Raw genomic sequence first — 71,291 nt, forward strand, 5'->3', positions numbered from 1 at the left:
TCGCCTAAGGAAAACTTTGATTCCTTCTAATTCTGCCTTCTTCTTGCGGCTCTTGTGCCCGTCCGTCATGCAGATTTATAGCATCGAAATCTGAAGGAATCCTCTGGGATCGTTTTTTTGCCGAACAGAGCACGTCCGCCTTCTTGCCTATTCACGACAAATCCTCTGTGTCGCGTCGCGGGATGACCCATAAGAGTTCTCGATCTCCTCTATGAAACTGCCGCAAGCAGCCTCCCCTACTCTCGAGCTTCCCTGAACCACTTTGTCGAATTCCCTACCGAGAATTTGCCTTCGTCTACCTTCGAAATCGCGGAATCGGACGCTTAGCCGACAAACTCCTCAGCCAAAATCATATTTGTTCTCGCACCGCCAAAATTTTTCTTCTCTGCCCTAGAACCTCGCTTTGATACCACTTGTTGAGAAACTAGGGCAAAGAAAAATAAGAATTGACTCAAATCCAGAAGAACACACATATTTAACGAGGTTCGACAAAGATGCCTATGTTCTCTGGAGCAGAGCGACAGCTTTTCCACTAATCTAGAAGAAGAGTACAAAATATAGAATTAGCATAATACCTAAGGTTACATACAAGCCTATTTATAAGCCTAGAAAGAACGGTAAAGGAAACCCCACCCCCCCCAACCCACATAAGGAAACTCCCCTGATTTGGATAGAATCTTCCGCTCTGCTCCGCCCCGCTCCAGAATCTGTCCCTTTATGGTATATGAGTCATATCTAACAGTTACAAAGTGTCTTGAATTACAACATCGACGTGCAGATGAATTTGTTACAAGAAGCGGACGATGACTGATAGCGATCGAAGACGTCCAATAGGTGGCAGTCGACGGTGGTCAGTGGTAGTCGATCGATAGCGATCGATGACGACGATTAGATGGTGGTTGACTGCGGTTGGAGGTGGTCTTCGACAATCGGCGGCAGTCCACGATGGTCGATGGCGGTCAGTGGAGGTTGACGGTTATAGGAGTGATGTTGTGCTTCAACTCTTTCTCAAAGTTTCAAGTCCTTGTCAAGTGTCAAGCTCTCTCTCCTTTTCATGAAAGGTGCTGGGTTTTGTTTATAAAGTTACAAGTGTAATTAATGCAGGAATATGAACCACTTTAATCGAACGGCTCAGATGACTTCTCTTAATCAGAAAGCCTTTGATGGACATTTAAGTGTCATAATAATATCAGAACTGAGTGATCTTAAGTTCGTTGATGACGTTCACTCAATTCAACTATGAACGTACCAGATTCAACATATGTTTGACCTTTCAAATGTGTTTGGAAGACTTTCAAACATGATTTAATGGTTTGAGGACTTGATTTGGTTCAAATTAGATCAATGTTGGTATCATTGGGTCTGTCTCGTTGAGCTGATCAGTTTGACTACATGTTAGCTTAAATCGGAGCTCTGAATGACTCGTAATTGAAGTTTGAATGTTTTTGCTCAAAAAGTTGCCTTGGGATCCGTGTCATGCAACGCGTCGAATGATGAAAATTTGTTGATATATATATATATTATATATATATATATATATATTATGTTACTTGCTAATACAAGGCTATAACATATAATCGTATTACAAATATATCGTACGTACATCACAAGTTTGCGGATATTGTCATGTTGGATTCACATAGCAATTAAATAGGGAAGTTTGTATATCTAAAACCATGCCTGCTCAATTGGGAACTAGGAGGAGGGAAGGCGTAACAAATAACTGGAAAGATTTTTTTTTTTTTTAAGCTGCCGTGTATGTTTTTTAATATACATTTTGAATGAGAATGGCTGAAGACTATACGTCGGGAGCTGAAAGGTTTAAGGCATGGAGCTGAAAGGAACAAAAAGATTTATTTTAAATTTCAATTTTTTAATTTAATGGTTGAAATTCATTTTTGTAATAAATTTGATTATTTCATTTGAGCCTTTAAATAACCATGAAAAATATGGTGGAGATGGAGTCCCTGACTCTGCCTAATAGGTGATTCGGGATTTTCTAGAAGAAAAAAATCATCCCCGACCTGCGTAGCAGGTGACCAACATGATCTTTTTTTGTATTGTTGTGAAGGAGAAACTCGTCCCCGTCGAACGTAGCAGGCGACCAATAGAATCTTTTCACATTGCAGTGTAGGAAAAAGTTGTCCCCATCTTGTGTAGCAAACAATCAACATATTCTTCTTTCACGTTGTGGTGCAGGAGAAAGTTGTCCTCGTCTTGTCTGGCAACAAGATCTTCTTTTGTGTTATGGTGCTGGAGATAGTCGTCCCCATCCTGCATGACATACGAGCAACGAGATCGTCTTTCATATTACACTGCAAAAGAAAGTAGACCCGTCTCGAGTACCATGCGATCAACTGGATTTTCTTCCACATTGTGGTGCAAGAAAAAGTCATTCACATCTTGCGAAGCAAGTGCACAACAGGATTTTTTTTACGTTGAGCTACAAAAGAAAGTCGTCTTTTTCATGCATAGTAGACAATCAATGGTATCGTCTTTTACGTTGCTTTCACACATTCTAGGGGAGATTCCTATGTTGCTCTTGCACATTTCAGATGTGATGAAGAAATGTCATATTTTTACCCTCGCGCTTTGAGGAGAAGATTTTCATGTTTATGTGGTGAAGATATCTGGAAACCCTATGAAATTCCGCAGAAGTATTGAAATTTTAGGGAGGCGATGCCAACTCCACTCGAAGGTGAGCTGATTTGTTGTAGCTTTTGTACAAGTTTATATTGTCTTTGTAGCCTTTCAATTTCTTGATGCGACATTTTGTTCATGGTGATGATGTGTATATCCGTACGTTCTTCTTGAAGTAATAAAAATTTTGATGTTGCTTCTGAGCTGTGATTTTGCCTTTCCTTCTAGGATGCTTTTGTCTCACTTCTAGGGGGTTTTTACTCAACTACTGTCCTGCATATTGGTGTCGACCTCTTCTGAGGTTTATGGCTTTTGAGGTTCTTTGGCTTCTCAAACATATGTAAGTCTGCAAGTGTATTTATATACAAAAGAAACACATAAGGCTCGTGCTTTATGACGTTTTTCCTTCTTAGGCTTGTATCTTTTAAGGTTTGTGTATTCTTAGGTTTATGTCTTATAAGAGCTTGAAAAGAACTGATATATTCTGAGGCTCGTAGCCTCATGACATTTTTGATATATTTTTCTCTTCCAATTTATGTAGTATTCTGAGGTATTTGATGTATCTGTGTCTTTTGAGGTCTGTAGCCTTCTGAGGTCTTTGTGTATCTATATCTTCTAAGGTTTGTAGCCTTCTAAGGTATTTGATGTATCTGTGTCTTTTGAGGCTTATAACCTTCTGAGATCTTTGAGTGGAGACTCTGTCAACCTCTTGCTTTCTTGTAGTCTTTCGAATGAGGACCATGTTCACTACTAGCTTGTCATCGAGACTTGCCTATTGGGTTCGTCTTCAAAGGTGATGATTACTACCACCAAGTCTTATCTCTTGGGCTTGACTTCCAGGAGCATCGTAGATTCCCATCGAGCCTTGATGAGATCAGCTTCTTATATGGTTGAAGAGAACTCCACTACGATGAGGTGGCACTTAGGAAGCGTTATTTGCGATGAAGATTACCACAAGTCTAGAAGTGATTTTTAAGGACTTGTTGTCTGAACTAAATGTAAGATGATTACCACACCACATTTCTGCCCAGAACGTTAACATGAACGACCTTTGAAGACTACAATGAAGGTTGCCTCCCATCCTGGAAGAAGTTGTGAAAGACTTTGTATTTGAATATGATGTGAGAAGAAAATCCCACTACTATTGTGCTCAGGACGTTAACGTTGACTATCTTTCGAGACTGTAGCAAAGCTTTCCTCACACATCAAAGAATGCTCCAGAGATGATCTTTAAGCTGCAAATGAGGTTTTTTCACCAGTTGGATGATGTACATCATTAGGAAATGAAGTTGTTTGACACCACAGAGTTGAAGGCATTATCGAACGCTGCTTCGACTCCCACAGACAAAACCAAACTGATGCGTGCTAAAAAAATTTTGGTAGTAGAGTAATACATTATCATCTTAGCATTGCCCGAAGATTAAGCATACACTCAAATAAAGAAAACAACCATTATAAATACCAAAAGTTTTTATCTGGAAAACCCGAAAATGGAAAAAACCACAGAACCTGACCCAATTGAAAAGATCCATTATAAACTAGAGATTAGAAGTACAAACTTTTACCCCACAGGTAGGAAAGGTACAAAGTCTTCTGAATCACAATGTTAATATGCAGATGAACTTATTGTACGGAGCGGGGGAGGGGGGGCGACCGAAAGTGATCGACAACGATTGACAACGATCAATAGGTGGTAGTCGACGGTTGTCGGCGGTAGTCGATTGATAGTGATCGTTGGCGATAAATAAGTGACAGTCAACTGCGGTCAGACTTGGTCGACGACGGTTGACAGTGGTCGATGGCAGTTGTCTGCGATTAACGGCGGTCAACGGTGGTCGACAACTGCAAGGGTAATACTAGACTTCAACTCCTTCAAAGTTTAAAGCTCTTTCTCATGTCTCAAGCTCTCCTCAATTATCAAGGTCTCTCTCCTTTTCATGAGATAGGTAAGACTCTATTTATAGAGTTCCAAGTGCAAGTAATGTTTGGTTATGAACCACTTTAATCGGATTGCTCAGAGAGCTTTTCTTGATCAGACGACATTTGATGGACATTTAAGTGCCTTCATGATGTCAGAATTGAGTGATCTTAAGCTCGTTGGATTCATCTTGCTGACACGCTCAATTTAACTATAAACTCATCAGATTCAACATTCATTTGATCTTTCAAATATATATGAATTACTTCTAAACATGGTTTAATGGGCTCGATTTGGTTCAGATTGGTTTAATTTTCGTATCAGTGGGTCCGTCTCGTCGAGCCAGTCGATTTGACTATAAGTTTGCTGAAATCCGAGCTCCAGATAACTCTTCATTAAAGTTTGAATTTTTTATTTAAAAAATTATCATGATATTCGTATCATGCATCGAGATACATGTCAGACGCTAAAATATTATTGATAGGGTAATAAGGAACATTTTCAAATTCATTTATTAAAATTTAGTTTGAGCTCTACTCAAATTTTGTTTTGGCTGATTTAATTTTAAAATTATTGATATTATTAACAGAAAGTTTGTTTAACAAATTAAACGAGCATTACATTAGTTGAGTTTTATATGAACCGTTTGTTTAAAAGAACGAATGATTTGTACCAAACAAAACTTATTGAACATAAAATGAATTTTTAAATGACACCATTCATAAATGAGCGTTAGTTGAGCTTTTAATGAACATGTCTGCCAGATTTTTAAAGGATATTATTTATGATATAAATATATAAAATATAATTAGTGAAAACACATGTAGCAATCAAGTATTTATAATTGTTCAAATTCATTTGACTAGCTAATCAAAAAATTACGAATGATACGTGCTAGAAAATTCACGGCGATAGAGTAACAGACTATCGTCTCAGCGTTATACGAAAGTTCAACTCACACACAGAGATGAAAGAAAAATAAACGGTGATGACTCCATAAATTTTTACGTGAAAAACCGGTAAGGAAAAACCACGGAGTTTGACCCAGTTGCAGAAATCCGCTATTAATTGATGATTACAAAAATCTCTTGTCCCATAGACGGGAAATGATAACTATAGTTTTTAGATTACAACGTCGATTGATGGCATCTGATTGATGGTGATCAATGGTGGTTAGTAGTGGTCGGTGACGGTTGGTAGAGGTCGACGACCGTCGGCGATGTCGGAGGTCGGCGGTGGTCGATAGTGGTCAACGGTGGTCGACGCAATCGGGGTGATGCTGAGCTGCAGCTTTTCCTCAAGGCCTCAGACTCTTTCTGGACTTCCTCCTCCTCCCATGAGAGAGATTGAGCTCTATTTATAGTGTTCTGGGTGCAATCAATGAAGGAATATGAATTATTTTGACGGACGATCCGGAGAGCTTCCCTCAATCATACGACGTTTAATGGACATTGGAGTGCCTTAATGATGTCAGAATGAGTGACCTTGGGCTCGTTGGATTCGTCTTGTCGAGCCACTCGATTTGAGTATAAACTTACCATATTCGACAGTCGTTTAACCTTCCAAATGTGTCTGGAAATTATCTAAGTATGGTTCAATGACTTGAACTAGGCTTAATTTGACTCGGATTGGGCTAGTTTTCATATTATTAGGTTCGTCTCATCAAGCCGGTCAGTTTGACTATATGTTTGCTAAAATCGGAGCTCTGGATGACTTTTTATCAAGATTTGAATGTTTATTGTTTAAAATATCGTCTTGAGATTCACGCCGGATGGTGAAAATTTGTTGGCGGTTTATCAACCCTAATAGCATATTGAAAGCTTGATTCATTTGTAGCACTGCGTAATTTTTTATATTTGTTTATATAACACCTAAATATTCAATAGCACAATGAATATAATACTAATGATAATTTTCTTTAGTGAACTTTATTTATGAACATTTAAGGTTTAAAGTGCCCTTTTAGATTTCATGGTTGCATGAATAAATTCAGAGAATTTGACATTGAGTGAATAATATATATTTGATTGGTCATCCATTAAAATATCGGTTGAGATTTTAGACATGTATGGAGAAGATTCTTTCCAATGAGACTATACTGCTTTGATTGAAGGTGAAAGAATTTGGGTTACTGCATCACAATTATCCTACTATTGATAAAACAAATGAGAAATATTGTTAGATAGGATTTCAAGCATCATTACAAATATCCAGAAATTTTTCGTCTAGCATTAATAACAACAAATGACTTGTGCATGACTTTAATACAAGTTCAATAATTAAAAAAAATTATATTTCTGAATTGAGATTCGGAATGTTGATATTCAATAGCTTTGATCTGGTGTGCAGTCAGTGCCCATTCGTTAGAATTAATTTTTCTATGACTTATGACTTTACTATAAGTCATTGATTGTTTTCTTAATTATAAATATGTTGGATTTCAACACATTTGAGGGAGATATGAATAGCTTCGTACATATTTCGATCATAAAAATATTTTCTTGGAAAAGGATTGGTAGCAAGATAATGTTTAAGGATTGCCCATGGTGATGTGAGATGATAATCATCACCTTTGCTTTCTAAAATATGAGAGACAACAGCTTTAGCGTAATTAAATTTATGATTCAGTTTCAAATTGAGTTATGAAGTTATCCTTATCTCCATCAGAAGTGTTGAATTCCAACACAACTATAATGAAGAAAACAAATCAATTGCTTATAGTAAGGCCATAATTTATAGAATAATTAATTTTAAAAATGGAGACTTACTCAACACCAGATCAAAATTATTGAATATAAACATCTCATATTTCAATACATAAAAACCAATTTTTTTAAATATTGGACTTATATCGAAGCCATGCAAAAGACATTTCTTTTTATCAATCCAAAACAAAAACACTCCTGGATGTTTGATGCTTGAAATCTTATCTAACGATATTCTCCATTGGTTTTAAGATTGATTGGATAATTGTCGTGTAGTAACCCAAATTCTACCACCTCCAATCAAAGCTATCTACTCTCATTAGGTAGAATCTTTTCCATAAATATCTAAAATCAGTCGATACTTTAATAGACAGTCAATCAGATTTATATTTTTTCACTAAACGTCACGTTCCATGGATTTAGGCGTGGAACCTTGAAATCCAAAATTATGTGTTAAACCGTAAATGCTTATACATTAATTATTCAATAAAGTGGTGGACAACCATCCAAATAGAAGAAAAAGTTATTTCCATTAATAAAGTCATTCAAACTAATAAAACAAGTTTGCTTAAAAATCAAGAGAAAGAAATCCCTCGTTTAAAACTCTTTATCAGCAATTAAGGAGAAAATTTTTGAATGAATCCACTAAGAAAATCAAAGAAATACTACAACAACAACTTGTTAAATTATTTAAAGAAAAAAAAAAGAAAATTGTATACAGGAAGATGACAAGACATCTATGATTAGTGATGAGGTAACTTAAAATTGAAAAAAAAAAATATTGATTTAATTCATCCAAAAGATCTCATTCCGACAGACAAAATTTTACGATGGAGCCTGCCATGTCCAAAAGCTACCAAAAGTAAATTTTGCAAATCGAAAACAAATATAAAGGATATGACCAGCGCATAAGTGCTCCTCATTATCTCATCTTTCCAACACCAATAACTTTGGGCTTTTGTAACTTTATCTATCAGTACATTGTGCTTCAGAACATTGATGTTTGTTGGTTTGATTAAGTCTATATATAGTAGTATTATTCTATTTTCAAAGAAGAGAGTCGAGTTTGATATTGTAATAAATATTAATGTCCAGTGAAACTTTTCTCTGCTACAGTTTGTAAGTTAATTTCTTTATTTATAAAATTGTGTTTTAATAATTGCAGTATTATTTTGTTTTAATTTTTGCAACTTTAACCCTAAAGCATATTGGTGTGTGTGTGTATATATATATATATAGATAGATACACACACACATTAGTATGTTTTAATGTGATATTAACTCAAATGTATCATATAAAAATATTAAAATTAAAATATTAGATATGTAAATTACGTTCATCCTAAAAAATTTTGATATCTGTAACAAAATTAAATAACTAAAAAAATATAATTATAACAAGATGAAGCGGTGGGGGGGGGGGGGGGGAAGGGGGGGGGAAAAAGAGAAAAGTGTGAAAACAAGGCAAGGATCATTGACACCTTGTTTCAGCAACTTGGGCTTGCATCATGTTATATACTGCTTAGAAGACCTTAGGCCCATATCCTTTTGAGATCCCGCGTAATCTCTCATTTATTTTTTTTTCAAAATATTACAAAAGTAAGGCTGTCCAAAAAGCTCGTTGTTCACTAATAGTTCATGCTTGACTCGTTAAGTTGCTCATGTTCGGCTCGTTGGTTAAGTAAACGAGCCGAACACAGACAAGTTTTTTAAAGCTCGAATTATAAACGAGCTGAACACGAACAACTATTTGTTCACTCATATTTGGCTCTTTTTAGCTCGAAATAAAAAAAAAAATTATATAATTATTTATGTAATAATATATTGCATATATTATGTATATAATAATATATTATATATATTTATGTAAACGTAATTGCTGGTGTGGTAATGCGGTTATGCACATTATTTTGCATACATTTTGTCCAGGTTCAAATTCAGCACTCTACATCTATTTTTCAGTTTAATTTTAACGAGTCAATTTCGAGCCGAACACAAGCCGAACACGAACACGAATATTTAAATTGAGTCGAACACGAACATTTAGTGGTTCACGAGCCGGTTTCGAACACGAGCCGATTTTGAATACGAACAATTTCGAACGAGCCGAACACGAGCAAAGCCTGAGCTCGCTCAAGCTCGGCTCGTTTACAGCCCTACTAGAAAGTAATAGTGAAAAGAAAAAAAAAGGAGATTTTTCAAAATAAACTCCGTCACATTCTCATTAATTAAATTTAAGAAGTACATCACGGTAGGGCTGTCAAAACGGCTCGTTGTTCGCAAGCAGCTCGTGTTTGGCTCGTTAAGAGGCTTGTATTCAGCTCGTTTACTAAGTTAATGAGCCGAACATGAACTAATATTTGTCGCTCGATGTATAAACAAGCCGAACACGAACAAAGATTTGTTCGTTCATGTTCAGCTTATTTTGGCTTGAAATACAACTTATCAATTATATATATATATATATATATACATATCAACAAAGCTACAAAGAAGAAAATAGAAAAAAAATTATTAAATTAGATTCAAATGATGTTTTAAACCTTACCCTAATTTTTTAACATTGTGGTTAGGGTTGTAAAAACGACTCTTTGTTTGTGTTCGGCTCGTTAAACAAACGAGCCGAACACGAACACATTTTTTGAGCTCGAAATATAAAAGAGTCGAACACGAGCTGAGCTTGAGCTCGCTCACCTCTACAGAGTAAGAGGCATAAGAAAAAAATTAAGAAAAAGATTGTTTTTTTTTTAAAAATCAAACTATATGTAAAAGAGTAACCAATGAAAAGATGAAGTGACTTTCACTATTATCACATGATAGAGAGAAGCACTAAAGAATAGTTTGTCCTAAGCCAACCTTAAACTATACATATAATACTTAAGAGCATTATTTGTTATGCTATACCAACTTAGCCCAAATAACATCTTATAGCCAAATAAAGAAAATTGACTTCCTTGCTTTTAGGATTCTAGATGACGTTAGAGTTGAAGGAAAATTTAGGGGTAGAATTTATGACTTTCAAATAATTCAAAAACAATTTTATCATAGACCGAAGGGTCAAAGTAGTGAGATAAAATATTTTTTTTATGTAAGCCTACTTATGAATCAGGGTATAATTTTATGGGTAATGCAATGAGTCTTCTTTAATCAATCAGAAGATGTTTTATAAGAGTATTTGAATAAAAAAGATTGGTACCGAAGGCTCATAATTATGCCTGATCGAAAAAGAATGTTTTACTTTCTTTACTAGAAATTGATACCAAAATTGTTTGAATAAAACTCAATCTCAATTAAAAATTGATTAATGCTTGTTTAATTTGTTAAATGAGTTTGTTTGTTAATGAGCTTAATAGTCTCAATTTGAAATTGGTTTATATCAAGCTTAGCCAAGCTCGAATTGGATTTTGATAAACAAACTTGGACTTGAACACATCCCTAAAAGCTTGAATCGAGCTCAAGCTGAACTTGAACAAAATTTTCATAAATGTGTTGGTGCTTGAACAAGAAACTATTTGGCTTGATTTGATTCTTTGGTATTCTTATATGCAGAGGTGTAATCGAATTGAGTCGAGCTTAAGCCACTTTCAACTTAAGCTTGAGCTTGAGCTTGATTAATTAATCGAATTCAAGCTCAAATCTGAGCTTAATTCTACGAGTTCAAGCCGGTGTGTTTTTCATAAAAGAAAAATCAATAATATTAATTAAAACTCATGTTAAAATAAAATAACAAATAAACAAGTAATTAGAAGATAAATAATAAGAAATTAGTTGATATAAAATGTTAAAAGAATCATTTTATTATTAAATTAATGATAAATATATAAAATTTAATATATTTTACGCATATTTTGTAATAATATATATATTTTTTAAAATGAGCTGACCGGAGAGTTAACAAGTGAAATCTGGGCTCTTTATTAGTTTATGCAATTATGCTCACGTTAAATCTATTATTTAAAAGAAAATATTTTATAAGTTCATGCATCTCATAATATTTTATTTTAAGGATTAATTATTTGTGCATAGCTTAGCCTGCAGCACCTTGAAGCTCATTAACTACTAGTGATCGCACACCGCTGTTCACTGTTAGGAATCTAACACAAATAAAATCGATTTTTGTAAGAGGGGCCGCGTCCCAAGTTTGTTTTTTTTTTTCTCGCGCTTTCCGCGGTGTTAATACCTCCTTTGCCCCGCCCCGCTCGAAAACTGCTCTAACCTCATTCTTGAAACCGTGGGGATCGACCCTGAAGCCCATACACCGCTGCTCCCTTGGTTGTCGCAAAGCTCCTTCCCCCGCTACGCCGCTGCTCATCTTCCACCGTCGCTCGCTAAGGTGTGGAGTCCTGATCGAAGCCGCTGCTCCTCTTAATTGGTATTTCTACTCCCAATTTTTTCTTCATATTTTGTTGTACTTCGTGGCATACGTATCCGGGGGAATTGTTCTTGTTATTTTTCGTTGTTCCCGTATCCATTGCCTCGCTCGAATCCTGTGTTCTCAGGTTCTTCCATCAGTGAAGAGCAGAGCAACATGGGTAGCCTCCATCTGCCTTCAGCATTGAGGTTTGGAAACGGGTTTTTGCAAGTGCAAGTGCAAATCACGAAGAGTTTTGTTTTCATTTGTACATATACCTGCAATCTCAATCGATTCTTCCAATGGCGCAAAGCTTAAAAAATTAACCCAAATTGAGTGGTTGCTTGTTCGAATTTCTATTCACATTTTTATGTTTCCTTGTGAACTCTTTCAATCATTGAAAACGAGAAAGCTAGGAAAGATTTGGGTGGTATAAACGGAAAAAGTAAAGTTAGTGTTAGATATGTAAATACTTAAGAAATGGGTTGTATGCATGCAAATCATCTTTTTTTTGGTGCATCATACTTGTTGTTTGGATAGATGAGTACTAAAATGCCCATTTCACAAAGCAATGCTATTTTCTCTTCAGTCGCAATCAGGAAATAATGAGCTCAAAGAATTCCGGGACATCCCGACAATTGCTTTGTCATTGTGGCCTCCAAACTTCCCTGCTGACGTCACGACGGCCGCACAACTACGAGAGACATTTCTATAGTTTCCTACAAGCATCACAACACAGTGTCACTTATTTCGTTGGGTAGACAGTTTTGTGGATTCCCCTGATTATGATGATCGGGAGTGGAGAACATCACTCGAGAAAAGTCTAGCATGGGAGCTACACTGTCAGAATATTAAAAATAATATAATCAGCTTATTAATTGTCATTGTAACTGTTTTAGACTAATTTTTTATTCTCTTGATTAGGGGTGTAAACGAACCGAACACGAACGAACAGAGCTTGTGTTCGTGTTCAATTCGTTTAAAATTTAGTTTGTTTGAAATAACCTTCTGTTTGAAATTGTTCGTGTTCGTTTCTTAACGAACGAGCCGAACACGAACCGAACACGAGTTGTTCGACAAACCAGTTTGACATCCCTAATATTAATATATATAAATAATATATTATTATATATTATAATTTATAAAATTTAATGTTTTAAAATATCATAATTTTTTTATATATAATTATTTAAAATTATTTTATATTTCGAACAATAACGATTTGAACACGAACGAACGCATCACTGTTCGTGTTTAGTTCGTTTAACTAACCGAATGAAAAAAAATTGTTCACGTTCTTCTCGTTTACTTATCGAACGAATCGAACACAAACTCCTTGACGAACCGAACACAAACTGTTCGCTAACAACGAGCTTTTTTGACAGCCCTACTCTTAATACTTACTGTGACGTGAGCTAAATGTCTGTAATTCTAGATTATTTTTATTTGAACTTTTTCCTTAAGAGTATCCAATATATGGCTTATGAGATTGGATAAAAATTGTAGAAGTCTATTTTTTTATATTTTTAGCTTGTAAATTGAATTTCTGCTTTTGTTGCATCATATATAAGACTGTTATTGTTCTATTCAAAACAGTTTAACTAAACAGTGGCAAAATTATCATTTTCCAGAAACACCTAACTCATAGTTGTTTTCACACAGCTGCAACAAATAACCAACTAGCTTCCCCGCAGTAGCTTCCTGGGGCAGCAGCTGCAGCTGCACCAAACAGAGCCTTAATTGAGCTGGCCTAAGGATATAACTCAAACGGTCATTAAGCTCCAAATAAGGAATAAATATTATGTATAGAGTTCAACAATTATGTCTGAACTCTAATTAAATTTTATCAAGTGGATCCAATTTAAAATAGATACTTGGACATTTTGGAAGAGAAATGACCATCTACTTAGTAGGTATTAAATTTTTTTGGCTTTCAATTAAGAGATATGTTCAAGAGCTAGTTACTCAATGTTTGACTTATAAACAAAGTCATTAAAAAAAAAATCTGGTCAATATGTTGCATTATCGGTATCCTATAGGCCTTAAAAAGATCTCTCTATAAAATTTATCTTAGGATTGTCTCGCACAGCTTAAGAAAATGATAGCAAATTTATCATATTTGATCGCTTCTCAAAGGTGGCCTGTTTCATGCTATGTTCTAAAATCAAGATGCTCCTCACTTTACTAAATTATTCTTTAAGAAAATTGTACATCTACATGGGCTACCTTCAACCATTGTGTTTGACTGTGATGTTCAATTTGCTTTATATTTTGGATGACTCTTTTGAAGTTATTAGGCACAAAATTAAAATTCTTCTTTGTCTTTCATCTTCAAAGAGATAGTCAAACTGAGGTAGTTATCAAACATTATGAAATCTCTTAAGATGGCTTACAAAAAAAGTTTAGGAAATTGGGACTTGCATCTATCAACTTTTGAATTTTCATATAATAGTACTATTTTTAGGACAATCATGAATTCATGTTTTGAAATTCTATATGAACAAAATCCCAAATGACCCATTAATATAGCCAACCTCCCACCTCATACATTCTCAGATTTCGTATCTTCTTGCTAAAGATTTTTCAATTAATGGGCACTACCATTCTCTTCAAAATTTCTTCCTTCATTTTATGAATTTTTATCATTCTAATCCCTATAAATACGGTTGATGTATAATGATTTAAATCAATTTTTGAATAAAATATTTGAGCGAGAAATTTTTTTTTTGTTGTTCGGTGCTTGGTGGCTTTAAGTGTTGAATTTTTTTTTGGTGAGATTAGGTATTTATCATTGCTTTTTCTTTTAAGTTATTCATTATTTGTCCATAACACTTAATCTAAAATCTTCACTACATCTCATCCATATCCTAAACGTCTCTTAATATCAATAACCTACAACAAAATCTTTATAACCATTCTAAACCCCTCCTCATAGGTCTCAACAAGGTTAGAGAATATTAAGGTCTAGTATTGTTCTCTAACCCTCAACACCATTATAAACCGATAAAAAACTACCCATCTACTCCAGATCATAGGTAGTCATCTTTAGCAAATCACCAAAAATTATTTCCAACCATTTATCCAATTTTAAACTACTTTTACAAAAGAGATATGTCATATCAGCCTAAACTAGCCTAATCTCGACTAGTTTTGGCATTTTAGCCACCATTCTTCCTATATCACCTAAACATTGACCAAAACTTTCACATCATATCTTTGGACCAAACACCAAACATACATAACAAATTTTAGTGCTTTATCTCATCAAAAGGCTACTCACCTTCATCTCCTAACCACAAACAAGAAAGCCAAATAATACGTCTTTGTGTATGTGAAAAGGTGTTTAGATAAATTAGTTACCCTAGTTGATAACCAACCCTACTTATTATGGTATTGTGTGGTATATTTTTATAGAACAAAATAATGATGATTAGATAGTTCAAAAATAAACATATCAATGTTATCAATTATTTAAATTTGAATCATTTATCTTTGAAGAATACATTTATAACATGTATATATAATTGTTGAATGCAAATTAAAGAGATATAGAGTTGATCCAAATAATCATAATAAATATCAGCATAAATAAAAAGGTGAAACATCTATTAGTTTATTAATAACATGAGTTTTTAAATAATTGAATATACTCATTTCAATTTTATTTTTTTTTTGCACAAATTCCTTATATAATCTTATAGGTGAATATGATGCTTCTTAAAGCTTAATGAATGATTTATTTGATTAATATTGTAAAGAGCCAATTTCTATGCACAATAAATTGAAGAGAAAAAGCCTCAGGTATCCTAAAGACACCCTACAATATGTTTTTAGAGAAAAAAAATGTTTCCTAAGTTTCCAAATAGTGTGAAACGCTTATATCTTACAATAAATTAAAATACAATATATTAGATGATATGCGAATTCTTACTCTCTAGAAAAATCATGATGATATAGGACTCTAATCATTTTTGCACTTCAGTTTGTAACTTGCAGACAACAACGAGTTTATTTCACAAGTAATTCATAGAAAGTTTGAGATGTCATTATTAATCAATAATATTCAAAACATTTTATTCGCTAACTCCTTAAAAGTAGAGAATAGCTAACATGGATGAGATTCTTAGATTTGTCTTACAACAAGCATTTAAAGTTTTAATAAAAATACAAATACACTAAATATTTTCACACAAACTTTGAAGAGTGCATTGTGTTTTCATTTTAATGGAGAATGGAATATACGTAATACATCATATATTTTATTTAACTATTAACAAATTCTTCTTGAACTTAAATATGATCTTATAAAATTCTATAAATGTGTAGATGTATTTCAAAATATTACTTTCAAAATATTACTCTTAACATACTTATATCCTCTCTACTCACCCCTCTAGCGTCGAGGTTTGGGAGTTGACTTATCTTCTTCAAAATTTTGGTAGTATGTTTCATCAAAAGATGATGGAGATTTGCCCAAAAGTTTCTCCCCCAAGTCATTGAAGAAAACTTGGTAATTGGGTTCCACACATATCAACTTATCAGTTATTGAAGCAAGCTCAATATCTACACTCAAAATACACTAAGGGTGAAAATTCTCTAGTTTGAACTTACCAAACCAAGATAATGTGAACTCGTCAAGCCTAGTTAAGGAAGAGCTCGCAGGTTGAGCCCATGATATACTTGTAGAAAGAGTCCTAAAAGAGCTTGCTAGCTGAGTTCGATGCAAATTAGCTTGCTGGCCAAGGTAGACTTAATGAAGTAAGCTTAAGACACACCTGTCAGTTTGGCCCAAAAGAAACTAACCATATGGCTTACATTTACATGACATGAACTAGGTGAATCTATCATCCTTACTTGTAAATATCATTCACCGAGCTCATGAAAAACTTACCTAAACCAAATAAAAGCTAGCAAGCTAAATCCATGAAATACTTGTTGAAAGAGTCCTAGAAGAGCTTGCTAGCCGAGTTCAAAGCACATTGGCTTGCTAGCCGAGTTCAAAGCAAATTGGCCTGCTAGCCAAGTTAGACTTAATGAAGTAAGCTTAAGACACACCTGCCAGTTGGGCCCAAAATAAACTAACCATATGGGTTATATTTATATGTCATGAACTGGGTGAATCTACCATCCTTACCTGTAAGTATCATTCACCAAGCTCATGAAGAACTCACCTAAACCAAATATCAAAATCAAATAGCTGACTCAACCTAACTAATTGTCTGAACCCATAAAGCTACTTGATGACTTTTACAAATGGAACTCTTAAATTTATTAGGTCAGACTGTTGATTATTATTCCAAGTTTGAGCTCTCACTTAGATTATACACTGCTTAAACTCCAAAGTTATGCATGATTGTATGATAGTGTGAATAAGATGGGTGATCTATTCGAACGTTACACCGGTGAGATAAAACGGTAAGACCATTAGTAAAAAAATGAATAATATCTTGATAGATGAGAGTGCAAGTTGTTTAAAACTATAGCTAAGCCACCTAAGAAATTTAAAAATTTGCAATTAGACTCACACAAAGGCCATACCAAGTGGGTCAACCACATTACGTATTTCAAATCTGCCATTTCATTAATTGTTGAATTGTTCTATGTGATGCTATAATTACTAGATTATACTTAGTTGTATTATAATTGTTAGATTATACTATAGTTTATCTTTTTATTGGTCCTTCTTGTACAAATTTTGAATTACACTATAATGTATTATGACTATTACATTACATTATGCTGTCTTTACTTTATAATCTAAGTGTATCAAAGCTACTATAATCACACTTCCTTATAAAAACTCTATAGTTTGTTAAGTTAAAGTTGTTTGATGGCACAAAGGTGCAAGAAAAAATTTGTTAGAATTTTCTTTGTTTCAGGCTCAAATCACAATTGAAGATTGTATGATAAAATTCAAAGATTATTCAAACCTTGTTTGAATATGATTCGAAAATTAATTAAAACTTGTTCAGATTAGTTTCATCATCAACAAATTTTAAATAAGTAATTACATTGGCAAAAATATTAAATGAGATTTATAGACATACCAGCAACTCTAATCATATTACATATTTGATATTTATTTGGATATATAATATATATAACAAACAACAATCACAATTCTCCAATTTCAAATATTATAAGACTCATGAAGCCCCTGTCAGCCAAATCCTAGTCTCAACCAGGAGAAATATTTGCGTACATAAGATGTACGCAGCGCTGCGTACATCAGAGGTTATTCTGGGGGTACAGGGGAGTTATATCCGGGTTATACCGGAGGTTACAAGGGGGTATAACCCAGATATAACCCCATTGTACCCCCTGAATAACCTCTGATGTATGCAGAGCTGTGTACATTTTATGTACGCAAATATTTTCCCTCAACCAGGCCCCACTTACATATAAACGGCCAAGAGCTAGCACGGTTGTCATTCAGAACGGTCGCTCGGCTGCCTCTCGAGTCCCATACAAATTTTGGCCACGTCCCGCGCAGAACAGTAAAACTGGCGGTAGCAGTTTCAAAACGTGGGTTCGTCCCATCATAATCTGCTTTGCTCTCTCACTCTCTCTATCTCGGAGGCTGGCAAATCTGCATTTGCGTGGCATTCGGTTGGCCTGAAGTATCGGCTTCTTCTTCCACCTCTTCCATCGGAATATCAAGGTTTGAACTATTGGCCCTCTTCTGATTCGTTTGCTGTAAAAAAAAATCAACTTCTCAAACTGGATGTTCGAAGAAAATCAAGATCTTGACCAGTGATTCTTTCTACCACAGATTTACAATCAGTTTCCTGTTATACGTCGATTTAGTTCTCCACGAGTTAGCGCTTGGGGTTTAAATCGAAGCCGATAGGGTTTTGTAACCGCTGAATGGATGTGTGCTGAAGCAAGAATGAGGGGAATTTTTTGCTTTTTGTCATGGTTTTTGATTATGTGGGGCGCGTGTTGGGGGAAATTTGTGGTGGAGAAAAATAGTTTGAAGGTGAGCTCGCCGGAGGCATTGAAAGGGGTATATGAGTGTGCTATTGGAAATTTCGGCATTCCTCAGTATGGTGGGACAATGGTGGGCTTTGTAGCTTATCGCAAAACTAACAGGAAAGCTTGCAAGAGCTTTCAGGAATTTGATGTCTCCTTCAAATCGAAGCCTGGAGGTTTTCCAACCTTTATTCTTGTTGACAGAGGAGGTGATTTTGACCATGCTGTTTTCTCTTTTCTTTTTTTACTGGCGTTTCTGCACTTTACTGGAAATGTTCTATTTTTAATTTGCTGTTGCTCTATTTATGCATAATCGAGCATTACGTTAAGATAGATTTTTTATTTGCTAGTTCTGTGCTGTACTGCTGTTGTGTGAAGCTTATTTTTTTTCTATCATGAACAGGTTTTCTAGCGTTTTCTTTTTTTGTGATGAACTGGTTAGATAAATTGTTCTTTAATGATTTAATTTATCACGGATTTTATCTGAAGAAACGCAACAAACTTCAATCAATAAGAAAATAAATAGCAGACTCTTTATAACAAACGACAAGCAAATTGGTTTAATTAATGAAAATGGAATCTTGGTTCACGACGTCTTCCCAACAATCAACTCAAACAACTATCCTTAACTTTTCTTCAATGCAAAGATTTTAGAACTATTGTCAATCATGAGTAATTACTATCTACAAGCATCCATTGTTGAACAGGAAATCCAATTCAAACAACTTATCCAAGATATGGCTATGTGGGTTAGAAGAGCATCATTAATGCTAACATCTCAAATAGATTGTAAATAAAACTCGAGTATATTTTTATCCCTTGTCGGCATCTATTATTCTAATGAAATCTTAAACATCAATATTACTTGTTAACATATGTCAGTCTATCTAATTAAATTGATTAGTAACCAAGTTATCAATCAACTTTAGGATATTATTGAACAAGCAATTGCAATAAAACCATATAAAACAGATGAAGAAGATAACATCATTCAGTGATCATTTTTGGAATTTTATCATAAACCCAGAGTAGAAAATCAGTTCATAACTAGATGAAAGACTAAATTCAAGGTTCTCTAGCTTAAGAACATGATAAGGACAAAGAAAAACCAAACCAAATTTGTTGCAATTTTCCTTCTCTAGACCAGCCTTAACCTTCGAGTTTTCTTCAGTTGGTTTACTTTATAATCTCGCCAAAACCCTCTCAAATACATACATTGTCCTTGAATTTCAGCACCACGGGATTTCAAACCATGTGATGGGGCGCCGAATGCTTAGTTGCTAGGTTAAGTTCTTGCCTGTACAAACTTTCAAGTTTTCCCTTGAAAAAATATGTTCCACTTCTTCATATTGAAGAAAATGGAGGAGAAATTTCTCTCTATAGTCTTATTCTCAATATTCAACTATAAGATTATATATATTGGGCAACTATTCTCTTCTACTTTACAAACTTACCAAATATTTCTACCCTAAACATTAAAAGGAAATAATTCTGAAATAAAGTGAAATAAGTATAGATTGGAAGAGAATAAAAATCATCAAGGAGGTTCTTGAATTGTCTCTAATCAGATCTTACTATTTTTTCTCAGAATTCCACACTCTTCCTCAAGTTGGGTCATTTAAGTTGTAAAAACCCAGCTTGATATTCACCTAAGTAAAATTGCCTGGAGATAGAGCATTGGTGAAGCTTGAAGATGGGTTTGAAATAGATCAAGTGATTAATGCCACCATTGACCTTTTTAGAGATAAAATGTCTACTAATCTCAATATGTTTGGTCATGTCATGATACATATGATTTTTTGCAATACTGATGGCGGTTTGGTTGTCATAGAACATCTTTATGGGATTGACTGTTGAATATCCCAACTCATTTAGTAATCTTTGAATCCACATTCCTTCACAAATTTCTAAAGTGCTATGTACTCATATTCTGGACACTTCTAGAGATCACTGCTTATTTCTTGCTTCTCTATGGGACAAGATTTTATCATACATAAGAACCATACCCAGATGTAGATTTTCTATCGGTGAGTTTTCCTGTCCAACTAGTATCTGTGTAAACCTTTACCTCCCTGTTGTTTGATTTCTTGGACAGTAACCCTCTATCATGGGTCTTCTTAAGAAATCTCAATATTTTGTAAGCCATCTTCTAATTTTTTAAATACTTCATGCTAAAGGGTACAAGTACTTTGGTTAAGGTGGTTTTGAAGTTCGAAAAAGTTGAATTATATGTTTTGCAAGGCTCTACTGTGGTAGGTGACGCAGCAGTCACTACTTCTTCCATGTCGGAAGATGAAGCAATCAGACTTTGGCATATGTGCCTTGGGCATATGAGTGAGAATGCGATGTCTGAACTGAGCAAGGCAACTTTTAAATAATCAGAATATTACTAAATTAAAGTTTTGTGATCACTCTGTGTTTGAGAAATAGAAGAGAGTTAATTTCAATATTGACATTCACAGTACCAAGGAAATGCCATACTACATATATTCTGATCTCTGGAATCATCTATAGTACCATCTGAAGGTAGTGCCAAATATATGTCAATGTTCATTGATGATTTCTCTAAAAAAGTTTTGGTGTTTTTATTGAAGTAGAAAAACAATGTTTTTATTATATTTAAGGAATGAATGTTCATGATTGAGAAGCAGGTCGGAAAACCTATCAAACATCTTCAGGGTTGTAGTTCTGTTCAGTACAATTTAATATTTTTTGCAAATAAAACCTTTACAGTTCGACACACACCTAAGCAAAATATTGTGGTAGAGTGAATAAATAAGACTATAACGGAGAAGTTTTGTTGCATACTCTCAAATACCAAGCTACCCGAGTCATTTTGGGCTAAAGATGCTTTTAAAGCTTGTTACAGGGTGAATTGCTCTCCTTTCATCGCTATTGGCAAGAAAACTCCATAGGAGATTGGGTTAGGTTAAACTGCAAATTACTCTAATTTAAGAATTTTTGTTGTCCTGCATATGCTGATATTAATAATGGTAAATTAGAATCTAAATCGAGAAAATGTGTATTTCTTGGTTATAAAAGAGGAGTTCAATGTTATAAGCTATGGTGCTGAGAAATAAAAGAAGTGATCATTAGTAGAGATGCTGTATTTGATGAGTTTACTATGTCACATACAACATCTAGTGCAGAATCTAAAGATGATTTTCATAAGAAAATGTTTATCAGACAAGTGAAGCTTCATATTGATACAGGTACATCCCCGAGCATAATTTTTTGAGTTAAATTTAGATAATCATGATAATATTGCTTTCTCACCATCATGATATCAAACATCGCATTATTCTATTGTCAAGAATAGAATGAGAAGAGAAATTAAGCCGTCTTAGAGATATGGCGAGACTGATTTGATTGCTTATGCTCTAAATGTAGCTGAATGTATTGAATAGGGTGAAGAAACTTTTAGCTATAAAGAAGTTGTGAATTTAGTTGACTCTAATAAGTTGATGATCACTATGTAAGAGGAAATTGAATCCCTATGTAAAATTAGAACTTCAAAATTTTATAAAATTACCTCAAGAAAAGAAATTTGTTCACTGTAAATTGGTGTTTAAGAAGAAGGAAGGTGCAACAATAGTTGAAGATGCCGGATATAAGGCTAGACTTGTTGCTAAATTTACAAATGTATTCTCTCCGGTAGTCAAACATAGCTCAATTCGAGCTTTACTTGGTATTGTGGCTAAGCATGATCTTAAGTTTAAACAGTTAGATGTAAAAACTGTATTTTTGCATGGAGAGCTTGAAGAAGACATCCACATATAGCAGCCCTAGGTCTTCATGGTTACAGAAAAAGAAGAACATGTTTGTCTGTTGACTCTTTACAAATTGAAAGAGTTTCCTAGGCAGTTGTATAAGAAATTTGACCCATTCATGATTGCTTATGATTTAAAGAGAAGTAAATATGATAGTTGTGTTTTCTTTAAAAAAAATAATAAATGATCATTTATCTATTTGCTCTTATATGCTATAATAGGTTGATATCTGTTAAGGATAAAGAAAATATCAAAATGTTAAAAGCTCAACTTTGCAGTGAGTTTAAGATGAAAGATTTGAGAGCTGCAAATAAAATATTCGACATAAGGATTCAAAGAGATAGAAATGAATGTAAATTATATTTAAGTCAGAAAGGGTATATTGAGAAAGTTTTGTATAGATTTAATTTGTAGAATGTCAAGCCTGTTAATACTCAATTAGCTGTGTATTTAGACTTTCATCAGCTTTGTGTTCATAATTTGATGTTGAGATTGAATGTATGGCTCGAGTTTCATCTTTCAGTGTTGTGGGATTTCTTTTGTATACTATGGTATGTTCTTGTCCAAATTTATTATATGTAGTAAGTACAGTTAGTGAATATATGAGTAATTCAGATAAAGAGCATTGGAAAACAGTATAGTGGATCATCATGTTTCTATGTTGAATAAAAGATGCTTGTTTGTAGTTTGGGAGGACTACTGATAGAGTCATTGGTCGTGTTGATTCAGATTTTGTTGGAGATCTTGATAGAAGGAGATCACTTACAGAATACATGTTTACTTTTAGTGGCTGTGCAATTAGCTGGAATGCTATTTTACAAATAACAGCGACATTGTCTACAACTGAAACTTGTAAAAAAAACACTTTGATTAAAATGTCTATTTGTTTAGTTGAGTGAAAATTTGAAGATCCCCACTTTATTGTGTGATAGCAGAGTGTTATTCATCTTAATAAAGATCAGCTGTTTCATGAGAGAACTAAGTACTTTAATGTTCATTACCAATTTGTTTGTGAAGTTATTGCTCATGTTGATGTGGTTGTGAGCAAAATCAATACCCATGATAACCCTGTGGATACAATGACTAAGACACTCCCAATAGCCAAGTTTGAGCATTGGTTGGACTTGACTAATATTCATTTCTGATCATTAGAGTTTGTAGAAGATGTGGAGAAGGTAATATTCTACATTCTTTGGAAATTAATGTCAATTTGGAGTTTGTTAAATGTGACCCAAATTTTGTGGCTATAGCTTATCATCTCATAAGGAATTATGACCATATGGATTAACATTTTAGAAGGAATTGTGAGCATGCAGATTGAGGCTTTAGAAGAAAATTGTGAGCACACGGATTAAAGGTTTCAACCATTAGATCAAGCTTATAATAGTCTTTAAATTGTAATTCATGTGTTATTGCTTTATTGGGTATCTTTTAATTATTTTCTTTAAAGGAGGATTACTAAAACTATACATAGTTCTCTTCTGTTTTGTGTAAAGGAAACTCTTCACTTGTAATCTATCATTTGATATAGTGATTTCTCCTCATCTGCCTGTTATATTTCCCATCTTGGGCTTTCCACATAAACTTGTGTTCTCTTTCTTTTGTTTATTTTATTAATTGTTGCATTGATTCAATATCAAGTTATAATAGTTTTGACATTCAGGTACCTGATATATATCTTATCGAAGGTCAATAGCTAGGACATTTCTTGTTATGTTTGTTTGGGAAGTATTTTCATTTATAAGTTAAGACAAGTTTACCTAGCCTCTCATATTTAGGGAAGGTGTCAATCTAACAAGTATTTGCATGTTTTAGTCATTTCATTTTGGCAAATGAGACCTTGTTATAGTAATTAAAATGATATCAATAAAAAAGGTTTTCATTCAAGATTGTTATTCCAATACTTTTTTTGGATAATGAAAGTCATCGAAGGTATGAGCATAAACTTTGACATTCTTAATTGCATTGTTAAAATCATCAGCTTGCTCATTTTGGCATTCACCTCTACCCAAATATCTTATAATGAGTATCTTATGAGGTACATAAGGGTTATCAATATGATCTAATTGTGCCTCATCATCTAAAATATGAGTGAGTGCCGGAGGTTGTGGAGCGGTAGGTGGCTTGTGCTTGTGCTATGAAAATAACTTCTAAGCCTTTTTTTGATTAATTGTGATACAATAGTAACTATATGCACCTCCAACTCTGTCATCCTAACTTTATTGCATGTAAGGTATTGTTTTTGTCATCTAATCCTTAGCATTACTTTTATGTTGATTTGGAGGAGCTACATGTTTTGGATACATGATGATGAAATATTGTATGTAATCTAGGCAAGTGAGCAATGCTACACTAAAGTTTTTTAAAAAAAATACATGCAATTTTTTGTAAGCAAGGCAATTTGGTGATGCAAGCAATCTTTATTGTCTGGGCTGGTTGGGTTCAGGTCTTTCAAGGGCTCATTGGCCTACTAATCTTGGGACTACTGTCTCTTTTTAAGAGTAAACCCACTCCTAATTATCTAGGAATATATATTTACATTATTTAGTGTTTAGGTTTTAGTTTTTATGTGATTTGCTTTGGCATAGCTGTTGGCGCTTCCTTTTCTCTTTCTAGGGTTGTATCCTAGGATTCTAATTGGTGCTCCGGCTATATCGTGGTCTCCAGTTGGTATTCCCTTTTACCCTTCTCCTATTATCACGACCAAGGCTATCCACAATCTTTGGGTGATATCTGGTGGTAAGAGCATATCTGGAAGTCTTCCTCGATGATTTATCAGGGCTACTACAGTGTGAGAGATTGACTTCACTATTGAGCTCTTGCTAGGTTCTGAGCCAGTATCCAAGACACTCTACAAAATGACAGTTAAGGAGTTGGATGAGTTAATTGCAGGAGTTAATAGGTAACAGGTTCATCAGACCTTGCAACTCATCTTGGGGAGCTCCAATATTATTTGTGAAAAAGGATGGGAGCTTCAAGATATGCATTGTCTATAGTGAGTTGCATAAGCTCACAGTTAAAAACAAAATATCCATTGCTCTAGATTGACAATTATTTGATCAGTTGGAAAGGGCATTTGTATTTTCAAAAATTAATCTAAAGGTCGGTTTATCGCTAGTTTAGGACTAAAGAAGAAGACATAGCGAAAACGGCTTTTAGGACTATATATGGGCACTATGAATTCGTGGTAATACCATTTGAACTGTGACTAATACTTCAGCAATTTTCATGAACCTAATGAACAAGGTCTTCAAACTGTTTTTAGATACTTTTGTGATCGTCTTTATAGATGATATTCTGGTATATTCAAGGGATGATGCCAGCCATACCGATCATTTGCATGCTGTGCAACAAGTTTGGAAGGAGAACACAATTTATGCCAAATTTTCTAAATGTGGATTTTAGCTTAAAAGTGTGATTTTTCTTGGCAAATTATCATTGCAGATGGCATATTTGTGGATTAGAATAAGATCCAGGTGATTATAGATTGGCCAAGATGTACGACTGTTACTGAGGCCAAGAGTTTTTTATATCTGAATGGTTATTATAGAAGATTTCTTAAGGAGTTCTCACAGATTGTTATGCCACTGTCAAGATTGACTTAGAAGGTAGTGAATTCTAGTGGTCAAATCGTTATGAGGAGGTTTTTTAAAAGTCTTGTTTAATGGCTGCTCCAGATCGTTTCTTCATATTCTGATGGGTTTAGATTTTCAGCGATGCATTTTTGAGGAGTTTGGGTTGTGTACTTATGCAACATCATAGAGTCATTGCATATGCATCATGAAAATTGAAAAATCATGAAAAAAAAACTATCCCACACATGACTTGGAGCTTGCATCAGTTGTGTTTGCACTCAAGATATGGAGGCATAATCCGTACAAAGTTAGATGCGAAGTTTTGACTGACCACAGAGTTTGAAGTATATTTTTATCAAAACAAATTAAACATGAGGCAGAAAAGATGGCTGAGTTTATTAAAGACTATGATTTGGATATTACCTACCATCCGGGGAAGACGAATGTGACTGCAGATGCGCTGAGCAGGAAAGCTTCAGTTGATTTGAAATATTTTTTTACTCAACAAGAGCAGTTACTTGAAGATTTGAAGAAGTTGAAGCAATCTATAGTTGTTTATGGTGATGATAGTAAGGTTCAACTATATAGGTTGACGGTGCAGTTAACTTTAAAAGGGAGAATTGAAAATTTTTTAGCCAGAGATAGCAGTGTTTAGGAAATCCTAAAACAGGTTAATATAGACAGTTTAGAGTGGTATGTGCTAGATTTGGGTGGTTTATTAAGGTGTAAAGATAGGGTTTATATTCCAAATTTTGATGATTTGAGACAACAAATTCTGGAGGAACACATTTACCCATAAAAGGTGTGCATTTTTCATTATTCAAAAATATAAATGAAAAACGGTTATGTGAGCTATTCACATCAAAAAGCAAAAAGCTATCATTCAAGGTTTTTTTAGCACAAAATTTGGCAGCCTTGTTACAAAAGCGGGGAACAAAATGGAAAATAACTCATCTAAAAGTTGATAAGAATACCAAATCCGGGCTATGTTGGTGTTGTTGACCCCAAGATTTGCTGTCCATAGTACTTTGGAGGAGACCAATGACATCACTATTATCACCTTAAATGATAATGCCATGGGCTTTTTGTTATTCTTTGCTGGCCAAGAATGATAAATAGTATTGCAGTAGATGCGATTAAGATTGAAGTCCTCTTCCTTAGCCAAAGAAAGTGACGAAACAATGCCTCCCCTTGGTGTTGAATCTGAACATTCCCATTTACGAAGGACGATCAAAACAACATTTGCCACTCAAAAATTGGAGCATATATGAGATCTATTCTCTGGTTCATTACAGCCCCCAGGGGTAGCGATACTCCTCTCCAATGCCCCTACTGGCCAACCAGAAAAGTTTTCACGGCGATGTAATTTTAGTTTCTGAAGCCATTTGGTGCGGTCATTGTCTTCGCCAAATTGGGCCAAGTACGACAAAGAGGTACTAGTTCTCCTAGCCTTCCATGATAGCAGCTCAATTTGATCAGCGCCGTCATTAATATTATATCGCATTTCATAGATTTTGCAACGCAGCTCAAAACCAAAGCATTGAAGGAGTAATGCTTCCTTCCATTGGCCTTCATTACAAAAGTCGGCAACCTTTTTGCCATCAAGCAGATCGCCAGTAATGAATGTGGGCCATTTAGTTAGTGGTTTATCGCCCAGCCATACATGATAAAGAACAGAAATCGAGCAGCCATTAACGGCTTTCCATTTAGTTTTTTTTTGAAGCTAGCACTTCTCTTCCACAATAATTTTCCAGGCATTAGAGGCGCCACGGTTAGGAATATGATTCTTTGGTTGCGGCCCATACTTGTCTTCATTACAAGTTTGCACTACGGAAGAAGATTAAGGAAGTCTATTTTCTAACATAGATGACAGGTTTACCTCCAGATTGTGGAAGAAGATTAAGGAAGAATTGGGCACCCGATTGACTTTCAGCACAGTCTTTCACCCTCAGATAGATGTTCAGTCCGAGAGAACTGTTTAGACTTTGGAGGATCTACTAAGATTGTGTCCTTGACTTTGGTAGAGGTTAAGAATCACATATATCTTTAGTAGAATTTGCTTACAATAGCAGTTAACAGACTAGCATTGGAATGACTCCATAAGAAACCTTGTATGGAAGGAAGTGTAGGACACACTTTTTTTTGGGCTGGAACATGTGAAAGAAAGGTCATCAAAGCTGACTTGGTTGACAATACTACTAAGAAGATTATACTGATTAGAGATGGATTGAATGTAGTACAGGATAGACAGGAAATATTAAGATGCTAAGCACAAACTTATTGAGTTTGAAATTGGAGAGTTTGTTTTTCTCAAAATAAGTCCATTGTAGGTTCTGTAACGTTTTGGGAAGATAGGAAACTAAGCCTCAGATATGTCGGTCCATTTAAGATTGTAGAGAGGATTGGGAAGGTAGCTTACAGATTGACTTTACCAGTTCATATGCAGGGAGCACATATTGTTTTCCACTTTTCTTCACTCAAAAAGTATATTGTAGATGACTCTAGTAGGGTGATAGCAGCACTGTTAATATTCAACCAGATTTGATTTATATTAGGAGCTTGAAAGGATTCTGAAGTACGATGTGAAGAAGTTGTGGAATAGAGTGAATATTTTATGGAAGTATGTGTCAGAGAACGATGCTACTTGGGAGAAAGCCTCCAAAATGCAATAAAGATATCCATGGTTTTTCATCTGAGGTTTGTTTACTTTCATGATTATTTTCAAATTTCTAGGATGAAATTTTTGTGAGATAAGATTGCGATAATTGAATTTAAAAAATAAATAACTAAATAAAATAAAAATAAATAAATAATTTAGATAGGTGTCGACAGTTAGAAGAGACACACTCCCTCGCAAGAATTTTATCACTCTTTCACACTTTCCGTCATTTGAAATAGATGAGCGAGGGAGCGGGAAAGATAGCAGGAAAGGAGGAATTATCGTACCCGAGAGAGAGAGAGAGAGAGATCGTTTGTACCTAAGCCGATTGAAAGAAGAAAGAAGAGAGAAGGTATGAAGTGTGTCGTCTTCTTATGCAGAGGAAGCCACAACCAAAGGGAAGCTCTGCATGCATTAGGGTGACGCTTGTGTGAAAGATAAGGAAGATCGTGAAGGCGGCGTCAATTTTCGCTGTTGTGGGCAGAGCCATGCGATCGAAGCTGCGAAGAAGAAGAAAAGACATCGTTCTTGCTCTGTTAAATTGAGCCGCTCGAAGGAAGAAACGATTGACTTGTTTCAGAGGAGAAGTGCATTCGTTGGGTTGAGAGACGAGCTTCGCGTGAAGGGGGCTTGTGCGTGAGTTCGGGTAGGGTAGACAGTTGAGGTATGTTATTTAAGTTGTTTTAAATAATGATGTTATTTAATTATATATATATATATATATATATATTTATTTGAAGGTTAAGCTTAATTGTACGTGATATCAGGATTGAAATTAATAAATCAAGAAATTTGAGGGATAGAGATGACACGAATTTCATATATGAGGGAAGGGGAAGAGTTGCGGGCAACCAAATGATTTTAAGTTATGTTATGGTGTTATTAAGTTATTTAATGAACTTAATATATGTGTGTTATTTATAAAATATTAATATGAAGTTAAATTAAAACAAAATAATTTGAGCGAAGAACTTCTAATTCCTACGATTTAGAGGATTATCGAGTTCATACAATAGGGATAAAGTTAATGTTGATACTTTTTTTATGGTAAGTACATAATTGATAAATAAATGCTTGTGTGAGGTTTAAATCAATCAGTGAAAGAAGGCTGATAATCCTTGGGGGTTTGAGAAAGGTAGAGAATCTTGAGTTTAAAAGAGTTTAATGTTTTAAATCATAAAATTCTTACATATTTATATAAGTTAACTACATTTAAGACTTTCTTTTAGAATGTGATTCATATAGTTATATGCACTCTTAATTGAAATAGGTGTAAGTTAAAGGAAGTAAAAGTCAAACTTTTTCAGAGGACTCTTAATTCATGATGAGTAATTATTTTCTTTTATGCATTAAATTAATATGCGGCAGTGCGATCCTATAGAAATCTTTTAAGTCAAGCTTACGATAAGGTTCCAAGCAAAGTCCTTTGGAGTGTTCTAGAGAAAAAATGTGTTGATTTGACTTACAATCAAGTCATTAAAGATATGTATACTAGAGTTGTTACTTGTGTTCGAACAAAATGAGGATTGACCAAGTATTTTCCTATTTCAATTGGATTACATCGGGGATCAGCTTTAGGGGATCAGCTTTAAGCCCATAAGCTTTAAGCCCATATCTTTCTACTTTAGTTATGGACGTGCTTACTGGACATTTACAGGAAGATATACCTTGATGTATGTTTTTCGCTGATGATATCCTTCTTGTGGATAAAACTAGACAAGAAAAAGTTCAGGAAAAACTTGAATTACAGATGTCTACATTGGAGTCTAAAGGCCTTCGTTTGAGTAGAACTACAACTGAATACATGGAATTTAATTTTAGTAGTAGTAGCTCTGGTGGCAGAGTTGTAACTTTGGGCGATTAAATCATAAAAAGATGTGAACGTTTTAGATATCTTGGGTCTATTTTTCAGACGAATGACGATATAGATGGGGGTGTTATTAGTAGAATTCAAGTTGGTTGGTTGAAGTGGAGTAATGCTTCGGGCCTATTATGTATAGAAAAGTACCGCTTAAACTGAAAGGAAAATTTTTTAAGATGGTGGTGAGACCTACAATGCTCTATGGCGTAAAATGTTAGCCTTTAAAAGAGGAAAATAAAACAAAGTTTAGTGTTGCTGAGATGAGAATGCTTTGGTGGATGAGTGACTTGACATTTAGAGACAAAATGCGAAATGAATATATCCATGATAAGGTTGGTGTAGCTCCGGTGGCGGATAAGATTAGAGAGTCGTCTTAGATGGTTTGATCATATTAATTATCGACCATCTGATGATCCAGTTAGGATAGTAGATGTTTTAGCTTCTACTGATGTTAAGAAAGACAAAGGCAGACCTAGAAAGACTTGGGCATATTGTATGAAAAATGATCTTAATCTTTTAAAATTAAATGAAAATATAACACTCAATAGAACACAATGGAGAAAAAAAGATTCATGTAGTCGTCCCTAGGGCTGTCAAAAAAGCTCGTTGTTCGCGAACAGTTCGTGTTCGGTTCGTCAATGAGTTCGTGTTCGATTCGTTCGATAAGTAAACGAGACAAACACGAACAAATTTTTTTCGTTCGGTTAGTTAGACGAACCAAACACGAACAGTGATGCGTTCGTTCGTGTTCGAATCGTTATTGTTTGAAATATAAAATAATATAAAATAATTATATATAAAAAATTTATTATATTTTAAAACATTAAATTTTATAAATTATAATATATAATAAAATAATAATATTAATATATTAATATACTATAGTAGTAATATACTAATATAGATATTGTATATTTATATAATATAAGTTATATAATTAATATATAATATTATTTTTATATATTAATATTAGAGATGTCAAATTGGCTCATCGTTCGCGAACAACTCGTGTTCGGTTCGTGTTCGGCTCGTTCGTTAAGAAACGAACACGAGCTTATTTCAAACAAACTAAATTTTAAACGAACCGAACACGAACACAAGCTTTGTTCGTTCGTGTTCGGTTCGTTTACACCCCTAGTCGTCCCCACTTAGTGGGATAAAGGCTTGTTGTTGTTATTGTATGAATTAAATTAATATTTTATTAAATGAATAATTACTTTATTACATAATTTAAAGCAAGTATTTCTTTCATGTCTGTCATTTTGAAAGTTTGAAATGGTATCACAAATGAGAGAAAAAAAAAGATATGAAGGTACATTTTAAAGGATTTTAAATTTATATGAAATGAAATATAAATGTTAAGTTATCATGTTCATCCAGATGATACTGACAGGGGATGTAATAACAAAAATAAAATAAATAAATAAATAATATTAAATAATAATGATAATAAAAAAATTCAAATGACCATTAAAATAAGCACTCATTTGGTTATGTCTTTAAGAGTCGTATTACCCATTCAAACCAAAGAAACGAGAGAGCTGAGAGATCAAGAGAGGGAAATCTCTATTGTGAGCTTGGAAGCCAGCCTTGACTTTGTGTGCTGGTACTGTGTTAAGGAGAGGAAGGGAGAAGAATAAAAAGAAAAAGAATTGTGCTTTTCTCTTATCTGGTTCGACATCCTACCCTAGTTGAAGGGAAGTGGCATTGTCGAGGGCTTGCGGTGTGGAGTGAGTCGCAATTGAAGCTAAGAAGAGGTGATCCGTGGCTCTATCGAGAAGAGGAGTGCTTGTTGGGTCGAGACGTGAAATGGAGGAAGGAGCTGAAGCCTCACCTACTTTGTTGGGGTGAGACGAGATCGAAGGAGAAAAGAGAGTAGAACGAGTGCTGCAGTGCTCCCGTGCACTTCCTCCTTGCTGCCCCTTTTTTTGGCACCCTAAATCAGCCCCACACACCATCTTTCACCTCGCAAACTTAAAACCTAGCTATGACACTGAAGATACAAGTGTCAGAAGCAAAGCAGGAACTAACCATAGAAGAGATGCATCGGGAAATCCGTCTACTTCAGCAAAGACTTGCTGAAACTGAGGAAGGGATTTCTAGAGAGATTACCATTAATCGTGATAGTGAGATTCAAAGAGGAGAGAGGACAATCTGAATCTCTTCTATAGGGATGATTCCAGTGAAGAGAAGGACAAGCCACGAAGCTTTGAGATTCATTGTTAGAGGAGGTCGAGAGATGGAGTGACTTTTGGAGGATATGGAGACATGAGGGTAAAGGTAGAGTTATTGAATCTCGAGGGGAAAATGAATTTGGATGAATTCATTGAGTGGTTGCAGAATTTTTAAAGGATTTTTTAGTCTAAGAATGTGTCAGCTGATAGGAGAGTGAAATTTCCTGCCATAAAATTGAAGAAGAGTGCCTCTCTATGGTGGGAGAATCTAAGAAGAGCGAGGAGAAGAGAAAGTAGGAGCAAGATCACCATATGGGAGGAGAATCTTGAAGCTTCACCAACTAAAACAAAGAGATTTGTCAGTGGAGGAGTTCATAATAGAGTTTGAGTAGCTCATATTGAAATGTAAGCTGACATAGCTATAAATGCACACTATAATCAAATATATGGGAGGTCTGAAGCCAACAATAAAAAATGTTGTCCAACAACAACGTTATTGGTAGTTGGGTGATGTTCAGACTTTAACACTGAAAGTGGAGGGAAAACAAAGGCAGAAGAGGCACCCACCTCCACTTTGATAGCCACCCCACAACTAGAGGTATCAACAGGAGCACACTTGAGGGAGGTGTGAAGACTGATGAAAAGGTTGACCGAGCTAATGAGAATTGGAAGAAGTCTGAGAAGATTAGCACACCCAGTACATTTCCAGCCATGAAGTATTTCAGGTTTGATATGGACACATCGTCTCTGATTTCCCTACTAGTAGAGTTCCTTCACCGAGCAGGGTACAATAGAGGATGTGAGTGAGGAGGAGGTAGAAGAAGAGCAGGATGAGGAGTATCAACTCCATGGGGATGAGGGTGAGATGTTAGTTGTAAGGAGGGCTCTTTAAACTAAACGTAACAGGGGTTACTCTTGATTGGGACAACATCTTTTGCACCAGGTGTGTTGTGAGAGAGAAAGTATGCAACCTTATTGTTGATGGAGGGAGTTGTTAAAATGTGTCGCTATAGTTATGGTGATGAAGCTGAACTTGGCTACTCATAAGCATTCTTAGCTTTATTCTTGCCCTGGATGGAGAAGAGGAATGAGATATGCATGGATCAGTGATGTTTGGTAAAGTATTCTATGGAGGACCTGTTGTAGGATCATGTATGGTGTGATCTACCCATGGATGTCTGTCATATTTTGTTGGGGAGATCGTGGTAGTTTAATTGGAGGACTTAGCATAATTGGTTCAAGAACACCTACTCATTCACGAAGAAGGGGAAGCATATAATTTTTTTTACCTATGAAAGAGTTTAGAGGAACTGACACTCAAGTTGAAGAGGAGACTGTGGTCCTACATGCCACCTTTCTACAGTCAGTGCAGGAGGTCCCAGTGGCAATGACCTCGATCATCCTAGAGGGGGTTGAGGAGGAGACTTGAGTTATCAGAGATGATACAAACACTGCTAGATGCCTATCAAAATGTGATGACTAACAACTTACCTGAGTGACTACCACTGCTTAGAGACATTCAACATGCTATAAATTTTATACCTGGATCGTGTTACCTAACAGAGCCGCTTAGACATTTATACTAGCTGAGTTTGAGGAGCTTCAATTGTAGGTAAATAACCTTGTTACTAGAAGGTTGGTGAGGGAGAGCACCAGTCCATGTGATGTTCCTACTTTGATGTTGCCTAAAAAGGATGGTTTGTAGATGATGTGTATTGATAGTCAAGCTATCACTAAGTTCACCTTCAAGTGTAAATTTATTTTACCTCACTTGGATGTTTTTTTTTTGGATAAGTTGCATTGAGCTGTCATCTTTTTCAAGATTGGTCTGCATAGTGGACATAACCAAATCAGGATGAGGCTAAGGGATGAATGTAAGACTGTCTTCTAGACTAAAGATGGGTTATATGAGTAGGCAGTCATGCTCTTTAGACCGTCCAATGCACCTAACACTTTCATTAGGTTGATGAATCGAGTGTTCAAAACGTACATTGTAAAGTTCATAGTTGTGTACTTTGATGATATCCTAGTCTACAATAGATCTAACGAGGAGCATTTACAACATATGAGGATTGTATTTGAGGGTCTTCAGTTGGAGAAGCTATGTTCCCTCCCGAAGAAGTGTCACTTCATGATGGAACATACATGCTTTTTGGGTTATATTGTATACAGTGCAGGAATTCAGATGGACCCTGTGAAGATAAAGACTATTATGAGTTGGACACCCTCACAGACAGGGTTGAGGCAATTTTTGGGACTGGCATTCTCTTATAAGAGATTTATTAGGAGCTTAAGACCATTACGACTTTCTTGACTGAGCTCCTGAAAGGAGAGAAGTTTCAGTGGATAGAGGTAACTGATCTAGCTTTGACATCATGAAAAAGTGCTACTAGATTTCAATCAGCTGTTCAAGGTGGAATGCAATGCTTCTAATGTTGAGATTGGAGCAATGTTGAGCTAGGGAGGGCATCCAATAACATTCTTCAGTGAGAAGCTGAGCCACTCCAGGAGGAATTATTCGACATATGATAAGGATTTCTATGTTATTATGAGAGCTCTTAGTCGTAGAAGTTACTTCATGTTGGCTAGTGAGTTTGCCTTATTTACAGGTTATGGGCTTTGAGATTCCTGAACAGCCAAAGCAAGCTAAAGGATAGGCATGCTTTCTAGGTTGAGTTTTTTATTTCATTTCAGTTTGTGCTCAAGCAAAAGATAGGGAGTTAGAATCAAGTAGCAGATACCTTGAGATGTCGCCACTTACTGATCACTTTTATGCAGGTTAGAGTTGTAGAATTCGAGGTGGTGATGGAGCTGTACAAGGCAAATGAGAGCTTCAGGGAGATTTGGGGTAAATGTCGAGAGAGGCCTACAGGACAGTATCATAGATCTGATGGCTACATGTTCCATTAGAACAGGTTGTGTGTTCCCAGATGTTCATTGAGAAAGTCCATCATACATGAGAGCCACGTTGGAGGATTAGCAGGTCATTTTGGCACTTGTGAGGGAATATTTTTTCTTGCCTAGGCTAATAAGGGATGTAGAGATATGTGCTAGGTAGTGCAGAGTTTATAGCCTAGAAAAAATTAGGGGGCATAATACATGGCTATACACATCATTACCAATACCATAGGCTACATGTTTGGATGTTAGTATGAATCTTGTTGTGGGCCTTCCTACGATCAACAGAATAAAGATTATGTGATGGTAGCGGTTGAAAGGTTTTTGAAGATGTTTTATTGCATTGGCTTTATAACAAGGAGCCCAAGCCAAAAACTTGAGATAATAATTTATAATTCCCTCAATTTTCCTGCAACAATGGCTTACATTTTTGCAAAACAAAGACATCATTTGACGTCGAGTTGGGTTAATTGCTAAAATGTCCATTTAATCATCATTTCCCCTATTACTGATTGGTTTAAAGTTGACCAAGATAGAGTTTAGAAATTCCATGACAAAATTCACAAAATTCATTCGATGAACTAGGTTATTTGTAGATATGGGTTTTCTTTTGTTTGTGGGGTTTGTTCAACAAATGGAACAAAACAATTGACTATTTGAAGTCTTAAATTTTTTTCGTAAATTCAAAAATAATTTGCATAAGCATTCTTTCCCTTCTATCATCTTCCACGTGTATTTTCTTTAGCATGTGAAGAAGCACATTGTCAAGGGAGGTTTTTTTTGCTATTACGTGCTTCTTGTTGCAGCCTTTCTTGCTCTTGTTGTTGCAGTTCTTCCTTGTTTGCTCTTACTTTTGTTGTTGTTGTTACTAATTGCCACAACCGACTTCTTATTTGTTGCTTCGCTGTTTTACTACTTCCATGTCAATAAATTTTAGGAAGCTTTACTTACACGTCACTTAATTCCTATGTATATACATGTCTAACTCCCAAGCTTCAATTTTTACATATATGCATCTTACTTATGCTTACAAAGGAGTATTTCACTTTTTAAAAGTTAGTCGTGGTATTTTTATGTGATAATATTTTGGTGGCATAGATGTAAAATATAAAACTTAGGTGTTAGATGTGAAAATACATAGGAAATGGGTGGTCTATATGTAAATGCCCGTAGATTTTGTCCTGTTGCTAAATTCTGGTGTTCGATTTCGTTAAGATCTGCAATGGATGACACAGGCTTATCCTAAGGCAAATAAGAGTGGACTTAGTCCTATATCACATAACTGAAAAGTAAAATTTTGTAAAAATTCAAGTGGTTGATCCTCGTACATAAAAACGTTATATCTGTTTCAACTTCAACCCCCCTTTACTTCATCCATATGGATTTATTCATGAAACTCCTTATGAACAACATTATTCAAATCCTTCCAAATTTCCGAAAACATTAATTTTCAATGTCCCTCTATTTAAATTTATTTGTTTAGATTACTTTTAAATAAGCACTTTTGCAATGATATCTTATTACGATTATGGACAGATTGCTATTTTACAACAAAAGCATGGAATGCACAGAGTGTGGGAGCTGCAGCAATTCTAGTTGCTGATGACAAGGTGGAGCCATTGATCACAATGGACACACCTGAAGAAGACAATGGCCGAGGAGATTACTTGCAAAATATATCCATTCCATCGGCACTTATCAGCAAAACCTTTGGGGATAGTCTTAAGAAAGCCCTGAAGGACGGCGAAATGGTAAGCGTAAATTTTGATTGGAGGGAATCGTTACCTCATCCTGATGACCGTGTTGAGTTTTGGACGAATGGCAACAATGAATGTGGCCCCAAATGTGACAGCCAAATAGACTTTGTTAGAAGTTATAAAGGGGCGGCACAGGTACTCGAGAAAAAGGGTTACGCCCAATTTACACCACATTATATAACTTGGTATTGCCCTGAAGTTTTCCTTTTGAGCAAGCAGTGCAAATCACAGTGCATCAACCATGGAAGGTACTGTGCTCCTGATCCTGAACAGGATTTCAGTAAAGGTTATGATGGGAGGGATGTTGTGATCCAGAATATTAGACAGATCTGCTTGTTTAAGGTTGCTAATGAAAGTGGAAAACCATGGCTTTGGTGGGATTATGCGACTGATTTCTCCATTAGATGTCCAATGAAAGAGAAGAAATACACGAAGGAATGTGCTGAAGATGTGATGAATGCATTAGGTAAGTGAGTAATGTGTCAAAATAGTTCTCTAACTATTTACACGAGATCATTTTAGTCCTAGAATCTATAAAAGTATCAAATTAGTCCCCAAGCTATCTAAATTATGGATGAATTAGTTCTTCGTTTGGACTAAATGGTACTTTTATAGACTTTGGGATTACAATGACCCTTGCAATGAAGTCACGGGACTATTTTGACACTTTTCTCTTAGGTATGTGAACAGATTGTTTTTGTCAAAATTTTAAGTGATTCATGCGATTAGGTTGATGTTTTGTGTTTCAAGTAATGTTCTATTTGGTTCATTTCATTTTTTTTTTCACCCTCAGGTGTTGACCTTAAGAAGGTCAATGATTGTATTGGAGATCCTGAGGCTGATGAAGAGAATGCCATTCTGAAGGCTGAACAAGATGCGCAGGTCAGGAAAATATGATGTATATATAAGAGTGAACTGCATAAATACTGTTAATCTGACCATGTCATCTTATCCAAATTTCTGTGTCTTTCACTTATGCTCTCATTTATTCTTGCTTTCAGATTGGCAAGAAATCCCGCGGTGATGTTACTATCCTCCCAACGCACGTCATAAACAACCGGCAGTACAGAGGTGTGTTTGAATTCGCTTCTACTTTTTGTAGTGTGGTCGTATTAAATTTACGAGATATCATCATAATCAGGATTGTTTTTATTGTTAGTCAACATTATGATGTCTTCTTGCTCGCAGGCAAGTTGGATAAGAGTGCTGTGCTTAAAGCAATCTGTGCTGGGTTTCAGGAAACCACAGAGCCAGCTGTGTGCTTGAATGAAGGTTGGGATGACATTTGTTGAGTCATAAACAGATATTTTTTCTTACACTTGGATATTTCTTCAAATATTTATGATTGCATTATCATTTTATACTTTTTCCTTTTTTTAGGAGCATTAACATACATACCACAAAATTCTTATTTATTTACATTTCTAAAACCTAAACATTTATATTTACATGCATACCACTCAAGTATTTAACATTACATCAAAAATAACATCATAACTATCTTTTTAAAAGTTAAATACACGTTTTCATGCATAGTTTTATGACACCAAGGTGTTGTAAGTGTAAATATCAAACTCTGGATGTTAGATATGTAAATACAGAAGAATTATGTGGTATGTATGTAAATTTTCCTTTTTTTTATGATTGTCTACTGCTTATTCTTATTATTCTTTAATAGACATTCAGACAAATGAATGCTTGGAAAACAATGGTGGGTGCTGGAAAGACAAGGTTGCTAATATCACTGCCTGCAGGGTATTATCAGTGTTTTCTAAGTTCGAAATATTTTTCATGATTATTACATAATGTTTCAATTTATTGGTGAATTGGCAAATTGTAGGATACATTCCGTGGAAGAGTTTGTGAATGTCCCATTGTCAAAGGTGTTCATTTTGTTGGAGACGGATATACTCATTGTAAAGGTATCTAACATATTAAATATTGAAACTAAATTTTATCTTGGAAAATAAAATTGTGCTGGATTTTTAGTTATAACCTGGCTGAAAAATAGCAAGCCTTCAGTTTGTGATAGGATTTTCCTTGGATCTACGACTCATAAATCTGATTCTCGTGAAAGAATTATGGAAGCATTGAGGAAGATTGTTGTTAAACTTGAGATATTCATCTAATTTCTAAATTATGTTGTTTCTGCATTCTTGGAAGAGTGATTTTACGGCTCGAATGTGGAAATATATCCAACTTCATGTCCTTCTGCAGCTTCCTATTGTGAAAGGGGGATTAAATACCTTTTATGTTACAATGTAGCATGACAGCATAAGAATATATAATTTCTTTTATAAGGATTTTGTTTATATTATAAAATGCTGGCTTATTATGTATATTGGCAACACCATATTGAGAATCATGTAGACTTATGTCATTTTAATCATTCTATAAATCAAACTAAGGCATTGATCTGTCTTCTACAGCTTCTGGATCTGGAAGATGTGCAATTAACAATGGAGGGTGCTGGAAGGGAACTCAAGGCGGCAAAACATTCTCTGCCTGTTTGGTAAGTGTGTATTGGTCATCAATGTTTTTAGGAATATTTACATACATACCACTCAGTTGCTATGTATTTACATATTGAACACCTAAACTTTAATTTTTACATACATGTCACGTTTACGAATGTACGAAAATGTATTCCGCTTTTTAAAAGTTAAAATAGTGGAGTTTTCTATGTGATATGAAATATTTGGGCACCGTAAATGTAAAAGGTAAAATTTAGATGTTAGATATGTAAATACATAGGAATTAGGTGGTTTATACGTAAATGCCCCATGTTTTAAATGGAATGTTCTTGGCGTTTTTATTTTAAGAAGTTTTAAGCTTTTTCAATGCAGGAATATGAAGCAAATGGATGCAAGTGCCCTGTAGGCTTCAAGGGTGACGGAATTACAACTTGTGAAGGTCTTTATATCCTTTCTATCATGTAATTATACTCCCCGCATTGGTTCTCGATGTAATACTACATCGAAGATATGTGAAAAAAACAAAAGAAAATAGAAAAACCTTTGAGTTTGAGCTTCTAATTTTTGTTACAAATATTGTGAAATCTAAAGTTGCTTTTTCTTCAGATGTGGATGAATGCAAAGAAAAGATTGCCTGCCAGTGCCGGGATTGCAAGTGTAAGAACACATGGGGAAGCTATGAATGCGGCTGCCGTGGCGATCTTCTTTATATGGAAGAGCACGATACCTGTATAAGTGAGTACATTTTAAAATGGTCTGATTATTTTCATGAGATCATTTTAATCTTAGAGTTTATAAAAATGTCAAATTAGTCCCCAAATTCTTTTAATGGAGGTTGAAATAGTCCCTCCTAAAGAGTCTGGTGGCTGTTTCAGCATTTATTGAAAGAATTGGGAGACTAAATTGAGAACTCTGTGAATAAAATAGTCCCTTGCGACAAGCAGTGGTCATTTTGGCATTTTTTCTTAATTTTCTTTTATGGAAATTAGGTGCAATTAATGTTAAGCCAACTTTTACTTCTGCATACCACCACAAATCCAAAACAAAAAAATATATATATGTAATTTGGTTTCCTTGGTTTCAAATTGTAAAATTTGTTGCAGGCAAGAAGGCATCATCAGAAATTAGCTGGAACTTCTTGTGGGCCATTTTATTTGGATTAGAGGCTGCTGGAGTTGCAGGATACGCAGTCTATAAGTACAGGATCCGGGTAAACAAATCTTAAAACCAAATTTCAACTCCCATTTGCGTAGATTTTTATTTTTTATACAAAGTATGCTTTGGCTAAACTATTTACAGATTTTCTTTTTTGTTTCTTTCAAGTTTATAAGTTCATTTTTAAGGGCAATTCATGTCTTGTAAATTTTAAGGTAGTGTCCGATGATTCTTTATATCATGAAATGTGCAGAAGTACATGGACTCGGAGATTCGTGCCATGATGGCACAGTATATGTCATTGGAGAGCCATATAGAAGCACCAACAACTCATACCCGCCTCGCTGATATAGTCTGATATATAGAATATGTATATATATATATATATAATGGGCTATAATCTATACTTGAGAGGCCGGTTTCTATGTACATATAGATGAGTTATGTTATGCCTGGTTTTTTTTTTTTTGCTAGACTGATGCTAGTCAAGGGGTAATTATATAGAGTAAATGATGATCATATTATGAGATTTTGCCGAATTTTATTATGCATGGATGGCTGTCTAAAAATTGTGTCAATGGTATGGTGCTAGTAGCGTACCAAAATCATGAAGATTCTAGTTGATGCTAATTTTGGAGAAATATATAACGCATTGGCAGAGTTGGAGTAGCGATATTCTGTGATGGAGAAGATCATGGGAATGCTTAAATGCTGTTTCAAATACTGGACATTTACATATCAGCTATTTCTATCCCTCAAAAGTCATTTATATCACATTAAAAATCACTTTTATAATTTTTAAAAAATTGACATGCATATTTTTATGCATAAGTATGATGGCCTATATGTAAAAATGAAAATTTTGGTGTAATATAAATACAAAAGAAGTGCAAATTGCCCTTCGAATATTTGGTATGAATAGAATTAGCTTTTGGCTGTTAAATCTACTTTTGAGAGTTCATTTCGCTTCAAAAAATGAATCCATCTTATATTTAAAAAACAAAACGTTAATAGGAGTCTTTATTTCATACAAGTAGTGAACAAATACTAACCAAATCAAACAAATGTTTGAAGGTTCAATTGTGTTTATTTTTTCTTTAAAATAATAAAATTTAAATAAAACCAGACTGGTCCTAAATTAAAACTTTTTATGGAAAGTATTGTTTCAGATACGCTAAAAATTTGTACTCCTATGAACCTGAACACAAGCTGCTACGGATTTAGCCCTATACATCCTTTCCCTTTCTCATAATTTCAACTTTACCCAAACAAAAGAAAAACTGATGTTTATATAAGCTTATAATTTATCTCCTAAAAAATGGGATAACGATTTTTAAACACCATAAACATTTCATAAAGATTTACTGCAATTATTAGAGTAATTTTATCCTCAGGCAAAACAAAGAAGAGCAACTTCTCTAGAATTTCTGAATCGCTACAAGCATTATATGGCATTGAGTGGCAGAAAAACGGCAATATATATATATATATATATATATTATATCAAAATCTATAGCTTACATAATACCAACTTGATTTCTTCCAACCCCAATGAAAGTTATCTTCCTTAATCCATGAAATTCAGCTGAATCCAGAGACAGAGTGAATCCCATTAAGAACTTCCCAACTGTTCTGTAAGATGCCATGCGTTTAGTTGGAAAAATGTAAATAGAGATTTGTAAAACTAAACAAGAGATTCAGACCTCCTTGGGCTTGTTATTTATCAGAGCTTTCATCCAAACTTGAACTGTGTGTGCTTTCATCAATCACTAACCTATACACATAGAATGCTAGCATTGCTCCGCTGCATGCATGGAGATTAAAGTTAAGCAATAGCAGAAAAAAAGAAAATGTTACAACTCATTTACAATAGTCATTGTAAGTTAAGAAAAAGATCTGGATTCATCATGGGGCTGAACGAAGAACAATTGCGATAAATGATGGTAATATGAATGGTCTTTTATGCCTTTTGAAATGACAAATGTATCCAATACCTTCATGAGATTGATAAACAAAGTTCCAAGTCCATTCATTTAAAAGCTTTTGGTGTACTTTAATAACATGAATTTCTTGCTCGATTGAGACTGAGCATCTAGATCATTTAAATTAGAGGTTGGGAAGTTGTACATAATCTAAAAGTAAACATTTGCACGGTCATAAATAATATTTAGATGCATTTACATACATGCCACACAGTTCTTATATATTTACATAATTTAACACCTAAACTTTCCTATTTGCATGCATAACACTCAAATCTATAACATCACATAAAAAATCCATTCCTCCTAACTTTATAAAAGTAAAATATACTTTTTTATGCATAGGATTATAACACCAAAAATGTTATAAATGTAAATATTTAACTTTAGGTGTTAGCTATGTAAATACATAAGAATTGTGTCTCATGTATGTAATTTACCTAATAATTACGAGCTTATGATGTCATTCAAGGATATTCAACTGGATCTCTCAAAAATCAAGGCAATCCTTGATTTACAGGTTCACAACATTCTACCAGCAGTTCAGTAAGAAATTCCACACTTGTTGAAGATATTGGTGATATTATTTGCTGCCAAAAGAATTCATCCTCATTTCTAATCAAAAGGATTGGAGTAATAAATATGTCAAGTGAAGTGAATACTTTCAGGATTATCCTTGCCCCAAAACATACAATGGATGCACTAACCCGATTCTCTTTACTCCACACTTCTACACATTGATGTTGCTTAATTTTGACAAAATATGAGACTAGCATGTAGAATGACTTCATTGATTTATCAAAATCACAAGAATATGCATACATTCTTTATGTTTCTTTAATGGTTTGAGATGGATATCTTTATAAATGAAGTGGAATTGGCATTTTTCAGAGTCAATTGGAATTAACACAATGGTGGTATGGCAAGTAGCATAGGTTACAATAAGATCATACATTTGCTAGGGATATATTTTGTTATTTAGCTTTTTTTTTTCTTTTTTTTTGCTAGGGATTATTGTCCTTTGGGATTTTGCTGGAATAAATTTTAAGCTTCATGAATGCCACATGAAAAAAAGTTGTCAGCACACGTTTAAAAACCAATTGTCTCCCTCTCGTTGATTTCAATGGTTAATTTGTCTATGATTTTTTATTGAATTACCAAAGACTATTCGTTACCATAACAATATACTAGTGCTAGAAATTAAATTTTCTAAAATAACTCACATTATTTTACGCTCCTACTCATACATCTTATTTTACAAAATTTTATTTAATAAATAGTTAGTTGCATGAGTTACCCAATACCATAATATCTCATATAGATGCCAGCATTATTTTTATTTCTAGAAGACCTTAACAAATTATTAGGTAGTAAATGAAGCAACGTTTGCATGTCCTTTTCTTCAACAAAGGAAGCATTGAATATAGTAAACTAAAGGTATCCTGAAGTCTATGGTAGGGAATAAGAACTCATTTATAAAATAAAGATGATCCATCACCTAATACTCTACTCAAAGATGAACCTTTGGTGACAGATCATTTTCAATGCATTCAATTGAATGCAATAAGAATGCAAGCCTCAAAAGATTTATTGAAGACGATCAAATTTATGTTTGTCTTTTAGTCTTTATGATGTAAGAGTGTACATTCTCATTAAGAATGGTTTAAATTTACTGAACGAAGTTATTGCCATGATTTGAATGGAAGAAGAGAGAAAGGGAGTCAATGCCAAGAACCTCATGGAAGGTTCCACATTGGTAATAAGGGCTGCAGACATCAAGCACTCTCATTAAAAAGCTATCTTTTCTCAAATAACACAAGCAAACTAAATCCAGTAAAGATACTCGATAAAAATTCTCTACGGTACATATATTACAGAAAAAGCTTGTCATACAAATGAAAGATGTTAGAATCTTCTTAGCAAACCACCAATAAAAAAATTGGACAACAGAAGGAGAGGCACAAAAACAAAAACGCGCATGCATATAGAAAAAGATTACAGCAAAATCACCCACCACATTCTACAAAGAAGGAAAATAAAAAGGTTGAAATTTTTATTGGCATCAGCAAAAAAGACTCCTAAGATCGGTGTTTGTTCTCTTCCATCCTCAGGTATTGTCTTTTCTCATGCTTCTAAAGTCTCAATTATATATAATTTCAATTACAGGATTATTGCTTAAAAGGTTATACAACCAACTCATCACACAAACTTATTTCATAAATTCCCTATCCCAACAACAAGAAAACAACTATTGTGGTCAACCCTTGATAATCATTCAACAACAACAATAAATGTTTATCCCATTAAGTGGGGTCAGCTACATGAATCCTTTTTTCTCCATTGTGTCCTATTGAGTGTCATACTTTAATTATTTAATTCTAATATTTAATTCTAATAAATTAATATCATTTTTTATTCCACATTGCCCAGATCCATTTAGGTCTACCTCTACCTTTCTTAATATAAGTCAAATTTAAAACATCTATTCTCCTAACTGGATCATCAGATGATCGACATTTAATGAGACCAAACCACACCTAAACCGACTCTCTTTAATATTGTGTTGCATTGGAGCTACGCCAACCCTTTCACAGATGTATTCGTGAGTGTAAAGCAACTCATTCACCTAAGCACTCTCATCTGAACAATACTTAACTTATTTTTATGCTTTCTCTTTTATAGGCCAACATTCTGTGCCATAAGCATTTCAAGTCTCAACACGATCTAATAAAATTTTTCATTTCAAGTCCAAGTGGTACTTTTCTATCACACAATAGGCCTGATGCATTCCTCCACTTCAGCCATCCAACTCGAATTCGCCATCCAACTCGAATGCCATCCAACTCGAATTCTATTAATAACACCTGATCTATATCACCATCACTTTGAACAATAGATCAGAGATATCTAAAACGTTCTCTCCTTTTAATGATTTGATAACCCATTATTGCAACTCTGTCACTAGATCTACTACTGCTAAAAATTACATTCCAGGTATTTGATTTTAGATCTAGTCAAACAATGGCCTTTAGACACTAAAGTAGAACTCCATAATTCAAGTTTTTCCTGAACACTTTCTCTAGTCTTATCCACACAAAAGGATATCATCAACGAAAAGCATCACCTAGGTACATCCTCCTGTAAATGTCAAGTAAGAGCATCCATAACTAAAGCAAAAAGATATGGGTTTAAAGCCGATTCTTGATGTAATCCAACTAAAACTTGATGTAATCCAACTTAATCCAACTAAAACAACAAAATACTTGGTTAAACATCCTTCTGTTAGAACACAAATAGCACCTCTAATATATAGCACCTCTAATATATATATTTTTAATAACATGAATTAAGTCGTATCAACACTTTTTTTTTTCTAGAACTCTTTAAAGAACTTCTTTTGGAACCTTATCATAAGCTTTTTCTAAATCAATAAAATCATATGTAGATCATCCTTACTCTCCATACTTCTCCATCAAACCTCTCAATAAATGTATAGCTTCCATAGTAGACTTTTCCGACATAAATCCAAACTAATTATAAGAAATTTTCGTATCACGTCTTAACCTATGTTCAATTACTCTCTCCCATAATTTTAATGTATGACGTCTTAACTTAATTCTTCTATAATTTGCACATTCTTGTGCATTCATTTTATTCATAAAAATGGGAACCAAAATACTCTCCATCCACTCCTCAATCATCTTTTTAGCTTTAAAAATAATATTAAAAGTTAAGCCAAAAAATTCTCAAATCCTTGACAATCATTGCCTGCCAAAAAAAATATTTTTATAAAAAAATCCCCAAAACTTTGAAATATCTTACATTACTTAAAATATTTATCAACTTGGTATCAATCCAAATAAAAACATAGTAGTGTGTTTTAATATTCACTTATCTATTTCAAAAACAAAGCATTGACGGGTGATTGAGCATACCAAAAAAGAGACGACCCGTACCAGCTTGAGAAATCCAATGATCCAGCAATCTCATCTTTTCTTTCCAAAGCTTTTGAAACCAATAAAGTAAGAATATGGACTCAAAACCGATATTTTTGTCCATCCATCCTTTGTTATTTTCAAAAACATATTTCTTTTATTATTAAAAAAAACCAATATCAAATAATTTCATCATCATATTTGTGATTTAACAAAACACAATATGGTGACATCTGGGGCATTCCTCCAAACCTAACATCATGATGGTTTGGTTGCTTGTGTCATTTATCGATGATTCCACCCATGTACCATAATTTTTTTTTACTTTAAACCAAATGATGTTTAGTATCATTTTTTACATCTTTTTCGCCTAGCGAAAAATAAATTTGGTGTTGAAATTAAAACCGTAAAACTAGTAATGCCGGTCTTTTTTTAACCAATCTATCTCATTATACTTTCAGAAAAAAATGAATAGGACATAAGGCTTCTTATATGTAAACACCCCGATAAAATGAGATGGTTGAATTGAAGCACAACCACCTACTTGCCACCACAAGAGCTCTATGTTTTCAAAAGAATGTTTCAAAATAGCATTAAAGAGAAGTTCTTTTAACCAGCGCTCACATCATAAATTGATTAACTAAAAGGGTCTCTGGATTCAATAGTTCTAAATCCAGATTATTTAAATGTTGCCTTATTATATCTATATCTATATCAATATCTATATCCATATCTATATATATAAACTTGATCCAACTTTCCTATCTCTCACATAAATAATTGCAAGTACTACCAACCCTCACAAAAAAAAAATGATGCACTATCTGCAAATATCACTTTTAATAAAGATCACTATTTTACTGCTACTTGTCTCAAAAAAAAAAAAAATCATTCATAAATAACTTTTTTCCTCCCAGATTACTCTTCTTTATCTCGTCCTAACAAGCAAATCTACTTCAAAGCTAACAAACCCTACAAAAATAAAGCCTATACCATACCACCTACTCAGCCATTTTACTTTACTAGCAAAAAAAGGTATATCAATCAACATGGGTAAAAACAACTGAGTTAACAAGGATATATAATATATACATATAGAAGAATAAAAATATAAATAAGGATATATTAGATCATTTTCTCCTATTCTTTTTTTATAATTGTTAATGTCCTCCATAAAATGTTAAAAAAGATCCTGTACTAATGATTGGGCTTGTTACTTTAAACTTTTCCTCAAATTGATAGCTTATAATATACTAATGATAATTTGTCATTTCATGATGCCTATTCATTGAAAATAATATTCTCAAGAATCCCTTCAATAACTTTAAGGAGATTTTGAGCCTTGAATTCAGCTTCTCAAAATCTTCTTTGATGTACCTTGATAAAAAGTCAAGCTTGGGATTGATCTTTGATAATAATATTGGATACTCATTAGAATACTTACCATTCAAATACTTGGAGATATTCCTTTGAGCTTTAAAATTTTCAAACATGCCCTCTCATTGACAGGATTCAATAGAAGCGTGAATCTTCACAAAACAATTTCCTCCCAAATACCATCTTTTATTCCTTTGTACTATCTTTCTCTCTTCTAGATTCCTAAATATAATAAAAAAATGATAATATCAGAAGAAATTTCTATTGGAGATGCATTGATGATACATCTTAGTAGAGGCATTAATCTAATTAACTATAAGAACATTTGAAACCTTAATAATATTGGGGGCCTTGGTATTAAGGATCTCAGGACAATAATTTATCCCAGTCAAAAGATTGACATCCTTTCATGGCTTTCAGCGATAGCAAGTAAGGTCTCAATTAGTTCCTAGTGCTCTTTCTTAATGATGAGGAGTACCAATCAAAAAAGAAAAAAATGTTCATGAACTTTGCAAATTAATTGCACCTCTCAAAAGTAAAGTTTTATCATGTTTCCTCTTTATAAGGATGATCCCCACCAACGTATAGCTTCTATTTGAAGGGATTGTCACTTTTACTCCAAATGACACTTGTTCTTGGAAACTCAAAGATAACATTCATATCATTTTTGATTGTCCATTTATATATGATATTTGAAAGAGGCTACAAAATTTTTTGGCATTTAATGTCCTATTGTTAGCTTGGACTAGGTCTTCGTTTGGTAGAAAGGAATATAACAAGAAGAAATTAGAGAAGTATAGTGTCTTTTTCTACTCTACCATCTTCCTCGTATGAAATGAAAAAAAAACGCTAATTTTTTCCTAATAAAAGAAGGCTGACAATTTTTTTGGATTGGTGTTATGAATATTGCATTCTAGAATCAAACAGACTTAGGGCCAAGATGAGTGAAATCAACAATAGTATTGAAGAAAATTATTTTTCATTTCACCATAAATGTACATTTTACTACCTATTTGCTTTGACGCTATACTTTGTTAGCGTGTTTCCATTCTTTCCTTTGTGATTGTTCTAGAGACTTTCTTGTTATGCAATGAGAATGGCTCATAAAGCACTTTCATCAAAAAATAATAATAAAAATAAATAAAAGTTTGCAATTAAAACTAGGTGTTCCAAATTAATGAGAACAACAAATAGTACATTCTGATTAGAAATTTCACTGGAAATAAACGTAAATTTTTATTAAAAAAAATATTGAAGTTGAATATGCTAAAGGGATTTGAGTTTATGATAATGTGGTCAATATAGCCAAGATAATAAAAAAGAAATAAGAATATTAAGATAAATGTGTGGTAAAAATATAAATAATAGATTAGAAAAAGATTTATTGAATAAACAGTGAAAGTAGCACGCATTAAAATTAAGGTAATGGTAAGCAAGTACAATAGAGGAATGGATGGTAAAAGATGCGCTAAATAAGTAGAAAATATATGTGTAAGGATTATTAAAGAAAGAAAGTAACAAAAGTAACATTGCTAGAAGTCTCACATGATAAAAAAAACAGCGACAAGGCTAGAAAATGAGATAATAGAAAACGTTTTGCAAAATATCATTAGCATGCAGCATCTCTTGTACCACTCAATAGGGATGAACAGAAAATGAGGGATCATATATCCACAAGTAGCTGGAAGAAGGCTAATGAATATTATGATGACATTTACAGTGATGGTAATATGATTTACTCGATCACGAAGAGCTATTGAGACACATACATGAAGAATACATGAATGTCCTGTTCTTAACAACATTTTCTATGATAACTCAAGACCTACAGTCCCAAAAATGAACTCTATTGAACGCCCAAGCAAAAGAAAAAACTAATTAAACAGAATACTGATCAACATGATCCAGTTGAATTAGAACGGAAATTGCAAATATATGAATTAAAAATTCTGCTATTCGCAGTAAGATAAAACATCATTACTGAAAAAAAGAGGCATTTACATACACACCACCCAATTCCTATGTATTTAAAGATCTAACAGCTAAACTTTACTTTTTACATTTATACCACCCAAAGCTTTTATATCACAACAAAAATACTATTATTTTAACTTTTAAAATATGAAATACTCTATTTCATGCATAACTAAGGCGGCATATATATATGTAAAAATTGAAGTATAGGTGTTGGTTATGTAAATACATAAGAATTGTGATATATATATAAATGCGTCTTTAAATATCATGATTTTAATGAAAATTGTATAAGAATAGTTGGAAAAAAAAAGTAACCTTATGAAAGTCATCAAGAATGTTGGGAAGGATTTAATCTGCAAGAGCAAACAAATAATCAGAAGGAATGACACTTCCTATTCAAGTGAGGTCAATGACTCTGATGTACGGAGACATTTTATTTTTTGCAAATGACAAAGTTGTACCTTTGAAAACAACCGCCATTCCCGTATAAATATAACTGTGGCAATTGCTGCAAAAAAAAAAAAAGAAAAAAGAAAAACAATTAGAAGATAAAATTCAAGCTAACATTGTGTCAGAAAAGAAATATCAATCTTGAATCCTGCAACACAAAACCTTAGCACTAAGATTTTGGTCAACAAAAGCAGGATAATATATGGAGAGGATAGCTTAACAGAATGGATTGGTAATTAACGCCATGGCATACACTGACAAAACTTATTAACTTACGTGCGAAACCAAAGTTCTGAAATTTTGGTCAACGAAAGCAGGATAATATATGGAGAGGATATCGTAACAGAAATGATTGGTTATTAATGTCATGACATACATTGACAAAACTTATTAACTTATGTGCTGCTTGACCTCTACAAATATTAATTAAGAATAAAATACACAGCATACTAACTTTTCAAAATCTTCTTAGAAATACAAGCAGCAGACTGTCAAAAAATTGTTAAGGTGGAAGCCCTTGAATTATTAAGCTAGATGCAGTTGCTCTAGTAAATGCAAAGACATGCTTCAAATAAGCAGTTAAGGCCTGGAATAGCAGAAAGTTTTCAACCTACTGAAATTTAAGAGAAATAACAGATCCATGTAGATTAGAATTATCAAATTACTGAAAGATTAGGCACTTTTTAATATACGTATCACCATCAATAATATTGTTAATTATTTTAAGATTTTGAAAGAGTTGGGTAAAAAATTAAAATAGTTTTGATCAATTTCAATCCTTCAATCTGCTTTAGACTACAAGAAAATAATAATACCACGTTATATAGGCCATACAAGAACCATGCGGTCACATACTCAAACATGAAGCAGCATAGATGACGTGACAACAAAAAAAAAAAAAAAAAAACTTTAGTGGTTGTTTGGGATTATTTTTATTTTATTTTGTTTATGTTTTGATTAAAAAAAAAACACATTTGGTATGATATAAAAAATATCTAAGAGAAACGTATAAGCAGTGTTATTTGAGTATTCTCTTGCATAGTGAGCCTTATAGTTGCATCATAAATATATAAAAAAGAAGATACAAGAGGATAATCTTTCTCGTATCCCAGGCATAACATTATCCAACCTTCTAGTAACATATTGTCAGGCCCTACATCCTTATTTATCTTGTCTCACACAGTCCATGTATACATCTTAGAATTTTCATATTTAGCATAATACAATCATATCTTCTGTTTTTTACATGATGCTGGAGGTGAAGGGACTACATTCATTGCAAATGGCATAATTAATGTATCATGTTGCTCCAAGGGCACAAGCAACTAAAGTTTTGCATAAACTAATAAAACAATGCAACAAGTAACAAACTCTTCAATTGAAAGCATTTAAAAAAAAACAAGTACATACAAAAGGCAATGGATGATGTAAACTTCTCAGTTTTAGTAACGTGAACTCACCACCAATTTAACTTCTCAATGTTCTATATAAGCAATATAAATAGTGTTAGAAGCTTACTCTAGCCACATAAGACTACATCAAGCAGACCGACAAACTAAGATCAAACATTAGTTTTATCAGAAATTATGCCATTTGAGGATGAAGTAATCGTTAGTTGGTTCTAAATTCATTGAATGAATATCTTGCTATGAATATTGCTTCAATTAGAGAAATAACTCTGATTATGAAACAATAGCGTAAGCTGTACAGACATGTGATATGCTGTTAAGCGATTAAATTCATCTCTCTTTTAGCCAATTTTTATTCATTTTCCTCTCATGTCAATTAAACATTAATAATTCAATGGCAAAAGGAGCACATTAAAAACAATAACCATATATTTTCTCTTAGAACCTATTTGGAGCAACTGCAGATGTTTGAAGAAATAGTTGTGCAGCTGCTGTAGAAGAAGTTGTTGATAATAATGTTGTCTGTTTGCTTAGTCCAACTGCGCATCAGCTGTGTTGAGTTATTTTTTAATAGAGACTATATTGCCCTTCTATATATATGATATATGTAAGCTAATCATTTCAAATTAACACACACATAACAACGGATATGAAAATTTGAAAAATCACAAGTCCAAAATATTACATAAAAAATTATACATCACAAAACATTAAGGAACAAAAAATTAAAACTATAACAGCAATAAGTAATATTATTATAATATTACTTTTAAAATCTAAATGGTCAAGTTTCTACCGGAAAACATGCACTCTAAAGCTACTCTATTTCCTTACAAAACAAGAATTTATTAAAGAAAAATAGTTTTTATTAAAGTTACAAAGACGTACTTACAAGAACAAACAAATACTAGTAACAGCAGTAATACAAAGATAAGTTAAAAAAAATGAGGTCTCAAAATTCAATATAAATATGCAATAACTGAATTTTTAATAAAAGGATAAAAGAAGAAGAAGAAGGAGGTGCAGGCGGTTCGAGACACAACCCCTCATAAGAAATTTATGGCTCACTCCTTCGCACGTCCCCTCATTCGAATCACGAATGAGAGAAAGAGAGAGAGCAACAGAGGAGAAAGAAGAAGAAAGAGGAGGAAGAAAAGGAGTGGAGAGTATCCTTACCTGAAATGACGCCAAACCCTAGCGAGTTGGTCGAGGACGTGAAGAGGTCACGGCTTCCAGCGCTGCCATAGTGCGAAAGAGGGGAGGGAAGGAAGAGGAGAAGTCAAAGGAAGTAGAAAATTTTGTGTTATGCTCGCGTACAAAGATCGAAGGAGGAAGCATTCGACACGGAACCATGGCTGGCATGCATTGCTCAGGATTGTACCATGACGAAGAGGAGGGAAGGAGGATCTTTAGATTATTGTGATTGTTTCTAGATGCTTTAATTTTATTGCACTTTGTGGATTAGTGTCTTTATTATATATTGGAAGTTTCTAAAAATTTTGTAGATAGTAAAAATGAAATGTTAACACCGATATGACCGGAGTTCCCACCTTGGTTAATTCTAAGCACCGGGTCCGGTTATGACAAAAGTGCTATCAGAGCAATTAAGTTGGATCATGATCTAAAAGAGCTATTAGATGGTTATATTAATTCATAAGAGATATTAATGAAGGGTGGTTAAATTGTGTCTAATTTTAATATTTCTTTCATTATTTCAGAAATATAAAGAATCAGGGGGAAGAACCTGGAGACGATATGGTAGAAGTTGAGACACCACCACAGATTGCAGTGAATATAGATGCATTTACTGAGATTATGACTATGGTAACACAATTAATTAGAAATTCTCAGCCTCAAAGCTAGTTTCAATAAGTACTTAGAAATTATTTCAGGATACGAGGTCATCTCTCTTTTCTGGAGAAGGATGTCCAGTGGATATTGAAACAAGTTGTTGAGAGTAGAGAAAATCCTAGTTGGATTGTCTTGTCCTCCAAAGAGGATGGTTACACTGGCTACATTCCCATTGGAGGGAGAAGCTGAGAGACGGTGGTGTGGTCAATTGCAAGAGAAATTTGAGGGTAGAGCTAGTCACCTGATTCAGTGGAATGACTTGATACTTTTAGAGACCGGTTCGTACCACTGTCAGCTGAATCTTCAGGAGGTATGGTAGACCAAGAGCAGCTGAATCTTCAAAATCAGTGTCAAATGCAGGTCAGCTTCAATGAAATATTCAGTCCAGAGCATATGCTCTTTCGCAGCAGGAAGCTAAGGACTCTCTTTGACATCATCCCAGGTACATTTCGCTCTTTAACAATTTTAACCTAGTGCATTTTAAGCATCATAAGATTTATGTAATGTCATACATAAACAACTTAGAATTTAAATGTATTCATAAGCTGACAATAAATTTTTCATGTTATGATTTTAATGATAGGTATCATATATCTTCAGAGTAGGCCAATAAAAGCATTGTTTGATTCAAGAGTATGACATTTTTTTATAGATGAGAAGCTGGTTAAAGTGATGCAATTGAATGTTATGTCAATGTCTGTGATATTATCGGTTAGAATGTCAAATGGTACTTTTCTGGAAGTTAATCAATCATGTGAGGAGAAGCTTATGATTGACGGAAAAGATTTTGAGGCCTAACTTATTGTATTGCCCTTAGAGGAGTTTTAGGTGATTTTAGCCATGGATTGGATGTTAAAATTTTATCACTATTGATTGCAATGACAAGACCATAAAAATAAATGTTCCTGGAAAGCAGAAGTTAAATTTTCTGGTGATAGAGGATTGACATCTATGAGAATTACATGTTTGAAGGCTTTTAAATTGTAAATCGCGAAAGTCATGGTTTTCTTATTCAGGTAAAAAATACTTCTAAGGAATAACAGTCTTTGGGATATATTCAAGTGGTAAGAGAATATCCAGAGGTGTTATTTGATAATTTACCAGTGCTACCGCCAGTGCAAGAAATTGATTTCACTATTGATCTATTGTTAAGCCCTACCGAATGGCAATTAAGGAGTGCAAAAGCTGAAAAGCAAACTGCATAAGTTACTAGATAAGGGATTCATCTGACCTCGTACCTCACCTTGGGGAGCTCCAGTATTATTCGTAAAGAAGAAGGGCGAGAACTTCAGGATGTGCATTGATTATAGAGAGTTGAAGAAGCTCACGATTAAAAAAAAATATCCACTGTCGGGGATTGACAATTGGTTTGACCAGTTGAAAAGGGTCTTTATATTTTCAAAGAGTGATTTGAGATCGGGCTATTAACAACTGAGGATTAGAGAAGAAGACATAGTGGAGACCGCTTTCAGGACCAGACATGAGCACTATGAATTCGTGGTGATGCCATTTGGATGCAAATGCTCCAGCAATTTTCATGCACCTAATGAACAAAATCTTCAGGCAATTTTTAGATACTTTCCTGATTAATTTTATAGATGATATTCTGATGTATTCAAGTGATGAAGTCAGTCATATAGATCACTTACATGTGCTACATGTTTTGAAGGAGAATACACTTTATGCCAAATTTTCTAAATATGAATTTTGACAATGCTCCAACAATTTTCATGCACATAATGAACAGGATCTTCAGGCAGTTTTTAGATACTTTCCTGATTATTCTTATAGATGATATTCTGAGTCATATAAATCACTTACATGTGCTATAGGTTTTGAAGGAGAATACACTTTATGCCAAATTTTCTAAATATGAATTTTTGCTTAAGAGTATAGCTTTTCTTCAAAATGGCATATTTGTTGATCATAACAAGGTGAAGGCGATTGTAGATTGGTTGTGATCTACTACTGTTACTGAGGTCAAAAGTTTTCTAGGTTTGATTGGTTATTACAGAAGATTTGTCGATGGGTTTTCAATGATCGCAATGTCGTTGCCAAGGTTAACTCAAAAGGCATTAAAGTTTGATTGTTCTGATCGTTGTGAGGAGGTTTTTCAAAAGTTGAAGACTGGATGTCTGCTCCAGTTTTGTTCATTCCTTCAGGTTCGAATAAGTTTAGATTTTCAGTGATGCATCTTTGAGAAGTTTGGGTTGTGTATTTATGCAGCATAGTAGGGTCATTGCATATGCATCAGAGTAATTGAAAAATCACGAAAAGAATTTAAGTTGAATGGAACTGAAAAAAAACCAATCTGGAGGATAAGACAATCTATGGAGGAGGAAGAGGGTGAAGACCTAAAGGATGAGAATGGAGAGGAGTACTAATTTGTAGCCTCCAAGCAGAGATGTTAGTAATTCAAACTAAGCACATGAGAGAAACTCTAGCAGAATTATCAAGGGTTATCCTAGAAGGTAGTAAGTTTGAGATAATGAATGTTGATAAAGAATTTGAGGATGTGATTCCACGAACTACCTTTTTGCATGTGTTAAGAGAAGCATCAACAAAACTGACATTAGTTGTCCAAGATTGTCACGAGTACAAAGAGCTAACACCAGACAATGGCAACCCCAGATAAAAACATTTCAAGGTTTTCAGACATACAGTCTACCTCCTAAGTTGTTATTGCTTAGAGAGGTTCGATATGTCAGAAATAAGAAAATTTTGAAGTATATCTGAAAGGCTATATGGAGTAATCTGGCTGCAAAATTTTAGTTCAGTTCAAAAATTTCATTCCACATAAATAGCCAGATATGGGTAGTCAGACGATACCTCAAAAATCTTGAAGTGTGTTTTATGGGAAGGACTATTCAATAGTGCGATCCAAGCCCTTCCAAAGAAGAAGAAAAAGCTTCTCATAGCCAGGAAGAATTAGCAGGAGAGTATCGGGGATCCCATAATCATATTTTCGGGGGAGTCTACAGTCTGCGGGTTCCTCCCACGATCTCAAGAATAAATGGCCCGAGAATTTCATTTTTTTTGTTTATTTCCTATTTTCTGCAAGTTTCCTTCTTTCTTTCATTTCTAATTTTCTTCCTAATTCTCTATTTTTAAGTAGGGTTTTACTTGATGGATTTTTTATATGTTATTATTTTCTAGTTTAGTGGACTTTCGAAAATTGTCATTTAGTTTAGAGATTGAATCTCTATTTTATGCTCTCTAGAGTTGTGTAGTTGTATCTTGCTTATAAACATGTGGCAGAATCTCCTCGCAGCCCGTATCTCACCGTTTCGCCGTCCAACTGATTGATTTCAGCCGGGACAGATGTAGAGGACGGCAAACCTGTCGTCCAACAACAGATTTATCCCAGCAATTCATTCCAAACACTAGTGAACTATTAGCCTTTCCTTACTATTTCACAAACACTTCCCCGTGAAATCCGCTTCTTCAAATATCTTCTAAGAGCTCTAGAACGATATCAGTCAGTTATTATTCTCATTTTCTAATCTTTTATATATTTTCTAGTAGACTTTGGTGCTCCAAATCCCATTGGTCTAAGTCACTCCTGATAAAACCACGTAAAGCTCGGTATTCATATCTATGTGCTTGGGTTTAGTGATGTCTATCATATTTTTGTGTCACGCTGCTTTTTTTAAACACTCAAAGAGTGTTTGGGCCTCTATTGTACAAAAAAAATGATGGAGTAAACTACTCAAATGGCGTTCATAAAATAATAGCTTTAAGAAACTACGAGAGAAATTTCAAGGCATCAAACAAAATCTATATGTAATTAAGACAATGGAAAAAGATTGAAGCTATCGAGTATAGACAGACCAGCTTGCCCATTCAAAAATAGTCGTGAAGGTTGTCCGCTCCTCCAAGATCTTAAACTCAATATACCTAGGGCCAACAGGAAACTACCAAGAATAGCACCAAACCGAATTGCTGGTATGCTTCCTGTCAACATAAAGTTAAGAAAGCCCCCAATTGCAAGTAATGAGCCTACAAAGTAAAAAGGTTTACACGTTAGAAATCACCACTGCCTGGAACAGCATGAAGGTAAATTATGTTCTGACAAACTACCATAAAGTAAATTTACAATATAGGCTGGGGGGTTTCAGATCCATACCATAAGGAATGCCAACATAAAAGTCACGGACTGCTGAATTCAACTCATCTGGTGCAGAGGCAAAAGTTTCCACTATATCTTTAACAGATTCAGGAGAATTAACTGCTGCTGTAGAAAGATAAACTTGACTTCCTTGACTTATTTCTTTTGCTACCATACTCAAGTCACGCCTTGTTTTGTCTGCTTGAATCTTCAAAGCTTCAGAAGTCTCTTCCAATATTGCAATTGCTTTCTTTGAGTATACATCATATGCTTCCTGTGATATCTCTTTCATCTTCTTAGCTTCCTCTTTAAACGATTCAAGGGTCTGTTTCCATGCTTCCTGTGAAGCATCTTCTTTATATTTTAGCTCGCTGGCCTTCTCCACTTCTATATCTGAACGATTCTGCATATAATTGGAAGAAGAGACAAGTGAAAGGAAGAACATAAGGCAAAAAAAATAAATAAATAAAACTCGATGAAATAGTGGTTGATAATAAGTTTTCTTAAACAAAGCATCTTGTCCATGATCAAAAGTAACTTCAAGTCTTACTGAAAAAAAATTAGCACTTCAACTAGCTGACTATCACAGTTAACTCTTAGACTATTTGAAATATACTAATTCAGCAGATAAGGTGGTGAATCAAAGCCCCCATTTGTTGCTGACTTGCACATAGAAAACCAAAGCATTTTAATAGTGAAGGGGCTTTTACAGGCATACCATAAAATTATTATGTATTTACATATATAACACCTAAGCTTCATATTTACATGTATAGCACTCAAATCTTTAGGGTCACATACAAAATACCACTATTTTTAACATTTTAAAAGTAAAATGCACCTTTTCATGCATGGGTTTATGCCACCAAAGTGTTATAAATGTAAAAATGAAATTTTGGGTAAATACATAAAAATTATGTGGTACTTATGTAAATTTCTCAATTGTAAAACCTCCTAAACTTATGTATCATATGTAGCATAGCCCATAATGGTTTCCATTACAATGATAAACAACATCTATGTTAAACACTAGAGGACACCTAAAAATGGATCGGTGAACTCCCATCCAAATCTTAAACAAACATATTGGCTTTTCTTCTCTAGTAACACTCTACAAAAATAACCGCTTCCAAAAGCCAATCACAAATTAAAAGTAAAGTATAAAAATATAACAATCTATATCCACCACAATACTCAAAAAAAAAAAAAAAATTACGTATAAACAAGATCATTTTCCTTCCAAATTGTTTCAATTCAAAATAATGTTTGAAAAAACAATGAATTTAACATATTCCATCAATTAATTGGATGGAATTAGAAATCAATATTATTTTTAAAACCTAAAAGCATCTTCAAAGTCCTTCAAATATGATGATTTCAATTTCCACATAAAATAATTGAAAAAAAAACATCACTTTCCAAATAAGTCATAATAACACGTTATCAGCATCCACTCCTCAAAAGGCAGAGGCAAAAACTTAAAGCAAGATACAAAAAATTTCCATTTATATCCACAAAAGAACGGTCCAAAAAACAGACAAAAAACTTCTTAAATATATAAATGGAATTCATTTTCTTGACAAACAGATTGATGTTAGAATACATGTTCTGTAAAACAATGAATTTAATATAAACTCTTTCATTGGGCTGGATGCATTTAAAAATTAATAATATTTTAAAACAAAACAAACACCATCAATTCCTCAAATGTGATGAGCAATTGAGCACACAAATCAGTAAAAAAAACAAAAACGAAATCACCATTTTCTAAAACACATTTTCTCTCTACAAGCAAGAAAATATGCCCTAATAAGCAATAACACTTGATTAACACTCCCCAAAAGATAGTCGCAAAAAATGAAGCAACGCACCAAGCACTCTCAATTTATATCCACCAAAGAACAATCCAAATCGAACCAAAAATCATTTTTTGAAGGTATACACGCATCCATTTCTCCAAATTTCACGAGGGCTCATTGCCTAGCTTCGGTGTGTGTATAGAACACACGAATCGGTTATGTGGAGAAAACATCCTCTCCACTATACATGGATCCTTTTATTTAGAAAACGGTTTCTGAAAATGATAAACATACTGAAATCCTTCATTTGTTTCTCTGCAGCCAGAATCAATGATGAATCCAAATTTTTTGTACACAAAAGAGCTTAAAATAAAATCACCATTTCCCAAAACTTATTCTCTATCTACAAACAACCGTCAGCCCTAAAACAAATTAGCAACGCAAATGCAAACAATTGAGAGATCTGGAGAAATGCATTACCGACTCTTCATGCGCAGTTAGCGGAAGAAAACTCGGAAACCGCCGATTCAATAAGCGTATTCGTGCCCCAAATCCACGCTTTGAGAAATCACATCGCCTCAAAATTTTCCAAGCCTCGGATCCAGAGCTTGCAGACAACGAAGCGCAGGGGAGTGTGCGTGAACTTCTTGAGTGTTGTGAGTAACGGCTAGGGTTAGGTTTCAAGGTGGGAATGAAGGACAGGTAAGCGGCAGCCATTGCGGCTGCTCCGGTGGAAAGAGAAAGCAGCTGGCGATAAAACGAAGCGCAATGGCGAACGGGATACCCGAATTCGATTTTGTGTGGGGTTTGGGCGAGGTTCTTCTTCCTTCTTTTTTCCGTTTTTCTTATTTTTCTGTACAAGAAGGGGTCCTGTGAGTTGCTTACTGAATTTGTTACAAGCACGTTCGGACTGTTAAAGTTACGACGATTTATTAGAGTGACAGCTGCTCATCAGCAATCGATCTATTTTTAATATTGTTAATAAAATTAAATTTGACGAGTAATGCTTGGCTGGGTAAGAAAATGACCGGTTAGCGCTGCACTGGATTTCTAATATACCTTGACCCGACTTCGGGTTCGCAAATTTCGATTAACATGTGTGTTTGTTTCTCCATTTTATGAACAGTGTAGGGCACCAGCACATGTGAGTGCAATTGATTTTATGGTAGTTATAATTTTTCAGTTTATCAAAATAATTGTCAAAAAGATTTTCTTGCGAGAGGATGCCGGAGTTCATTGAAGAAATTCATATATCGTTCGGGTTAAGCAGTTCAAACGCGCGAAACAAACAGAAAAATGGCATTTTCAAAATGCCGTCTGCGGCCATATGCTGCCTCAAACGGGGTTATAATATCTTTTAGATTAAATGTAAATTTGTTTCAGTTGATTCGGTGGATGTTGTTTAAGATTAGTAGTCCAAATTCAAAATTTAATTACCTATTTAGATCAAGTCAAATTTGCTAGTTGGTTCCAAGTGAGACCCAATCATAACCTTACTGAGCACTCGCCAAACTCAAAACCAACTCACCAAATCAAAAGAGCTCAGTCACAATAATTCAAGTCAGGGAGTTACTTAGTGACTTCTACTAGAGGAACCAACGACTTCCTCCTGACTAATCAGCTGAGCAGACATCAAAGTTCTCAAATCGTACGCCTTTTGGATTTTGTAGAAAAAAAAATAATTGACCTTACTATCTACTTTATCGTATTCGTAGCATATTATTTAGCTATCATTTAATGCTCAAATCCCACATAATATACTATAATCTAGTTTATAATTAATGTACCATTGAATTTATAGTGGAATTACTCTTTTCTCTTCTTCTATGTTCTTCTCTCATTCATGTTTCATTTTTTCTTGTATAAAGTAAATTTTAGTGAAGCCAATGAATGGATAAATCAGGATTCCACCACCCCAACTTGTAGAAGTAATAGTTTTCAAAAAATTTGCATTAATAAATACAATGTAGAGTCCAAAAATATAAAATAGTCCCTTCATTATTTCTCATGTTGCCTTACACCAATTAAAAATTTACATCATAATTTACTTTGTAGTATAAATATTATCAAAATTGATACATTGTTATATCTCAATAGCAATATATTCTTTAACTTATAATTATACTTTATTGCTACATGTTGGCCGAATAATATATATTATATGCAAGCTGTTGTCATTCATTTTTAAATGCCACATACACTGGAAGTCCTTCTGGGTGACAAGGGATCACATTACTTTCTTCCGTAATGCCCCGTCGTCGAAGGAGTCCGTAGAGCCTCAGCAAGCATATACTACACCAGATTAAGAGTTATTTCCCGTTTTGGTTGTGCTCAGAAGCAGCTATTGTCGGTTGATATCGATTCACAGATATAAAGGTATCACCGACGGCTGTTGGTGTTTGGAGATCATACTTCAGTCAATCAGGACTCCTCGTGCCTCAAATGAGTTGCAAATCCCCTTCAACGGAATTCAAATATCAAAAAAATCTAATGGTTCGGTGTGACCGCGCCCAAAATAGAGGTGGCCACGCTTAACCCCTGGCGTGACCACGCCCAAACCGCAAAGGAGGCGGACGACTCACAATGGGTGTAACCACGTTTGAGGTTGGCGTGGCCATGCCAGCTAGATAAAGAAACCAACATAATTACATTGGCTCTTGGGCGTAGCCACACTCAAAGTGCACCTGCGATGACTTTTAACTTACATGAGCACGCCAAGTTCAACTTTTCATGAACTTATTACATGTCGATCTCCCGAATTCTGGCATTAGCGAGCTGTAACCACTAGATAAAGCATTATGTGTGGTTCTTCACCGAATAATAACCTTTAGAGGAAACTCAGTCCTTTCTTAATGAGGCAACTGATCACCTCTTACCTTGAGCAAGAGATATTTGTCTCCCTTGAGCAGAAGCTGGGGGATCCGACCATTTTGAGAGCTCGGCACTTGGGAACGTTTAGATAACAGAGAGCAAAGGAAATCTTCATCTTTCTCAGAGAGAAAGAGAAGGGAAGTTGGTTCTTCCATTTGATCCTTCTTCTTTTTTTCTTTTTCTTTTCACCCATTGGTCTTCTTCTTTCTTTCCTACAACTCTCCATGAGTTGAGCTCGGGAAAGCTTTTTTTTAGCTTAGGAGAATGAGAAGGGTAGATGCTTCATCCTCTCCAGCAATGAGAGCTTCTTCACCACTTTGAAGAAGGAGAAGGGAGGCGGCTTCTTCACTCTCACCGTGAAAGAGCTCAGACAAGCCCAAAGAACTCGTCATCAAATCAAAGTTTTAGTGAGAAAACTTATAACCTGTGTCTTTTCTTCTTAGAAAGCTTCCAAGTTTTGTGTTAGAGAAGATATGATAGGTTTTGTGCTAGAGGAAGCCCCCATAGACTAGGAACTTTTCATGATTACCCTATGAATCCGCAAGCAAAAAACCCATTTCCCTTATAACCTTGACCTAATCGATTTGGAACTTTGTTAACTCGTGGTTGTTCGGTGGCTTCAAGGCTTCAACACTTGACAAATGGGTTGAAGCCACCTCGATCTAGAGAAAAAAGATTTTTCTCTGATCCTCATTCCCTAGATCATGAAGGCCACATCCGCACGAGAAATCCTTCATTTTTTTTAAGGTTTCTCTCTGACACAAAAGTTACTTCACTTTTTACCAAAAAACTAAAAGTAGGCCATCTGTTATGGAGAGTAACGAACGGTAGCTACTACTTTGAAATTTACTTTAGGTTCCACGTAAGATCACTAGGGCGAGTCATATTCATCATTAAGCATGATCAGGCCTTCATGTTGCATGTGTTTGCATCTATGCATTACATAAAATGATTTTTAAATGTGCAATAAAATACCCATTTTCCATGTTTTTTCGGTCGACCGCTTATGTCGGATTGATTAGCTATCATGTTTGTCGAATCGTTTAATCGGTCGCCACCGGTCTGATCGTCTCGATTGACCATTTCCATCGACTTGGTCAATTTGCTGCCACCAACCCAATCATAACGATCAACCCCTCCAGTTAACATGATTGATCGATCGCCACTGACCCAGTCAGTCAATCGATCGCTCCTCTATTGACATGATTGATTGGTCTTCATCAGCCTGATTGGTCAATTGACTGGTCCCATTGACTCAATTGATCGACCACCACCAGCCTGATTGGTCAATTGACTAATCCCATCAACTCAATTGATCGAGTAATGTGTTCTGATTGCATCAATCGACCTCCCTCATCGACTCAATCAATCGGTCACCACCGGCCCGAATGCAACGATCAATCACCTACATTGATGTGATTGATTGGCCCCCACCAGCCGTATCGCATTGATCAACCACCTTCATCAACATGATCAATCAACCACCACCGGCCCGATTGGTCAATTAGCCTTTCTTCTGTCAACTTGATCAATCATCTATCACTGGTTTGATTGACTTATTGACCAATCTCACTTGAATGTCACATTGTTGCATGTTTTTTCACATTGCTTGCCTTATCCCATTCACCCTAGCAGATTGTTGCGCGCTTGTGAGCATGTGTCCTCATGTGCTCATGATGAGTATTAGTGCCCCTCTTGAGCACAACACTTCGTGCATCTAATTCTTGACATCCATATGTCCTCGTGCACCACATAATATGTATTCTCACTTTTGCAGTCCTAGCTTTATTTTTGCATAACATCATGTATATTCAATGCCACAAGTTTGAGGTTTTCATTTGAGCATGTGTCCTTACACAATCAGAACAATCATTTGTCTTCTTAGAGGATGGCTTACACATCAAGCCTACCCAGTGTGTAATCCTCCTTAATGAGAATTATGCCACCTCACTTTTTATGTCAACACTTTGGAATGTCATAGATGTGTCACACTACAAGTCAAGCTCCTTGGCTCCTAAGCTCATCCAATATATGCCACCATATACCTGAGATGAATAGTTGTTATTAGGTGATCAATTATGTCTTGATATAATTTACGATATGCTGATCAATTTATATTTGCATGTGTATTCCATGATCGTCTCGATGAAAAATCATACCCATTAGTTGACTGGCCCATCGTTGGTCATGATGCCTTAACAAGCATTACTCGTGAGGACATCTCGATGAGCAATGTGAGTTAATGCATCATGAACAACACGCGTGTTAGATGTTGTGACTAGGATTCCAAATGGTAGATGGTTTGATGGGCTAGGGCTAGGATGTTAGGTAGTCCTTTTGATATTCTGTCTATAATTCTTTCTTGTCTTATGCCCCAGTCAGACATATTTCTCTTATTGCCTTTGTGTGTTTACTAGGGTGCAAGGCATGCACACTACCATATACAGGGGTGGTATTCTTGTATGGAGCCATGGCTAACAAGGAGAAACATAAATAAGTTAAAATAATGCATTTTATGAAGGTGCTTCCTCAGTTCTCCTCCAACTGGGCTTTGTCCACTACTTGCATGCCTATAACCTGTGTTAACCCGACTATTTTGCAAGTCAAGTCTTTTCTTAGACTTTTACCATGTACTTCTCAACGTCCTTAGGCTAAAATCTGTATAAAAAATAAGGTACAAACAGAGGTTCCAAGACACTTTCTAGGTGGAACCACATAATGGGGACCAAGTGCTGTAGGCTCATGTCTCGTACCTTAATTATGAATTCTCTTTGATGTATAACATTAAGACTAGGCATGTATATGTAGTTTATGACCTTCTTTTTCTTTTCTAGGATATGTTGCAGACCCAGCGAAACTTGACCTCTTAATCTTTATATTTAGCTTTCCTTTACAGTACGCAGTGTGCTTAAGATTTCCTCTTTCTTTGTTTGTAGTTTGTTTGAGAATCATTCAAAAAATACAATTTAGGTTCTCTAAAGACATGAAATTATAAAATTTTCTACAAAATTTTAATAAAAATTTGAGATTAATTAAAATTTATGTTTAAAACATCTAACTTTTTCAAACCTAGCTTTTAATTTCATGCATGGTCTTCTGGTCGGATTTAAATAGTTTACATTGCATGGTTATAACCCAAGTCGTACAAATAAGGCTCCATATTAGGACTTATTAGCTCATTGCATTATATTTGCACGTCTTAAGGAGAATCCTCTTACTTCTTCAACTCGTTTGATCGAGCATATTATTTCAACTTAGATGATTGTTTAGCATACTTAGGGTGTCAGAAGCTTCCCTAACCCAGATAGGGAATAAGTCCATTATGAGACTGTCTCAGCTTCGTAGTTGTACCTCTCTTTTCTTTTCACTCCAATGGCTTCCTCGCCATTTTGATAGGTAAGTCTCTCCTCTACTTTCTACCTACAAATAGTTATAAGATTTAGAGCTTTCTTCTCTTGATCTTAGGTCTACCAAGATTTTCTTAAATGAAATAATTTGCGGATTACTGATAAGGGGTATCTAGTCGGTTTGGATTGACCATCTTCACAACCAGATAGCTTAGAATGATGGATCTGTGATATCCAAACCTGGCTATCTCTACCCGATTAGTATTATTATTCCATTTCTTTACTTACCCAATTTGAGCTCTGTTACTCCTTTAACACTTTGTTGATGTCACCTTGTAGACCTTGATTGCGATAGGCTGTTGCCTGTTTGAGATTTGGTTATTCACACTGTACCCTTATGGCTCAGTTTTCCTAAAAACATAGTGTGGACCATACCGAACGACCCAATTATTCCACATGCCTCGTTCACTAATGAGTCGTTGCCCTATTTAGGACCGTTAGAGACTCACTCTCTATCATATGGCTTAGCGAGAGTTTTAAACTCACCGGAATGCTCCTATGAGATAAACATCTTCTTTGTGACACCCTCTCACTAGTCATCACTTACAAGTAAGCAAGACTCCTTTAATCGAGAGTATTCTTGGACATCCATAAAAATTTAATTAACCAAACAGGATACATCCATTTAGGAGTGCTCTTCAACACATATTAACCACACAAATTTAGTTTTCTAGTTACTTGACTATCTTATGTAGGTATTCTTTCATGGATATTTGGTTCAAAGTATCTCGATCTGATGATATTTGGCCATACATTCTTAAATTATCGAATGAGGTTAACCTCACATAAGCTCTCCACTTTTTTTCTTCAATTGGTCTGCCTGGTATCCATGTTATTTCTCTCTTTTTTGACACCCCATCTTCTCAAAATCGTTATGAAAATTCAAGAAAGAGGGTTCATTGGAAAGGGAATCCTAAGACGATGATTAAGCAGGCTAACCAGTTCATGCATAACACTCAAAATTTTGTTATGTACAAAACTAGTACGGATGTCATTTTTTGTAACTATCAAACCAGTTCATTTACATATGCCATGCTCAAATCATTGGGAATATGATAAAAAAAATAATAGGCCAGGGACCTACTATGAATTTTGATATTTGAATTAAAATTTGAAAAAGAATCAAACAGGCCGCTAGTTTTGTAAATAACAAAGTTTTGAGTGATATGTATGTAACCGCTCTTAAGAGAAAATTAGTCATGGTTAAAGGAAATTAAAAAAAAAAAACCTAACAAAAAGTTTACTCCTAATTTAGAATAGTTTAAAGATAACTGCCAATCATAGAGCTAGTTTCCCTTAATTGATATAAAAAAAGCACTCAATCCACAGATAAAAAACTCTTAACAAAAAATTTTAGAAGTTGACTATCATATGCTAAAATGTGTAATGAAATGCTCCTTTTAAATGTTTCATAGTGAATGAATCAATATATTTAAATCTCATATATTTTAATGAATTAATATTTTGATCTCAAGATAAAGCATTCAACTTAAGTGAACTCAGTTGAGGGTAATGAGATCAAGTCACAGTCAAACTCAAATTGAGGATGAAATGCATAGTCATCCAAGTATTCATATAATTCTTTCAAAGGCAACTCACCTCAACTCATCAAAACAATTCACTTAAATAAGGAATAAACAAAAGCACCCTTAGGCAAGCGGCTTTATATAAGTGTGCGAGTATATATATTTTACTTCTACTAAACACTCTATATTTTTGTTATGCACTTTTTAGCTCAACATTGCATGTATTTTTTTACAAGTGATTATTAAGCTTTTGCACATGCTGTTTACATGTGTAGCTTCATTTGGTTACCGCCTAGAGGAAGAAGAGCTTTTAGGTTAAGATGAGGTCCATCTAAAATGACAACTTATCTCAAGCTACATTAAGAAAGTAAACAATAGAATACTTGACCACTAAGTCATTTATTCTATGTACTTGACAAATTTGTATTTATATGACAACTCAAATTTTTGTTAGTTACTCTATATTTTTTTCAAATAATTATTTAAAATTCTCTAATGGTTATTTGCTCAACATTTAATCATTGCTTAAAGTAAATTTAAAATGGTTGATTGTATTATAAAAATTCATCCATTTATAGAAGCTAGAATTTATTTAAAGTTCATAAAAATATTAAAGTGTGTTTGGAGTCATCTTTTGAAAAATGATAAAGGAGTCAACTTTTGAATTAAGACAATTGCTTTGTCAAGAATAGCCTCTCGTAAACCTTTTTTATCTAAATTGATCGTTAGCACTAGTAAATGAAATTGAGGTCTCAACATATATACTAAATCATATTTAAGCATGCCAACAATTTCAAGCAAAAAATAAATAACAACCAATTTATAACTATTATTAATCCCATTTTTGTAGTAAGCAAGGCTAACGAACTGGCTAACATTCTTATTTTTTAATATTTTTAAAGATTTTTTATCTTTTTGGACTCTAATATCTTCAAAAAATTTTCCAATTTTTTATTTTGATCTTTGAAAAAATAACTTTGAATGTAGTAGTTCTTTTTTTTATAGCTCAAATTCAACTAATAATGATTCTAAAGCAATTATTTAATTTTTTTAGTTGTCATTCATTACTCAGTTGAAACTCTAAAAGTTGTTTTCTCTATCTTGATCTTATTATTAAAAGTATTAAGACTAGCACCACTTGGTCAGTCTTAAAAAAAAGATCAAAGACGGAAAGTGTAGCTTTGTTCTCGAGCCAGCCCAAGACTGGGGAATCCAGACCTGTCCATCCAACATGGCCTATAAGAAAAAGAAATTTATGCCTCCCCAAATTCAGGGGCTACTTCAATGATGAAGGGAGGCAGTTATCTATAGTTCAGCATACCAGTGAGGTGATCATGAACAAAGTCATGAAACTGGACATGTTAGGAGCCATGATTATGGAGCTTTGGGTGGCATCCAGTGTTTCTAGGGAGAAGAGGTAGATGAAAAAACTCTCGCATCCTACCCAGAAGAAGTCGCATTAAAAGGTGTCCCAAACAAAATCTGTCAAAGAGGAAACAAAGAAGGAGGAAACAACTGCTCTCCTTAACATCAGTATTCTAGGTTCAAAATATTAGTCACTCTGTTTATGAAATTACCATAGTAATTCAAAGTGTCTCCACTAGAGAGATAATTCTGATTGAGTGATAAACTATCTTGATGAGTTTAGGTTCTTAGAGGGTTCATGAGGAAGAGGTCGATCAAACTCCGAGCTGTCTGAGGTTTGACACTAATGAGCCCTCGGACGAACAACCAGATCAAGAGCAGGGACCTTGCTGCGGGTGGCCACCGCTAGCTACATTTACCATGCTGCAAGAGGTGAGGCCAGACGACCCTCCCTTATGGTTTTGATCCTGAATACTGCTTTTATGGAACAATATAACAATAATTCTGATTATATTTTTCACATATATTTCCTTATTTTGTAACAAAACAAAAAACTTGATCCTGAAAAAAAAATAAGAATTTAACTTTTAATTTATATATATTGAGATACTACGCAAGTATATGTATCGTTATCAAGTAATATAAGACTTTTTGATTAAGACCTGAATATCGAACCCACAGGGAGATTATGCAATATGCACTTTTAGAAACTTTTTATTTTTAAAAAGATAATTATTTAAACTAAAGATGATTTTGTAGCAATGAAAGTTTAAATATTTTTTGTATTTTCAATATTTTGATATAACAATAGCAATTTAAAAAGACAACTAGAGTTTTTGTAGAAGAAAAACATTAAATATGAAAATATATTTCTTATTATCATGAATCAGTAATAAGTAATAGGAATTCTATTGTGGAAATATGCAAATTGTGTTGTGCCAAATAGAAGCAATAATATTCTTTACCCTTACTCGAGATGTTATAAAGAACATTGACTAATTTAAAGTTTGAATAGTTCTGAAGACTGACTAGGCATGGAAGATACTAGCTCTCACTCTAGAGTTTCCTCGATTCCCTCCACCTGGGGGCTAACATCTCGTATCAGAACCTAAAACAATAAACCAAACTCTACACTCTTCAATGAATATTTCCCTATTTATTTGCACTCAATCATATGAACTACATTCTCATTCATACAACCTCATGTGATTCTTTCCAATTGTTGATTGAGACAATACCAGCCCAGTTCTTACATGTTCTCACAACAAATTTTAACATCTGGATTAGCCAAATCAAGAAGTAAATGAAGTGCATGGATTTAAATCATCACAACTTCTTCCAACATTAAAGATCAATACTCTCCACAACTTCCATCAAACATACCACCTTATCTATGTATGAAAAAGTGTATTTCACAAAAATTAAAATTGTGGTATTTATTTTGTGACATGAAAAATTTGGGTGGTACAAATGTAAAAAATAAAGTTTAGATGTTAGATATGTAAATACATAAGAATCGGGTGGTATGTGTGTAAATGTCCCAAAAAAAAATACATATTTAAATATCAAATAAAGCCATACATTCAGCTGACAAGCTCCAAATTAAAATCAATCATGAAATCATGACCATCCAAATAGGTTACCGTTACTTTCAAATTTGGCTGAATAATATGTACTTAATTTTATTTTTATTCACGAAAAACATTCTGCAGCATGGCAATATGGACATGAACATATTTCGAATGAAGTGAAGTTTAATTTGTGCTTTCATACACATTTTCTGAGAATCTGAACTTCTGAGCAATTATAGAGATGAATTTGAAAGCGCAAATGCAAGATGCTTAACAGACAGAGAAGGGAGAAAAGGGAGGCTACTTGAATGCACTTTTGAAGTGCTTATCTAAGAAAGGAAGCCATCTTATCTAAGAAAGGAAGCCATCTACATCAAGCAAAGAACTTGTACTCAACCAAGCTTTGAAGGACACGAGGTCACTTGCCTGGTGAGGCAAGCACATGTGCCTCCATTCATCTTTAAAAAATAGGAATAATTATAAACATAGCAACTATAACATTGCTATTTACAAAATCCAGCGCCCAGTTAATATGTTTGAACTATCGAACTGATGTATTTATGTGTGTCATGATAAAATCATTGAGAATTTGATAAAATGAAAAGCATGGGTTGGGGCTTTATCATGAATTTTGAGATTTGAGTGAGAATTTGAAAAATAGATTAAAGAGAGGGTGCTAGATTTATAAATAGCAATGTTTCATGTCTTATGTATGTAAATATGTGTATATATATGGTGGTCGTTATATATATAT

General features: G+C 34.4%; 2 protein-coding genes across 4 annotated transcripts; one reads left to right on the plus strand and one right to left on the minus strand.

Moving 5' to 3' along the window:
- The first annotated feature begins 18,188 nt into the window (after nt 1-18,188).
- LOC110021251 (vacuolar-sorting receptor 1-like) lies at nt 18,189-41,599 on the plus strand. 2 transcript variants are annotated; one of them, XM_020719671.1, is made up of 13 exons: nt 18,189-18,275; nt 18,387-18,795; nt 37,060-37,746; nt 38,074-38,162; nt 38,282-38,351; nt 38,469-38,552; nt 38,959-39,011; nt 39,121-39,202; nt 39,710-39,792; nt 40,127-40,193; nt 40,361-40,489; nt 40,858-40,964; nt 41,163-41,599. In XM_020719671.1, exons 2-13 carry the CDS (start codon nt 18,486-18,488, stop codon nt 41,265-41,267), a joined length of 1,866 nt encoding a protein of 621 aa, XP_020575330.1. In that variant the 5' UTR covers nt 18,189-18,275; nt 18,387-18,485; the 3' UTR covers nt 41,268-41,599. The 2 variants fall into 2 exon arrangements, with proteins under 2 accessions (XP_020575330.1, XP_020575329.1); XM_020719670.1 differs by having other exon boundaries at nt 38,959-39,035; nt 41,163-41,597.
- Nucleotides 41,600-42,282: 683 nt separating this feature from the next.
- LOC110021243 (protein FATTY ACID EXPORT 3, chloroplastic) lies at nt 42,283-60,647 on the minus strand. 2 transcript variants are annotated; one of them, XM_020719661.1, is made up of 7 exons: nt 60,278-60,647; nt 58,017-58,401; nt 57,722-57,889; nt 50,642-50,688; nt 50,496-50,533; nt 42,613-42,713; nt 42,283-42,536 (listed from the first exon to the last, which is right to left on the minus strand). In XM_020719661.1, exons 1-6 carry the CDS (start codon nt 60,512-60,514, stop codon nt 42,626-42,628), a joined length of 963 nt encoding a protein of 320 aa, XP_020575320.1. In that variant the 5' UTR covers nt 60,515-60,647; the 3' UTR covers nt 42,283-42,536; nt 42,613-42,625. The 2 variants fall into 2 exon arrangements, with proteins under 2 accessions (XP_020575320.1, XP_020575319.1); XM_020719660.1 differs by having other exon boundaries at nt 42,283-42,541.
- Nucleotides 60,648-71,291: the final 10,644 nt, after the last annotated feature.

Source organism: Phalaenopsis equestris, unplaced genomic scaffold (genome assembly GCF_001263595.1).
Source record: "Phalaenopsis equestris unplaced genomic scaffold, ASM126359v1 Scaffold000125, whole genome shotgun sequence".
Taxonomy (NCBI): domain Eukaryota; kingdom Viridiplantae; phylum Streptophyta; class Magnoliopsida; order Asparagales; family Orchidaceae; genus Phalaenopsis; species Phalaenopsis equestris.

What these genes read in the sequence shown, in the direction of transcription:
- LOC110021243 (XM_020719661.1), bottom strand. Translation starts at nt 60,514, where the DNA reads ATGGCTGCCGCTTACCTGTCCTTCATTCCCACCTTGAAACCTAACCCT. An exon ending in TTATGTTGGCATTCCTTATG is followed by an intron (nt 57,890 to 58,016) that starts GTATGGATCTGA and finishes TTTACTTTGTAG; the next exon opens with GCTCATTACTTGCAATTGGG. An exon ending in AATGGCGGTTGTTTTCAAAG is followed by an intron (nt 50,534 to 50,641) that starts GTACAACTTTGT and finishes TTGCTCTTGCAG; the next exon opens with ATTAAATCCTTCCCAACATT.
- LOC110021251 (XM_020719670.1), top strand. Translation starts at nt 18,486, where the DNA reads ATGTGTGCTGAAGCAAGAATGAGGGGAATTTTTTGCTTTTTGTCATGG. An exon ending in AGAGCACGATACCTGTATAA is followed by an intron (nt 40,490 to 40,857) that starts GTGAGTACATTT and finishes AATTTGTTGCAG; the next exon opens with GCAAGAAGGCATCATCAGAA. An exon ending in TCTATAAGTACAGGATCCGG is followed by an intron (nt 40,965 to 41,162) that starts GTAAACAAATCT and finishes TGAAATGTGCAG; the next exon opens with AAGTACATGGACTCGGAGAT.